The 72,089-nt window shown below is 38.8% G+C and overlaps 1 protein-coding gene across 3 annotated transcripts; it reads left to right on the top strand.

Moving 5' to 3' along the window:
• The first annotated feature begins 28,248 nt into the window (after positions 1–28,248).
• RAP1B (RAP1B, member of RAS oncogene family) lies at positions 28,249–70,960 on the top strand. 3 transcript variants are annotated; one of them, XM_054238302.2, is made up of 9 exons: positions 28,249–28,378; positions 45,872–45,972; positions 58,799–58,881; positions 60,659–60,727; positions 62,580–62,636; positions 64,444–64,584; positions 66,546–66,689; positions 67,357–67,473; positions 69,636–70,960. In XM_054238302.2, exons 3-8 carry the CDS (start codon positions 58,825–58,827, stop codon positions 67,441–67,443), a joined length of 555 nt encoding a protein of 184 aa, XP_054094277.1. In that variant the 5' UTR covers positions 28,249–28,378; positions 45,872–45,972; positions 58,799–58,824; the 3' UTR covers positions 67,444–67,473; positions 69,636–70,960. The 3 variants fall into 3 exon arrangements, with proteins under 3 accessions (XP_054094277.1, XP_078192234.1, XP_002752770.1); XM_078336108.1 differs by lacking the exon at positions 45,872–45,972 and adding an exon at positions 36,483–36,599; XM_002752724.7 differs by lacking the exon at positions 45,872–45,972.
• The last annotated feature ends 1,129 nt before the right edge of the window (positions 70,961–72,089 follow it).

The raw sequence follows: 72,089 nt of genomic DNA, 5'->3' as shown, positions 1-72,089 counted from the left end.
ATCAAGTGGGTTATGAGTGTGTGTGTGTGTGTGTGTGTGTGTGTATAAGACAGAGAGAGCATCTCACCCACTGATTTGTTCTTCTGACATTTGGTAAACTATTGCTATTGCCTTTGTCTTTTATGCCAGATAATTAAATAATTTAGTCTGAAATTGATTCTTGAGCTTGAAAGGCATCAGGGTTAGTCACATTTTTAGGGCAAAATATTTAGGCATCTGAGACTCTTATTAGATTTCTAATGTTTTTTTGTTTTTGTTTTTGTTTTTGTTTTTTTGAGACAGAGTCTCACTCTGTTGCCTAGGCTGGAGTGCAGTGATGACATCTAAGCTCACTGCAGACTCTGCTTCCCAATTTCAAGAGATTCTCCTGCCTCAGCCTCCCAAGTAGCTGGGATTATAGATGTGCACCACCACACCTGGCTAATTTTTTGTGTTTTTAGTAGAGACAAGGTTTCACCATGTTGGCCAGGTGGGTCTCAAACTCCTTACCTCCAGTGATCCACCTGCCTCAGTCTCCCAAAGTGCTGGTATTACAGGCATGAGCCATGCACCTGGCCAAGATTTCTAATTTTTTTGTTGTTATTTGATTATATAAAATGATATTAATCCCACAAAGGGAAAAAAAAGAAAGATAGAAAAGGGAAGGGAGGAAAAGAAAAGGAAGTAAGGAGGGAGGGAAGGAGGTAGAGAGGTAAGGAAGGGAAGGACTTGGAAAAGGAAAGGAAGAAGAAAAAAAGCTTCAAGCTCAGGCAAAAGGATTTAGCCACATATATCCAAGACAATAAGGAGAATATCTGTCTTAAAAATGTCTATCAAAAACTTTAAAGATAAAAAGAAATGAAACACCTTACTGATACAAGAACACAGTGTTCATCTATTTATCATATATATTAAAATTCATGTATATATTCTGTAGCTCTGAGGATGAAAGAACAAACCAATCTATTCCTGCAAATGAGAAGGGAAAGTGGTCTTATTGGAAATAAAACGCATTGCTTCCATAGGAATTGGGGAAGGAGTCCGCAGGCTTGTGGACGTGGAACACTGCACAAGCAATGTTATCAATACGTGATGGCACAAGTAGTAGGGCAAAGGAGTTCCCTTCTAGTCAGAAATCACCAGTTCTCAGCTTTGACTCAGTTACCATATGCTTTAGGGTAAACTATCCTTTTTACGCAACAGAAATGATGATACAACCACAATTAGGCTACACTGCTCATTTAAGATTCTTAATTAGGCCAGGCCCTAGGTGGGAGGATCCCCTGAGCTCAGGAGTTTGTGACCAGCCTGGGCAACATAGGGAGACCCCTATCTCTACAAAAAGAAAATTAAAATTTAGTTGGTAAAGTTTCTTCAAGTGTTATATCAAAAAATAAAAATTTAAAAATTGTTTTAATTAAAAAATTTAGCTGGATGTACTCACCTATACTCTCAGTGGTTGGCACGAGCCTATAGTCTCAGCTTCTCAGGAGGCTCAGGCAGGAAGATGGCTTGAGCCTAGGAACTTGAGACTGCTGTGAGCCATAATCCCACCACGGTACTCCAGCCTGGGTGACAGAGCAAGAACAAGACCTGCCTCAAAAATAAAACAATTTATTTGGAAAAACAATTTAAATAAAACATCAGCCACATCATTTCTTTCCACTTATACCTGACTTTGTCTTCAGTATATCCAAGATGAATTGAGGTTAAACATATATATTTCAAGTACGGTAATTACCTCTATGTTTGAGGCAAATAAAAAGAAATGCAGGTCAGGCGTGGTGGCTCACACCTGTAATCCCAACACTTTGGGAGGCCAAGGTAGGCGGATTACTTGAAGTCAAGAGTTTGAGACCAGCCTGGCCAAGATGGCAAAACCCCATCTGTACTAAAAGTACAAAAGTTAGCTGGGTATGGTGGCATATGCCTATAGTCCCAGGTACTCAGGAGGATGAGGCGAGAGAATCATTTGAACTGGGAGGTAGAGGTTGCAGTGAGCCAAGATGGTGCCACTGCACTCCAGCCTGGGCAACAGAGTGAGACTCCATCTCAAATAAAAAATTTTAAAATAATAATAACTTTGAAAAATAAGAGACATAGATAGTGAATTCCTTGCTAATTGGTCTCTTCTCTTGGAGTTATTCCTCATTTTCTAGAAAAAAAGCGTGTATAAAACTGTGGAAATATGAAGTTCATTGGATGGGGGAGTGTATTAGCAGACAACAAAATAAAAGTTCTGAAACATTACACAAGTTACATCCTCAGTTTCATTTTCTTTACTAAAGTTAGATATTAAAAAATTAAAATGCTAATTACAGTGGGATTCAACAGCAGGAAGGAGGAGAAAGTAACTAAAACTGATCACAATTTTATTTTCGTTTAAGTTGGGTTAGACTCTTACTGCTGAAAAGAGGAGGACTACAGAAGATTAGTTTATTTTTAGCTTGTTGCTGTAAAATTCTGTGCTTCTTCCAGCTCAGAGTCAAAAGAAGAGTAAATGTTTTCCAAAGTAACAAAATGTTAAGATTGCACATTGGCATCTTTGTTCTAATGAACACTTTGATTTAAAGATGGCAGACTTGCATTTTGTGCCTTAACTAGCTCCAAAGCTTCTGGTTTATATTGGAACAAGTTTTGCCTTTCCTGTTGGTAATATGTTGTGGTTGAACTATCTACAATATTAAAACATATATTGCATCCTTATATATATCAATTTCAAACTATTTACCAGCTCACTGTATTCTTCCACGAGTAATGCACAAGAGAGTAAAGTATATGAAATCCTTTTATTTTTCCATTAACACAAACAAAAACACCTGTACCAGCCTTTACTGACATCTTTCCAATCAGAATAAGTCAGATGACTGGTAAGTAGTCAGCAATCTGTCCACTAACACTTCAATTCTTGCATTTTTTTTTAAGACCCATCTCCTTGCGTGTGTGTGTGTGTGTGTGTGTGTGTGTGTAACAGTCTCACTCTTGTTGCCCAGGCTAGAGTGCAATGGCACAATCTCGGATCACTGCAACCTCCCCCTTCTGGGTTCAAGTGATTCTCCTGCCTCAGCCTTCCAAGTAGCTGGGATTACAGGCACGCATCACCATGCCCTGCTATTTTTTGTATTTTTAGTAGAGACAGGGTTTCACCATGTTGGCCAGGCCTGTCTCAAACGCCTGACCTCAGGTGTTTGCCCACCTCAGCCTCCCAAAGTGCTGGGATTACAGGCATGAGCCACCTCACCCGGGCCCCTTTGTGTTGTTCTTATTGTTCTTGTCTCTACTCTATGTGATAAGCTCCTCAAAGGTGCTGTCTATATTTATTCCATCCTTGATTACTCCCCAGGACCAATCTGCAATGTCTTCCACACAGTATACATTCAGCAAATTTTGCTATCATTTAAAAAAAAAATAAAATAATGACACTGCCTTACAGATAAGGAAATAGAAAAATAGCAAGACTTGCCCAAGGTCACATAGGTAGTAAAGCAGAAAGTGGCAATTTGCAAGGCTGCATTATGGTCTTTGTCATTTCATTAAATGGGCCCATAAAATTATCTCCATGATTAAGTGATTTTATCAGAGAACTTTAAGTGGAAGTTCCTAGATTTGGCTGGCTACACATATGACCTCAGACCATTCATTGTAAAGCCACAAATCTCATAGTCTCTGAGGTCACTAAAAGCTTTATATCCATTTTCACTAGAAATGATCAACACAGGGATTTACTATTTACTAATATTTGCTTCAAGCACAATGTTGTCAGTTGTCACAAGATGGTTGGAGCTGGGCTGCCCTAACCAGTATTTGGTGGAAGACTTCCAAGAAGTCCAGGTAATGCAGGAAGTGGCAGGTGAGTCACTGTTAGTGACCCGAACTAAGAAAGAGACCAAGCTGGAGTATCGTGATCCCAGGGAATGGCAAAACAAGCCAAATTTGATTTTTCTCTTACCTACTCTTCTCTGTGCTGCCTCCCCGGTCCTGGTCCTGGTCCTGGTCCTCAAATTGCAGACCTGGTTATTACTATTATTAGCTTTCTCATATTCAAACTCTCTCTCCTGATTCTTCAGGCCCAGATATTAAGCTGATTTTTAAAAAATTAAAACAAGAGCTCTTATTCTTGGCCAAGTCAATCTCTTCCTTGCTAGGTGACATATATTCATTTCACTTTATTTATTTATTCATTTGAGACAGGGTCTTTCTCTGCCACCCAGGCTGGAGTGCAGTGGCACAATCACAGCTCACTGCAGCCTCAATCTCTTGTGCTCAAGTGATTTTCTGGCCTCAGCCTTCCAACTGGCTGGGACTACAAGGACACATCACCATGCCTGGCTAAATTTTTATTTTTTCTAGAAACGAGTTCTCTCTCTGTTGTCCAGGCTGGTCTTGAACTCTCAAGCTCAAGCAATCCTCCCACTTTTGCCTCTGTAAATGCTGGGATTACAGGCCACCATGCCCAGCCTCATTTCACTGTAGGAAGCTAATGCTGCTGTTTTAGAGCTAATGCCGCTGTTTTAATTCCCTAATCAAAAGGTACCAAATAGGTTTCATCTCCTGTTAATTCCAACCAATTGGTAGTGGGCCCTGGAATGGTGAGCTGATAAGGATTCTGAGGCCATGCATGGCCTCAGTGGTAAAGAGAGCTGGGGCCAGGTGCAGGGGCTCAGGCCTGTAATCCCAGCACTTTAGGAGGCAGAGATGGTCAGATTGCTGAACTCGAGAGTTGGATGCCAGCCTGGCCAATGTGGTGAAACCCCATCCCTACTAAAAATACAAAAATTAGCCAGCATGGTGGCGGGTGCCTGTAGTCTCAGCTACTCTGGAAGCTGAGGCAGGAGAATCATTTGAACCCAGGAAGCAGAATTGCAATGAGATCACGCCACTACACTGCAGCATGAGTGACAAGAGTGAAACTCTGTCTCAGAAAACAACAACAACAAAAAAAACAGTGCTGGAATGGATTAATGGTGACCCCCTGGACATAGGCATGTCTGCTATACAGTTGTCATTTCTGACCTCATAGGAAGTGCTTGCAATGGTAGGAATCTCCCAGAGAGGCAGAAGGAAAGGAACTACCATAGCAGTCCCTGTGACTGATGCAGTAAAGAAATAACATGGGATTCTGCAAATTATATAACTCAAGAAGCTTTAAACTCTACCATGTGCAGAGATAATTTAGGCCAGAAAGGCTATACAGCAAATACAATGTTCTTACTGGGGTTTTTTTTTTTTTCCAAGATGGAATTTCACTCTTGTTGCCCAGGCTGGAGTGCAATGGCACAGTATTGGCTCACTGCGACCTCAGCCTTCCAGGTTCAAGCAATTCTCCTGCCTCAGGTTCCTGAGTAGCTAAGATTACAAGCATGCACCACCACGCCCAGCTAATTTTTTTGTATTTTAGTAGAAACAGGGTTTCACCATTTGGTCAGGCTGGTCTCAAACTCTTGACCTCAGTTGATCCTCCCACCTTAGCCTCGAAAACTGCTGGGAGTACAAGCGTGAGCCACTGCCCCTGGCCAACGTTTTAACTCACTTATATTACCTTAAGTACTATTCTATTTTTATATTATTTCATTGTTTTGTTCAAAAGTAAAGGTTAGAGCTGTATCTTTTGTTCCTAGTTATAAATTGGCTAATTACTTACTGTCTTCTTTTCTCTGTAGAGTCCCAACTAGACACATTATTTTTAATTTCCCTTTCTAAAAACAATGTTATCTAGTGTCATTGCCTAGTTACCACATACCACCAAGCTGAAAATACCACAAGAGTTGAAAAGCAATCATGATTTACCATGTAGTTACAGAAATATTAAATATTTGAGAAACAAATGACATCATTTCTTGGGAAAAATAGGGTACAAAAGTGCTCTATTTTACAGAACTGATGTGTTCCCAACCAAGTCCAGGAGCTACATTTTCATAAAAAGAAATAAAATTTGTATTTGACTTCTATTTAGTTTGCAGTGGTGCTGGAGACACCAGCAGAGCAGCAGTTACTACCGCCAATGTTCTTGTGGCCACTGCTTCTTTTGTCCTTGTTGTTAAAGAGGAAGCTCTCACTGGGTGCAGTGGCTCATGCCTATAAATAATCCCAGCATTTTGGGAGGCCAAGGTGGACAGATCACCAGAGGTCAGGAGTTCGAGACCAGCATGGCCAACATGGTGAAACCCCATCTCTACTAATAATACAAAAATTAACTTGGCTTGGTGGTAAGTACCTGTAATCCCAGCTACTCAGGAGGCTGAGGCAGGAGAATTGCTTGAACCTGGGAGGCAGAGGTTGCAGTGAGCCGAGATCATGCCACTGCACTCCAGCCTGGGCAACAGAGCGAGACTCCATCTCAAAAATAATAATAATAATAATAAGAGAAATCTGCTTCCAAGCCTGTCCCTCTAGAGTTTGACTAAGTAACCAATGTCAGTGCATTAAAATCATATTACCAGCACAGGGGAGCTCTCTGCCTCCACTATCAGAGCTACCACAGTTGCAATGTGTTATAGTTTGGATCTGCGTCCCTGCCCAAATCTCATGTCAAATTGTAATCCCCAGTGTCAGAGGTGGAGCCTGGTGGGATGTAATTGGATCAGGGGGGTGGTCCTTCATGAATGGTTTAGCACCATTCCTTTGGTGTTGTTTTCGTGATAGAGTTTTCATGAGACCTGGCTGTTTAAAAATGTGTGGCCCCTCCCCCTCACTCTTGGTCCTCCTCCTGCCATGTAAGATGCCTGCTCCCACTTTGCGCACTGCCACCATGATTGTAAATTTCCTGAGGCCTCCCCAGAAACAGATGCTGCCATGCTTCCTGTACAGCCTGTGGAACCAGGAGCCAATTAAACCTCTTTTCTTTATAAATTTCCCAGTCCCAGGTATTTCTTTATAGCAATGTGAGAATGGACTAATGTGGAAAAGTGGTACTGAGGAGTAGGGCATTGCTATAAAGATACCTGAAAATGTGAAAGTGGCTTTGGGACTCAGTAATGGGAAGAGGTTGGAAGAGTGTGGAGGGCTCGGAAGAAGATAGGAAGGTGAGGGAAAGTTTGGAACTTACTAGAGATTTGTTGAATGATTGTGACCAAAATGGTGATAGTGATATGAACAGAGATGGCCAGGCTGATGAGTTCTCAGATGGAGATGAAGAACTTTTTGGGAACTAAAGCAAAGGTCACTTTTGTTACATCTTAGCAAAGAGCTTGGTTGGATTGTGCCCTTGTCTAGGAATCTGAGGAATTTTGAACTTGAGAGTGATGATTTAGGGTATCTGGTGAAAGAAATGTATAAGCAGCAAAATGTTCAAGATATGGCCTGGCTGCTTCTAACAACATATGTTCATATGCATAAGCAAAGAAGTGACCTAAAACTCGAACTTATATTTAAAAGGGAGGCAGAGCATAAAAGTTTGAAAAATTTGCCTCCAAGCCATGTGGTGGAAAAGATATTTTCAGGGGAGATATTCAAGCCAGGTGCAGAAATTTATGTAAATAAAAATGAGCCAAATGCTAATATCCAAGACAATGGGGAAAAGATCTCAAAGGCATTTCAGAGACCTTCACCATAGTCCCTCCCATCACAGGCCAAGAGGCCTAGGAAGGAAGAATGGTTTCCATGGGCCAGGCTCAGTGCCCTGCTGCCCTAATCAGCCTCACAGCCTCAGGACACTGCTCCCTGCACCCTGGCCACTCTGGCTCCCACCGTGGTTAACAGGGGACAAGGTTAAGCTCACATTGCTACTTCAGAGGGTAGAGGCCATAAGTTTTGGTGGATTCCACGTGGTGTTAAGCCTGTGGGTGCACAGAATGCAAGAGATGAGGCTTGGGAGCCTCTACCTAGATTCCAGAGGATATATGGAAAAGCCTACAGGTCCAGGCAGAAGCTTGCTGCAGGGGTGGAGCCCTCATAGAGAACCTCTGGTAGGGCAGTGTGGAGGGGAAATGTGGTATTGGAGCCCCCACACAGAGTCCTCACTGGGGCACTGCCTCATGGAACTGTAAGAAATGGAATGCCAATCCCCAGACCCCAGAATGGTGGATCCACCAGCAGCTTGCACTGTGCACCTGGAAAAACAAGGCACCCAATGCCAACTCATGAGAGTGACCATGGAGGATGAACTCTGCAAAGCCTTGGGCACAGCTGTCAAGGCTTTGGCAGCCCATCCCTTGTACCATTGTGCTTTGCATGTGAGGGAAGGAGTCAAAAGAGATTATTTTGGAGCTTTAAGATTTAATGACTGCCCTGCTGGGTTTTGGGTTTGCATGGTGCCTGTAGCCCCTTTATTTTAGCAGATTTCTCCCTTTTGGAATGGGAGTATTTACCCAATACCTATATCTCTATTGTATCTTGAAGGTAACTAACTTGTTTATTTTATAGGCTAATAGGCAGAAGGGACTTGCCTTGTCTCAGTTGAAACTTTGGACTTTGAACTTTTGAGTTCATGCTGGAATGAGTGAAAACTGGGGGACTTTTGTGAAGGCATGATTGTATTTTGCAATGTGAGAAGGACATGAGATTTGGGAATGGCCAGGGTACAATAATATAGTTTGGCACCACGTCCATATCCATGGGCAAGTCTCAAGTCAAATTGTAATCCCCAGTGTTGGAGGTGGAACCTGGTGGGAGGTGATTGGATCATGGGGATGGTCCTTCCTGAATGGTCTAGTGCTTTTGTGTGCTTTTAATCGTTTAGTCCTTTTAATTCCTTTGGGGCTATTCTCATGATAGAGTTTTTATGAGATCTGGCTATATAAAAGTTTGTGGCACCTCTTCTCTCTCTTGTTCCAGCTCCTGCCGTGTAAGATGCCTGCTCCCTCTTTGCCTTCTGCCATGATTGTAAGTTTCTTGAGGCCTCCCCAGAAGCAGATGCTGCCATGCTTTCTCTACAGCCTGTGGAACTGTGAGCCAATTAGACCTCTTTTTTAAATTAATTATCCAGTCTCAGATGTTTTCTTTATAGCAATGTGAGAACAAACTAATATACCATGTCACCTGAGATGTCCCCAGTACAGCCACCAGAGGAGCCAAGACCAGCACAAGAAAACTTGGAAAGTAGAAAAACATGTCTCCACTACTGACCTTTATTATCCAAAAAATACAACTAGCTTCTCTGTAAGAGAGGAAACTATATCATTCTTACTCATTGTGGCATTCTTAATTTGGATACGTATAGTATATGCAAGAATGCAAGAGTTGGGATTTGACATGAGATTTGGGCATGTATATGTACTGCAAGAATGCAAGAGTTTAGGCTTAAAAGTCTCATAGTACATAGTTGGTATGTAAGAAACCATTGTTGAATGTGTAGATGATAGATGCATACCTGGGTAGCTGGATATGGAAACAAATGGACGGTGTTCCCTCCAGCTGCCTTATGTTAACATGTTGGCATGAAACAAACAACAAACCTCCACATGGCTGCAGTCGGGGGGAAAATCTGATAGTTTGACACAGGAAGTAAGTAACTATCAAATGAATGAATTTTTTTTTTTTTTTGTAACAGGAGAAGGCTTTTTGATGTGGTACTCAACCTGAAAGTTGTTTTCTTCCTGTCAGGGTTAAAGTAGTATGGCACTTTGAAGACAGAAAAAATAAATTCCTGAGTATTAGCTGGCAGCTCTAGAAATCAGCACTGGTGAATTTTCCCTGGAGAATGGTTTCTCACATTTCAGTAATACTTGGATCTGTCCAGTATCAAACAGAATAGGAATAGTTAGACCTATACAAATACAATTCATAAAGACGCTCAACCTAAAGTCTCAGGGTACAGACTAAGGGGTTGAACCACAGGTTTGGCCCCCGTGGCTGCTCTCATAGGTTGGCATTGGGTGCCTGTGGCTTTTCCAGATGCACTTTTTTTAAGTTTCAAGGAAGAAACACTGAAACCTAAAGTCTCATTATGAAATAATGTTAGATTCCATTGCCTATACACGATTTACCAACCCTGATAAAGTTACTACTCTAAGATGGATAAGTGAGATGGGAGATGGGTTGGAACCGGGTATAAAACATTTTGAAGCAAAAACAAAGTTTCAGAAAATACTGTTGAACTAAAAGAGTTCTTTTGCAAGTGTTTTTAGTGATAGTTTTTACTGGTAAGTCAGACTGAAGTATAGGACAGAAGCGGCTTTATTGAGGTATAATTCACATACCATAACATTCACCTATTAAGTGTACACCTCAATGATTTTAATAGATCACAATCCAATTCTCCAACATTTCTATCACCCCCAAAATTTCTCTTGCACCCACTTGCAGTCAATTCCCACTCTCATCCCGAGCTGCAGGCAATTACTGTTCTGCTTTTTGTCTCTGTGGATTTACATTTTCTAGAAATTTCACATAATACAATCATGCAAGACATAGTCTTTTGTGTCTGTCTCATTTTGTTTCTCATACTGTTTTTGAAATTCATCTGTTTTATATATATATGTGTGTGTGTGTGTATATACATGTGTATATATATATATATATATATATACATACACACACATGTGTAAATCAGTAGTTTGCTTCTTTTAATTGCCAAATAGTATTCCACTGTAGAAACCACAACACTTTGTTTAACCAGTCAATAGGCATTTGAATTGTGTTCCTTTTTTAGCTTTTTGTTGTTGTTATTGTTGTTGTTGAGACAGAGTTTTGCTCTCGTTGCCCAGGCTGGAATGCAATGGCACAATCTTGGCTCACTGCAACCTCCGCCTCCTGGGTTCAAGTGATTCTCCTGCCTCATCCTCCCAAGTAGCTGGGATTACAGGCATCCGCCACTACACCTGGCTAATTTTTGTATTTTTAGTAGAGATGGAGTTTCATCATGTTGGCCAGGTTGGTCTTGAACTCCTGACCTCAGGTGATCTGCCCACCTTGGCCTCTCAAAGTGCTGGGATTCTAGGATGAGCCACCATACCTGGCCTTTTAGCTATTTTAAATAATGTTTTTATGAACATTTCTATACAAGTCTTTGCAGAAGCATATATACATGTATATAAAATGTATATAAAAGCATTATATATGTGTATGTATATATTTATATATACATTATATATATATATACACATTATATTTATATATACACATTATATATATATAGTTTTTATTTTCTCAGGTAGACATGTAGGAAATAAATTGCTGGGTTATATACTAAATTTGGGTTTAACTTTTTAAGATATTGCCAAAGTGGCTGCACCTTTTCACATGTTTGCCAGTAATGTGCATTCCAGTTTCTCCAAACACATGCGTTCCAGTTTCTCCATATCTCCTATAGTCAGTCAAACAGTGGCATTTCATGATGACTTTTAATTTTCATTTCCCAAACCAAAGATGTTCAGCATCTTTCTTAGCCATTCATATAGCTTTTTTTGGTGAAATGTCTGTCAAATCTTCTGCCCATTTTTTAATAGGGTAGTTTGTCCTCTTATTATTGAGTTATAAGTTTTTTGTTTTTGTTTTTGTTTTTCACTCTGGATACAAGTGTTTCATCAGATACATAATTTGCAAATATTTTCTTTTAGTCTGTGGCTTGTTTTTTTTGTTTGTTTGTTGTTGTTGTTGTTTTGAGATGGATTTTCGCTCTTGTTACCCAGACTGGAGTGCAATGGCACAATCTCGGCTCACCGCAACCTCCGCCTTCTGGGTTCAAGCAATTCTCCTGCCTCCGCCTCCCGAGCAGCTGGGACTACAGGCGCACACCACCATGCCCAGCTAATTTTTGTATTTTTAGTAGACATGGGTTTCACCTTGTTGACCAGGATGGTCTCAATCTCTTGACCTCGTGATCCACCCGCCTTGGCCTCCCAAAGTGCTGGGATTATAGGCGTGAGCCACCGTGCCTGGCCATTATTTCATTCTGTTGTTGTTGTTGAGACAGAGTCTCATTCTGTTGCCCAGGCTGGAGTGCAGTGGCGCTATCTCAGCTCACTGCAAACTCTGCCTTCAGGGTTCAAGCGATTCTCCTGCCCTAGCCTCCTGAGTAGCTGGGATTACAGGTGCACGCTGCCATGTTTGGCTAATTTTTGTATTTTTTTTTTTTTTAGTAGAGATGGGGTTTCACCATAAGTGACCTGCCCGCTTCAGCCTCCCAAAGTGCTGGGACTACAGGCATGAGCCACCGATCTGGCCCTGTTTTTTATTCTCTTAATTGTAACTTTTAAGGAGCAAAGGTTTTTAATTTTGATGAATTCACATTTATCAGCTTTTCTTTCATAAATTTTGCTTTTGGTGTTATAACCCTTTTTGTTTTTTTTCTTTTTTTTGCTTTGTGTTTTTTCCTAGTAGTTTTATGTCCTCACATTTTTTCTTTGTTGCATCTATATTTATGCCTAAGTTAAACTAAATCTGTATTTCAAAACAAAAGGTTTATCTGATTGTTCCCTTCTTTCATAAAATTACTCGTAAAAAGAGCTTCACTGGGTATCTTTTTTCCCTCTTTCTTTCGTAAAATCACTTGTAAAAAGAGCTTCATTGGGGTATCTTTTAAGTGAGGTGGACCCATTTGATTATTTCAGTAAATATTACATTGCACCATAGGCCAAGATAATAATAGTTATTTATCAAGGGCATACTGTATATCAGGCACTATTTTAAACCCTTTGCTGGTATTAATTCATTCAGTTCTCTTTTTTTGTGATGGAGTTTGGCTCTATTGCCCAGGTTGGAGTGCAGTGACAGGATCTCGGCTCACTGCAACATCCGCCTCCTGGGTTCAAGTGATTCTCTTGCCTCAACTTCCCAAGTAGCTGGGATTACAGGTGCATGCCACCATGCCTGGCTAATTTTTGTGTTTTTAGTAAAAACAGAGTTTCATCATGTTGGCCAAGCTGGTCTTAAACTCCTGACCTTGTGATCTGCCCACCTCAGACTTCCAAAGTGCTGGGATTACAGGCATGGGCCACCACACCCAGCATAATTCATTTAGTTCTAATGCTCTCAGGTAGTAGGTACTGTTATTATCACTGCTCTGGAGGTATGCAAACAGACACACAGAATACTTCAGTAGATTGCCCAGGAAGTCGCAGAGCTGGTAATTGAACTCAGGCAATCTAGCTCTAAAGCACACACACTCTTAACCACTATGCTAGACTATGCCAAAGCAATTTCCCCTACAGAATAAGTCCCCAGAGAAGATCTGTTTCTGTGAGGGTATGTGGCGGGGGTCTCATAGTGTCACCCCAGCCCCTCTTCTCCGAAACTGCCTAGTTTGCCCACAAGGAAGTTTCCTGTTTCTATTGTGTGAACTTCCTATGACACCTCACCCTGCCCCCCTCCATAACGCAGCCATTGCTGAGTAAGCCAACGGTGAACAATAATCTAAGCTACACATATCATATTCTCATTCTTGCTTGAAGTTTGAGAAACACTGGGATTGGGAATCAAGTCAGATCATTGGATGTTATTGGCTGGGGCCTCCAACAACTGCCACCGCAGTCGCAGGATTTTCCTTGGTTCTGTCCTTCCTGAGGCCTGGCCATTTAATAACTCCATCGTTTCCTGAGATATCCCTGCATTTTTCTAATGCATTCCCATTCTGTTTAAGGTAGGTCAGGTTGGTTGCCTCTTGCAACCAACAAACAATCACTACTATAAGCAGCCATAGCTGAGGCTTTTCTCTATCAGTCCAGGGTCCACAGTCTGCCCCATCACTGCTCAGGATTCAGGACCTCTGGCCAGACCTGCTGAACTCTCTGAGCCCTAGAGCACTGAGCACTAGTGACACTCACCTGTCAAGTGTGTCTTCCCTGGGATAGTCTATCTAGGCCTTCCAGGAGACAACTGGTTTAACTGACAAACTAAACTGCTAATGAGAGTGCTAGAAGGAACTGTCAGTCTCTTCTTACTCTCAGGTAGCATATGTAAACTGACACAGGGAATTTCTGAAGACAGTGGTACTTTTGTATACCAAGAATGGCTTGAATTGTGGCGATTTCAGGTCAGATAAGAGAGAGGGAATACTTCTGGGCCTCATTGTGCCCCCTATGATTTATTTCCTCTAAGCAGCAGCTTCTTTCACTTAGCAGAGGGCAGACTGAGAGCCAAGAGCCACCACTACATTCAACAGTGACAGCAGTAGTTCCAAAGTGATGTCAGAACATGCAGCAGCTTCTTTCCCTTAGCAGAGGACAGGCTAGAGAGCAGAGAGCCACCATTACATTCCATCATTGATAGCACAGTAGTTCCAAAGTGATTTCAGAACGTGTAGCAGCTCCAAAAGTGAAGCTAGCTCCATTGATAGCAACAAGTGGCAAGGAGTTGTGGTCTGGAGCATGTAGTTTGAGGGATGGAGCGTGGGCTTTGAAGCCAAACAACCCATATTCAAATTCTGGCTCTCTGCACACACAGGCAAGTTCTGAGCCTCTTTCCTTGCCTTTAAAATAGTGTTGATAATAATGGCAACCTTCAAGGGTTGGAGGTTTCATTTGTAAAAAGCCTGACACACTGTCTCCCCTATATTACTTGAGTTTCCCCTTTACAAAGGCAGCAACTCCATAGTTCTTTTTGCTGTTTCTCAAACACACACCAAAATGACTCACAACAGGATAATACTTCTGAGTGTAAAATTGACACATTTAATGATTATTGCTTGGTAATTATTCAAGTCAGCGGATACCCAGTACCTACTTTCCAAAAAACATGATCTAGGCTAGAGGAAATTTTCTCATAGTTGCAACTTGGATAACATCTATTGGATTATGCAGCAAATACTACCAAATGGTTTTAAAACTATCTAAAGTTTCAGAATATTTTTAAAATCAATATTATTTTCTTTGCTATTTATTTTTCAATGGTTGAGAGGAAGTAGCCGAAAACATTCCTTCCCAAAAATAAAATAATACTTTATAATGATTCCAGTATCTTTGTTCTTTCCATCAAACCTCACAAATATTTCAGAACTTCAAGCCTACTCATCAGTGTCTCTGGATAAGCTACCTTTGGCAAATACTGAAATCACCACCGGGAACCATGGAATCAAGAATTCTAAGTATGGACTGAAATCCTAAAAATTCATGGGAAAATCTACCCATATAACCTTTAACAGTGAGTCTAGATATAAATAAATAATAATAAAATCATAATAACTAACATTCATTGAATGCTAACTATGGACAAGGCAGTGTGCAAAGGATTTTAAATGGATTCTTTTATTTAATCCTCACAAGCCTATAACTATAGACTAGTTTTAAACTAATTTTTTTCTGTGAAGAAACTCAATCTTAAGATATGGAAATAGTGTGAGTTCTCACAGCTAATACATTATGAAGTCAGAATTTGAACCCAGAATTTCTGATTGAAACCCCAAGTTCTTTCTTAATCAAGACATTCCTTAAAAATTGTGGTAAAATATACATAAAATGTATACCTATGGAACCAATTTTAAATGTACACTTCTCATTTGTGCATGGTGGCTCATGCCTGTAATCCCAGCACTTTGGGAAGCTGAGGCAGGCTGATCACTTGAGGTCAGGAGTTAGAGAACAGCCTGGCCAACATGGCAAAACCCTATCTCTACTAAAAACATAAAAGTTAGCTGGGTGTGGTGGTTCATACCTGTAATCTCAGCTACTCGGGAATCTGAGGCATGAGAATCGCTTGAACTCAGGAGGTGGAGGTTGCAGTCAGGCGAGATTGCACCATTGTACTCCAGCCTGGGTGACAGAGCAAGACTCAGTTTCAAACAAATAATATAAAGATACAGTTCTGCAGCATTAAGTGCATTCATGTCCTTTAACCACCACTGCTATCTATCTCCAGAACTTTTTAATCTTCCCAGACTTACCCTGCACTTGTTAAACACAAACTCTCCTCACCCCAGCCCCTGACCACCATTAACTTTCTGTCTCTATGAATTTTACTACCCTAGGTACCTCATATAAGTGAAAGCATGCAGTATTTGTCTGTTTGTGGCTGGTTTATTTCACTTAGCATAATGTCCTCAAGGTTCATCCATGTTGTAGCATGGGTCAGAATTTGCTTCATTTTTCAGGCTAATACAGTTGGCCCTCCATATTCACCAGTGCCACATCCTTAGATTCAACCAACCTCAGATTGAAAGTGTTCTAAAAAAAATTATAAAAAACAATACACTATAACAACTATTTGCATAGCATTTACATGGTATTATTAGATGAGATGATTTATGAATACAAGAGGATGTGCATAGGTTATATGCAAATACTATGCCATTTTAATATAAGGGACTTGAGCATCCATAGAGTTTGGCATCTGCAGTATTCCACTGTATCCATACACATTTTGTTTATCCATTCATTTCTTTATCAGCACTTGGGTTGTTTCCATCTTTTGACTATGGTGAATAGTACTGCTATAAGCATGGGAGGGCAAATATCTGTTCCAGTTCGATTCAGTTATTTGGGGCATTAAGAAATTTTAAATACCTTCTTCTCTTTGTTGTTGGCCAATTATTCTTTGCCTTTTTTTTGTGGACATTTCCATTTATGAAGCAATTATAAATTTGTGAACATCTAGGGAGATTCTCGTGTGTCATCTTAAAATTAAGCCAGTATCATGAAGAACAGTCAGAAAAGGCTGGGGTAGTTCACGGCTTGGGTAAACGTAGGTACATGCAGATAGACTGGAGAACCAGATAGAATTTTCAGACCAAATATATTTTAAACATAATTTCCCTCTCATGGCTAACAAGTTTTTGATGTGCTTTTTCAAGCATTAAGGACATGACAAGCTCTGAAGAATTTAGATAAGAGACAGAAGGGGAAAGGGATCCTAGAGAAAAAAAGTTGTGGTTCTGAGGTCTACTGTGAAGCAGGAAGGAAATGTGCAAACACTTTAGTGATGTTAAAGTCAGTCTTAAGGCAAAACTATGTAATTCTTTCTTTGTAATTTTTCTTTTCTAAAGACAGAATCTTGCTCTGTTGCCCAGGCTAGAGTCCAGAAGCATACTCATGGCTCACTGCAGCCTTGACCTCCCCAGCAATCCTTCCATGTCAGTCTCCTAGGTAGCTAGGACTATAGGTGTGTGCCACTGCACGCTGCTAATTTTTTTAATTTAATTTTTTATAGAAAGTGGGTCTTACTATGTTACCATCAAACTCCTGGGCTCGAGCATTCCTCCCACCTCAACCTCCCAAAGTGTCATGCCCAGCCAGGATGTAATTTTAAAAAGAAAAAAGAAATGGACAGAATCAGCTAGCACAGGGCACTGAAAACGATATGCCCTTAGGATGCTGCTCTGCCACTATTAAACTTTGTTATACTTTTATTGGAATCCCATTGAGTAACTCAGAACAAGTTGAATATTGTTTTCTCAAATATATTCACCGTAATACAAAATATCTGCCCACAACACACATCCGGGTGCGACTCTTTTTTTCTTCTTTTTTATCTGGTATAAAAAGCATCTACCGGAACTATCCTTTGGTAGCTTTTTCCCTATTTAAACCACCCTTCATTACTCCATTACATTCTTCATTACTACAGGACTGTAACCAGACAGAAAGGAATGACCATGACATCCCTAGAAATGGGCACCTAGGCTTCTGCCTCAGGCTGACATTGTAGCCCCATATTTCTTTTTTTTAATTTTCTTTTTCCTTCTTTTTTTTTTTTTTTTTAGGCAGAGTCTCTCTCTCGCCAGGCTGGTATGCAGTGACATGATCTCAGCTCACTGCAACCTCTGCCTCCTGGGTTCAAGCGATACTCGTGCCTCAGCCTCCCTAGTAGCTGGGATTACAGGCACGCACCACCACACCCATCTAATTTCTAAAAATTATATTTAGTAGAGATGGGCTTTCACCATGTTTCCCAGGATGACCTTGATCTCCTGACCTCGTGATCCACCCGCCTTGGCCTCCCAAAGTGCTGGGATTATAGGCATGAGCCACCACGCCCGGTTTAGCCCCATATTTCTAAATTAGCCTCCATCAACCTGTTTTCTAATCTGAAAATGGTAATAAAAATATTCAACTCAAAAGATTTTTGAAATGATAAAATGAGACAAGTTCCTAGTATGTAACAGTGGCTTAATTACTAACTGCACTTCCTGTCTGGATTTTCAACCCACCTTTCATGTTTTCTTCGCATAATAAAAATGTGTGTGTATAGAAGAAGGGGCCTACTTTCTCAGTCTTATATTTATCTGTGTAATGTAAAAGCCATGGAATTTTTGCTACGAAGTGTTTATGAACGTATTGACCTGAAGTGATGCCATTTATACAAAAGCTGAAAATAGGAAAGACATCACAAAAGAAAAAATACAAATGGCCATTCACTCAACAAAAGAAGGAGAGACTGTTAGAGATTAAAAGAGATTTAAAGGCCGAGCTCAGTGGCTCATGCCTGTAATCACAAACTTTGGGAGGTTGAGGCAGGAGAATTGCTTAAAACTAGGAGTTTGAGGCTCCAGTGAGCTATGATTGTGTCACTGCACTCCAGCCTTGGGCTACAAGGCAAGACCTCAACTCTAAAAAAAACAAAGTAAGGCCAGGCTTGGTGGCTCACACCTATAATCCCAGCACTTTGGGAGGCCGAGGTGGGCGGATCACCTGAGGTTGGGAGTTCGACACTAGCCTGACCAACATGGAGAATCCCCATCTCTACTAAAAATACAAAAAAACTAGCTGGGTGTAGTGGCGCATGCCTGTAATCCCAGCTACTCGGGAGGCTGAGGCTGGAGAATCACTTGAACCGGGAAGACAGAGGTTGCAGTGAGCCAAGATCGCGCCATTGCACTCCAGCCTGGGCAACAAGAGCAAAACTCCGTCTCTAAATAAATAAATAAATAAAATGAGATATTTAAGAGGCACAACAATTAAATATAATATTTGGATTTGTTTGCATTCTGAATCAAACAAACCAACATTAAAAGCCACCTTTGGTGCAATCAGGAAATTTTAAATATGACCTGGATATTATATTGTATTAAGGAATCATTTTCTTTTCTTTTCTTTTCTTCCTTTTTTTTTTTTTTTTTGAGACGGAGTTTCGCTCATGTTATCCAGGCTGGAGTACAATGGCGCGATCTCGGCTCACCAGCAACCTCCACCTTCTGGGTTCAGGCAATTCTCCCGCCTCAGCCTCCTGAGTAGCTGGGATTAGTGCCACCATGCCCAGCTAATTTTTTGTATTTTTAGTAGAGACGGGGTTTCACCATGTTGACCAGGATGGTCTCGATCTCTTGACCTCGTGATCCACCCGCTTCAGCCTCACAGGAATCATTTTCAATTTTGTTACCTGTGATAATGACATTGTGGTTATATTTTTTTAAATGTTCTTATTTGTGGGAAATGCATACTGAATTATTTATAAGTAAAACGAAATGATGTCTTGGATTTTCTTTAAACTAACTTCAACGAGAAAAACAAAGGAGAGAACAGATGAAACAAGATTAGCAAACTGAGGTTAAATGTCGAAATGGAGTGATGAGGACATGGTGGTGATTCATTAAACTCTTCTATTTATGTATGTTCAAAATTTGCCATAAGGAAAAGGTTTTTTTGTTGTTGTTTGTTTTTTGTTTATTGAGACGGAGTTTCACTCTTTTTACCCAGTCTGGAGTGCAATGGCACGATCTCGGCTCACCGCAACCTCCACCTCCTGGGTTCAGGCAATTCTCCTGCCTCAGCCTCCTGAGTAGCTGCATCCAGCTAATTTTTTGTATTTTTAGTAGAGACAGGGTTTCACCATGTTGACCAGGATGGTCTCGATCTCTTGACCTCGTGATCCACCCACCTTGGCCTCCCAAAGTGCTGGGATTACAGGCTTGAGCCACCGCACCTGGCCTTTTGTTTGTTTTTTTTAAATTAACACTGCTATTTAGGACTAGATGAGAGGAAGGACAAAGTGAAAGAACATACATAAACCAACCAAACAATAAAAATAAAAAATAGTGGTCAGATTTTACTGACTTTGGAGACAGAATCAATAGAATTTAGTGAAGAATTTGCTATGTGGAACAAGGTACAGAGAAGTGGCAGATTTCTGTTTCTGAGAGCTGGTGCCATTTATTGATAGGAGGATTCCTGGAGAAAGAGCACTCTTGAAGGAGGTCATCAAGGAAAGCTTTCCAGGAGGCAACTGGCTCTATGCATCTGGAGCTCAGCAGAGAAGTCTGAACTGCAGATAAGGATCTATGAATTATTGCATGTAATTCAATTAGATAGCATGTAAAGTCAAGGGAAAGACTATAAAATTGCCCAGCAAAAATATATAAGAAAAAAGTTCAGGATCAAGCTCTGAGGACTGTAACCCTTAAAGGACAGGAGGAGGAAGGGATAGGCCAAAGATATATTGAGAAGGATCATCCAGCAAAAGGAGAAAACCATGAGAATGAAGCGCTGTAAAAACTAAGGGAACAGTGCCATTCTTTTTTTTTCTTTTCTTTTTTTTTTAAGATGGAATTTCACTGTTGTCGCCCAGGCTGGAGTGCAGTGGCATGATCTTGGCTCACTGAAACCTCCACCTCCTGGGTTCAAGCAATTCTCCTGCCTCAGCCTCCCAAGTAGCTGGGATTACAGGTGCCTGCCATCACGCCTGGCTATTTTTTTGTATTTTTAGTAGAGACAGGATTTCACCATGTTGGTCAGGCTGGTCTCAAACTCCCGATCTTAGGTGATCCATCCACCTCAGCCTTTCAAAGTGCTGGGATTACAGGCATGAGCCACTGCACCCAGCCGGAACAGTGTCATAAATGTCAATTAGTGGTAATTGAAATAGTACTTTTAGAACTATGTTTTTAGTACCTATGAATTAAAATATACTTTTTTTTTTAGATGGAGTCTCGTTCTGTCGCCCAAGCTTGCATGCAATGGTGTGATCACCGCTCACTGCAACCTCTGCCTCTTGGGTTCAAGTGATTCTCCTGCCTCTGCCTACCGAGTAGCTGGAATTACAGCTGCCTGCCACCATGCCTCGCTATTTTTTGTATTTTTAGTAGAGATGGGTTTTACCATGTCGGCCAGGCTATTCTCTAACTCCCGACCTCAGGTGATCTGCCTGCCTTGGCCTCCCAAGTACTGGGATTACAGGCATGAGCTACCACTCCCTGCCTAAAACAGACTTTTTCTGAGCTTCTCAAATAATCAAGTAGCATGTTAATGTACTCATGGTATAAACTTTATAGCATCATTTTCATTGCAGATATATTTTCAAGTTGCAAACTACTGACATAAAAAACAATTTCTGAGGACTCTCATAAGCAAAGCGATGTCAAAGTTTAATAAATGTTTGTCAAATTCTTACTATGTTTATGCAAAGTATAATTGTGCCAGAGGATGTAACAGGAAGCACCATATATTGATAATCCATTAGATGATGATAGCCAGTAGTTAATGGAGTGCTTTCTCTGTGGTAAGCACTATTCTATTTGCATTGTAAACTCATTTAATCCTCACAATACCCCATGACATAGGTTCTATTATTATACTCATTTTACAAATGAGAAAACTGAAGTACCGGAAGTAAATTCCTCAGGATGAGTAGAGCCTGTATTTCAACATGTACAGTATGACATCAGAGCTGGTCTGCTTAACCACTACTCTGCATTACTTCCATTTTGACACATGACCTATTTTAAATCCTTTTAAAAGCCCTATGTTATAAACATTGTTATGTGCATTTCAAAGACTAATAAAAAGGCCAGGCATAGTGGCTGACGCCTGGAATCCCAACATATTGGGAGGCCAAGGCAGAAGGATCACTTGAGCCCAGAGTTTGAAACCAGCCTGGGCAGTATAGTGAGACCCCTGTCTCCACAAAAATTTTGTTTTAATTCAATTGGGTATGGTAGTGTATGCCTATAGTGTAGCTACTCAGAAGGCTAAGGTGGGAGGGTTTCTTGAGCCAGGTAGATTGAGGCTGCAGTTAGCTGTGATAATGCTACTGTACTCCAGCCTGGCCGACAGAGCAAGACCCTAACTTGAAATTTTAAAAAGAGTAAAGATGAGTAAAAAGAAACTTGCAAAGGCTAAATAACTGCCAGAGGTCACAGATCCACTGTGATTAATCTGGAGACTCTAACCAAGATTAGAAAGACCCCCCCAAAAACTATATTTGATTCCAACTTGTAATGCCTGGCAGTATAGAAAGTACAAACAAGTTTAAAATAAAGTTTTGGTTTTTGAGGATCTCGGAATAGAAAGAAGACAAAAGCAATTTAAGTAAGGCAGTGTCTGATAAGTACCAAATGAGTGGTACAAACAACAATTATTAGGGAAATTCAGAGAAGGGAGAGACCACGGAGTGTTGAAGAATGACTAAGATTTAGATAAATACAAAATAGAAGAAAATTTCTCATATTTATAATGGGTCATTAAAACCTACCTCTTGGAATTTAATAATTATTATGGAGATATGTGACTCATACACAGGACTTGGATATAACTAGAACCAGAAGCTAAATACTATACTAATAATGAAGTCCCAAGAAATGCCTGGCTCAAGCACATTGGGCATATTAACTGTTTGATTTCAGGACAGCGCAGATTCTGAAAGTATATGTGGTTTTTGAAGATTTTCCTTAATTTAAAATTTTTTTTGAAAATTTCATAATAGGGGATATTTTATGAAGTTGGTTTTTCCAATAGTCTTCTGCCTTTAACACTCATTTACATGATTGCTCTGGGAATGCCATTTTCATTTTTATAATTTTTCTCAGTTAAGGCTATTTTAAGTATAATCTGTTCCTTACATCACAGACCTTAGCAATGACAGTTAGATTTATTTAATGTGGTATAGGCAGGTTTGGTGGTCAAGCCCACAACTGCTAAAACTGAGAACAGACAGAATTTGAAGTATACCTTGAGACAAATAAGCAGTTACTACAGTTATCACACAGAGTAGAAACATGCCAAGCTGCTTCATTTTTCTTACATTATAAGTACATGGTTTCCCCAAACAAAAATCTTAGAGGAACACAAACTATGCCAGTTGTTTGAGAGTATGAGTTCTAAGTTGTTTTCTCATAATAGCAATGAAATAATATACTCTTACCTGGTCTCCTCTGTGATTAAGTGGTAAAATAACTGCATTGAATTTGGAAAGCAATCTTTGACTAAGAAAATATCTTTTTTTCTTTTTCTTTCTTTCTTCTTCTTCTTTTTTTTTCTTTTTTGAGACAGACTCATTCTGTTGCCCAGGCAGAGTGCAATGGCATGATCTTGGCTCACTGCAACCTCCACCTCCTGCTTCAGCCTCCCAAGTAGCTGGGACTACAGGCACCTGTCACAACACCCGCTAGCTTTTGTATTTTTAGTAGAGACGGGGTTTCATCATATTGACTGGGCTGGTCTTTTTCTCTTTCTTTCTCTCTTTCTTTTCTTTCTCTTTCTTTCCTTCCTTCTTTCATTCCTTCCTCCCTTCTTTCTCTTTCTTTCCAGCTGTCTACAAACTAATACCTGGAGATTTAAGCCATGTTTTTCTTCTTTTGCATCTAATAAGCAGTCTTCTTATTCTCCTCAACTTCTCAACCCAGCCATGCAGGGTGTTACAAAGGTACAGAACTGTATTTATATACCATACACTATGTACACATACATAGACTTATATAATACATGCATACAAACACACAACAGAGGGAAAAGCCAGTAAGGAAGTGCCTTGAAAGGATAAAGTTCAATATTGTTCATTTGTGAATGAATATACTAACATTTAATGTTAAGGGACATTAATATTACTGATAACCATGATAAATTAGAAGTCAAATAGTATGAATCTTGTGTATGTTGATAATCATTAACTGTCAATTAGGAAAATTAATTTGGGTCTTTTTTTTTTTTTTTTTTTTTGAGATGGAGTCTCACCCTGTCACCCTGTCACCCAGGCTGGAGTGCAATGGCACAATCTCGGTTCGCTGCAACCTCTGCCTCCTGGGTTCAAGTGATTCTCCTGCCTCAGCCGCCCTAGTAGCTGGGATTACAGGTGCATGCCACCACACCCAGCTAATTTTTTGTCTCTTTATAATAGAGGCGGGATTTCACCATGTTGGCCAGAGTGGTCTCAAACTTGGCCTCCCAAAGTACTGTGAGCCACTGCGCCTGGCCAAATTGGGTCTTTTAAAGATCAAAATTTGAATTTGCAATAAGACCTCTACTCATATGGACTTTTAAAAATAAAACTAATGAAGCATAGATGTTATTCCTTAAAAGTAAAACTTTTGGATGGGCACGGTGGCTTACGCCTGTAATGCCAGCATTTTGGGAGGCAGAGGTGGGCAGATTACCTAAGGTCAGGAGTTCCAAACCAGCCTGGCCAACGTGGTGAAACCTCGTCTCTACTAAAAATACAAAAAATTAGCTGAGCTTGGTGGCACGTGCCTGTAATCCCAGCTATTCAGGAGGCAGAGGCAGGATAATCACTTGAACCTGAGAGGCAGAGGTTTAAGTGAGCCAAGATCACACCATTGCACTCTAGCCAGGGCAATAGAGCAAGACAACAACTACAGCAAAAAAATCAAAATATTTTTGTGACATTAGAGCTCATTAGAATTATAAATTTATTTGTAATTCACTAATTCATTGAGAAGTTTCAATAATTCCAATGAACTGCTCTGAAATTTGCCTTTGAAATTTTCATTTAAAAAGGTTTTCTGAAATAATGGATTTTAAGTGTTCTCACACAAAATGGTAACTCGGCAGGGCACAGTGAGTCATGCCTGTAATCCCAGCATTTTGGGAGGCTGAGCAGGTGGATCACCTGAGGTCAGGAGTGACATTAGAGCCCAATAATGGAACCCTTCTAAGTACAGGGCTCTGTATGACTGCATGCATGAGTCACATGCCTGTGAAGCTGCCCCTGAGTACAGGGCTCACCAAACTATGGCCCACTGGCCATATACAGGCTGCCCCCCGTTTTTGTGCAGCCATAAGCTAAGAACAGTTTTCACATTTCTTTCCTTTTCTTTTTGAGACAGGGTCTTGCTCTGTCATCAGGGCTGAAGGCTGATCATAGCTCACTGTAACTTTGAACTCGACTTCGGCTTAAGCCATCCACCCACCTTAGCCTCCCAAGTAGTTGGGACCACAGGCATTTGCCACCATGCCTGACTAATTTTACAGTTTTTTGTAGAAACAAGGTCTACTATGTTTCCCAGGCTGGCCTCCAGCTCTTGAGGTTCAAGTGATCCTCCTGCCTCAGCCTCTCAAAGCACTGCCTTAGCCTCTCAAAGCATGAGCCACCACACCTAGCCGATTTTCACATTTGTAAATGGTTTTAAAAAAAAGAATATTTTGTGACATATTAAAATTCCTTGAAATTCAACTTTTAGTGTCCATAAATAAAGTTTTATTAGAATACAGCCAGGTCTATTCTTTATGTATTATCTATGGCTGCTTTTTTCCCACAATTGCAGAGTTCAGTGGCTACAACAGCGACCATCTGTCTGGCCAACAAAGCCTAAAATAATTACTATCTGGCCCTTTAGAGAAAAAGTTTGCAAATCCCTATTCACAGGAAGGTAGAACACAAGTGACAAAGGAAAGAAGCAATAAAATGTTTCAGGGATTCAAAAGAGGAGAGACCACATAAGGTTAGAAGTATCAGAAAAGAAGCTAATTCTTAAGAGAACATAGATAAACCTTGAATAATGGGCAAGGTATTTGCAGAATGAGATGGAGTGGGAAGGGGCATTCCAGGCAGAGGAAATCATTCACCTATGCACAACAGAGAGATGGGGAAGCAAATTATTTGGGCAAGATGAAAACTCCACCATCCATTCTGACTGTAAAACAGTTTTAAGTGAAAGGGAAAAGTGAGACAAAAGGATTAACTTTATTTTGGTAGAGTAGGGGAGTAATTGAAGGTTTTTTGGGGGAGGGAGTGACTTGCTTGGTATGCTTTAAGATAATCATCTGGCAACAATGTGTGGAATCAGGAACAGACTGGAGGCCACCAGACTGCAAAAGTCCCGGAGATGAGTGTACCAACCTAAAGCTGGCAACTGAAAACCCACTAAGTATGGTCTTAGTTGAAATGGAAAGGCGGAAACACAATGAAACCCCTTGCCGAATTACTTTCTAACAGACGTGCCAATTGATGGATTATTCAAGAGCCGAGAACTAAGTGTCAGGCATAAAGATTGAGTAATTTAAATTATAGTGATACAATTAACAAAGAAAAAGGAAAAGAAACTGGTTTGGTTACAAAGACCATGAGTTCAGTTTGCACATATGACCAGTGCAAGTTGCCAGAGGAATATCCTGGAGAAGAAGTCAAGGAGATAAATAGGAACAAGAGGCTCAAAGTGAAAAGTGAATTCAGTGCTAAGAGATGCAGATTATGGTATTCTCTGCATAGTGATAACAGTTTAATACAAATACAACGTCTGATAAGAGAAAATGTGTTTTTAATTAAATAAACTATTTTACACATTCTCTCAAACTCTAAAAATCAATCTTCTAAAACTAATTTCTTTCTGGAAAAAAAAATCAATTGCCCAAAGGACAAAGAGGTTTTTTTTAAAGAAAGAAAGAAAAGAATGAGTGAGCACAGTGTTCCCATGTAACACTTCTGTGAATTCAAAGTTTCAGACTTCTCAAATGTTTACACAATAATTGAAAAGTTAGTAAAGTCAAATTTATTTGCAATTCACTCATTCAGAAGTTACAATAATTCCAATGGACTGCTCTGAAATTTGCCTTTGAAACTTTCAATTAAAAAGGGTTTTCTGAAATAATGGATGTTAAGTGTTCTCATCAAAAAATGGTGACTTGGCTGGGAGCAATGAGTCACGCCTGTAATCCCAGCATTTTGGGAGGCTGAGGCGGGTGGATCACCTGAGGTCAGGAGTTACAAACCAGCCTGGCCAACATGGCGAAACCCCGTCTACACTAAAAATACAAAAATTAGCCAGGCGTGGTGGCGCACGCCTGTCATCCCAGCTACTCGAGAGGCTGAGAGAGAATTGCTGGAACCCAGGAGGCGGAGGTTGCAGTAAGCCAAGATCGTGCCACTGCACTCCACCCCAGGCTACAGAGCGAGACTCTCAAAAAAAAAAAAAAAAATCTATATGTATATAAAACTCTGTAAGGTAATATGTTAATTAGCTAGAGTTAACCGTTCCACAATGTGTACGTTACTTAAACGATCATGTTGTACACAATATATGCAGACAGTAGATAATTTAAAAAACAATTTTTTTCTAAGGAAATAGACATTATCGAAATAGGTAATATATTCAATTAACTTAAATAGTAAAATATAAAACACGGAGAACTGTTATAATTCATTCTCATCTACTCGTTTTACTTAGGTTAGCTTAGTTTTCAATCACTACATATTCTTAAAAGGAGTGAAATTAGTCACATTCCATTTATCAAGGTTTATTAATATTTATTTCAATAATAATTTGTACAGGGCCTGATTAAATTATGAACCAATAAAAGTTAGTCTTAAATGACCCTCAATCCCCACTTTTCCCTCCTCTTTGCTTTCTTAATCTCTTCGACCATCAAAACCGTTTCAACAAAAACTTTGGTAAGTTTCTTGTACTAAGGGTAAAAATGGTAAATTCCCGTGTTAAGTTCCCAGCCATTTTGGAACTTCTGTTTTCTGGTGCCCTTAAGTCACACGATAAACCTACCTGCCTATGGGTAATCCTATGAAGTCACTAAAGCGTCCAGGCCATGCATTTAAATACGCAATTTATTTTAGTCATATAGATAGCGTTGACTTAGGTGCACGGTACAAACTTATTTGGAAATTCAATTTGGTAACTGCGTTTGGCAGGGTAATTCGGAAAGATTTCGACCGGGTTAAGACACCATGGATAAAATATTTGTGAATCCAGGAGAAACGCCATCTCAAGAATGCAAAGACTTGCGGGCCCAGGCTCTCTCCGGGAGCTCTAGGTGTAGAAACTGCGCGTTCTCCGTTACTTCTCGGTTACTTTGCCCAGCACAAAGGACGACGTGAACACACAGACTGGACCAGTTGGTGACTTAACTACGGTTTGCATTAAGCGGCGGCGCCTTTGGGGTTTCGGAGGGTTCCGCTGGAACCTGCTGGGGTCGGGAACACCGACGCGCGGATTCCGCCCACCCGAGCGCCTGCGGGAGCGAGCCTGAAAGTGAGGGACAACGAGAGCAGAATCTCAGCAGACAGGCCACCGAAAGGCAGCTAAGAGACCGCGTGGGCAGGGCCTGCGCTCCGGCTGCGCTGGAGGCCGGCGTTAGGCCGACGCCGAAGACCAGGCGCGTGGCGGCCCCGCCCCCTCGGTTCCCCTCGCCCCGCCCCCTAGGACCCGCCCGCGGGCGGAAGCTGGAGCGAGGCTGAACGCCTGACGTCAAGGCGACACCGCCAAACCTCGCCCAGAGTCAGGCGTGTAAACCAGCCGGAGCGGCGACGGCGGCGGCGGCGGCAGCGGCAGCGGCAGGACCGCCGTGGCGCCGATAGTAGCTACCCGGAGGGAGCGCGGGGCGACGCTGGCTGCAGGGACCCGGTGACAGCGTGAGAGGTTCGCAGAGTGCTTGCGTGGCCGATGAGGGAAGCGGCGGCGGCGACCGCGCGGGGCGGGGGCCGAGCGCCGGCTAAGGGGAGCGGGTGGGGTGCGGTGAGGCGCGGGCCGGGCGCGGCGGTCAGGGGCCCCGGCGGCGGCCGCCCCTCGGCGCGCGGCAGGTGGCGCAAGGGCCAGGCGCCGGGCAGGCGAGCACGCTGACTTGCGGGCCAGCGAGGAGGAGCCGTCGCCGCCGCGGGGGAACAGCGCGCTTTGCGGAAGGGGTCAAATGTCTGAAATATGGCGGAGGAAGTAAGAGCCCGAGGACCCCCCCCCCACCCGCCCGCTCCCTTCAGCCTGCGGCCGCCGAAGCCTCTCCGGCCGCCCTCCTTTCCCCGCTGACGCCCCCGAACACTCGCTCCCCGCCCCGAGCCCCCTCGCCTGTCGCCTGGGTTCCCTCCGTGGTGTGGGTGGAAGTTAGAACGGAAACCAGAAAGTTGTCCTTTGCAAAGACTCAGCTTCCCCCGGCCCTGAGCTATGGCGAGGAGCCTTCGGGGCAAACCACTCCCCGGCGCCCCGCGGGCTTGAGACTGACGGGGAAAAAGTTTGCCTGAAACGGGCTGGCTTGCTCCATTTGTTGCGGGAAGTGGCAGGAGGAAGGCAGCGAAGGGAGCCCCACCTAGTCTGGCAGCAGCCACCGTGTAGAGAAAAACTGTTAAAGGGGCCTTTCCCTTCGTCAGCAAGAGGAAATCTCTCTCTTTTACAGAGGGAGAGAAAATCCAGGAAGTTTGTCCTCTTCTCTTTTTCGCCATCTCGAGGTGTCTAATCCTAAAACTATCAGCGCCATGAATTTAATTTAAAACTATGCCCAATGAACCGGAGTCCTCCGGATTTTTCTTCTAAAAAACCCTTAAGTCTTTTGGAGAAAAGATCATCCTTGCAAGTTAAAACAGATGGTTTCCTTCCCCTTCGCGTTTCTTCCTCCCACTGTCTTTAATAGTTTAGGAAAACGTTTTGGCCCTGTAACTTCTGATTGGTATGAATAGAAGCAGTTCTGTGTGGCAGTAACGGGAAATCACATTTTTACGGGGTAGAAAGTTGACACTACATGAAGATTGTGATTTTAGTATTTTAAACTTAATTCCGTCTAATTGGATTTTGGTTTTGCTGGCAGCATCTAATATATGGGGAGTACTTACAATTTAAAGCTGTGGTAAATTTATTTTTCAGCTCCTTTTGTAATTAGAATACTGTTTGGACTTACTCAACAAGATGTTATCTTAACAAGAAGTAACTTACATAAATTGAAAAGGGAGACATTCATTTAACTTCAAGCCCATATTACCCTTAAAAGCTGACTCTTGAAATAGTATTTATTGAGTCATAGTGGAGTCATGGGACTTTTTAAGGGCCGGAAGGGACTATTTAGATCATCCAGTCCCACCCTGTCATTTTCTGGAGGAGGAAACTGAGGCATAGATAAGATAACCAGTTAGTGGATCTACTGAGCTTTAGGACAGTAGTCTATGCATAAGAGACAACCTGGAAGAAGAAATACATTTTATAGTGAATTACCATTTTCCTAAGAAGAATCGTCCAATATCGCACTTTTAAAAAGTGGGTACCTTAGTCAAATAATGTGGAAAAACCACTTGGGTAGTTTCATCCTCAGGTTTTAGGTAAGGAAACTGATAGTCAGATTAAATAACTTTAAGCACACACAGCCTGAATGATAGTCTTATTTGAGCCCATCTGTGCCTTTAATCTATACTACATTAGTTGTTTTCACTTCATTTCCTTGTTTGACAAGGAAATGACAGTAAATTGTGAAGCTGCTTTATCTGAGGAAGCCATAAAGTAAATCATTTTACTTTATGTATCCAGTTTGTTGTTTTTAATATGCCGGTTATCAGAATACAACTGAAGAACCAATACTAAAAAGACTTAATTTTAAAATGTGGTATGGGGTATGAAAATGATTGCTCTTGCTGAGCATGGTGGCTCACGCCTGTAATCCCAGTACTTTGGGAGGCCTAGTCGAGGCGGGTGGATCACTTGAGGTCAGAAATTTGAGACCAGCCTGGGCAACATGGGGAAACCCTGTCTCTACTAAAAATATAAAACTTAGCAGGACGTGGTGGCACACGCCTGTAATCCCAGCTACTCGGGAGGCTGAGGCATAAGAATTGCTTGAACCCGGGAGGCGGCGGGCACAGTGATCCGAGATTGTGCCACTGTACCCCAGCCTGGGTGACAGAGCTACACCCTGTCTCAAAAAAAAAAAAAAAAAAAGGAAGAAAATGATTGTCTGCTCTTTTACCTTCTTCCACTCCCAACCCCTTAAAAGTCGTCTCTCTTATTTTCTATGACACACACTACTTCCTGCCTCCTGTTGCCATTACATGTTATCTAGTCCATTGAATTGTAAATTCCAACCACAAGATACATGTTCTTTTGTATGCCTTAAAACACTGGCATGGTGCCTTGCAGTAGACACTCAACACCAGTTAAATGTAAGTACCATGAGGGTAGGGACTTGATCCATTTAATTCTTAACAGTATTCTTCCTTCCTAGCACTTTGTCTGGGTCCAGTGTAATGGTTAGCATTTGAATTTAGGGATTAATGGTATTGAACATTGAAAGAGGATATTTGAAGAGAACAGTGTAGTCCTTCAAAAAAAAAAAAGAATTCTGTATTGGCTTTGGAACCTCTTTTACTTGACAAATTAATTTTTGTTTTATCCTCAAAACAATTCTTTTCAGTGAATTCCACTATTTTCTCTTAGCTGTATAAAGGTAAAGTGACACCCCTCCCATAGTAAAGAGCCACCATGTAAGGAGGTTCTAGCAAAGAATCATTAAAATAACTAGATCCATTTTTGTAAGGATCCTTTCAAGTGTTTCTTCCTAATTCAAGATTGGTGGAAGGTCTATGCAGAGATTAATAACATGGTAACTAATTAGACATGTTATTTTAAATGCAGTCTAAGATTTGGATGAAAAGTTCACATTCAGGTTTTTTTGCCTTTCGTCGTAGGTACTCGATAAATATTTATTGAGGTAGTAAAATTAATGTGAAATTGGATCTGATAGAGAATTTGACTGATTTTACAAAGATGTCCATTTACTTTTTCCCCAAAAGTATTGTTTAAATAGGCTGTTTTATTATCGACTATCAGGCAGCTCTTATTGATTTGCATCATTTCCTTAAAGATATAAAATACTGTGTTTCTCTGTATGTGTTGCTAAAGAGGAGGTTGGGTATTGATCTGCAGTGTCTAGATTTGACTGGTACTAGTAGTAATTTAGCATTTATGAATTAGCTATTCACTGCTATTTTATAGCAGTGATGTCACATGTTCACTCTATAGAAAAATTAAAGACTGGTCTTTCTAAAACTTTCTAAGACATAGGTTGTGACTAAAAATATGCCCCGGGTTTTTTTCCCTCTCCTGTCATTATTGAGAACTCCATGATATTACACTGAAGTTTTTATTGTTATCCTTTCAAACTGAATTTATTTTAGAACAAGTTAAGACAGTTTGGCTGATGCAGTGATTCATTGTAACATTGAACGAAATTTTTAGTTCAGCCCTCTATAAACAGGAGTACTGTACCATGGCTTACTCTTGTGCTGGAGGCTAATGTTTTTCTATGTTCATAGATATTTTGCAATGGTATTGAAAGGTACTAATTACCATGTGAAGTCTTAAGTCTTTTATTGGTTCTTTGTAAATCTCGTGAGCACAGTGGAAGCAGTAGCTACAAAGAATACAGTGAATTTATCCATTTGCACTAAAAACGGACTTGTATATAATCTGTTGTACTTTGAACCCAGTTGAGCACTGGATTCTAAAGCAAGTCTCTTTGGTTGTAGAGAGTCTATTTTAAACCAGAAAAATTATCAGGAACTTCTGTGCTGCCTTGAAAACATCACTTTAAAATTCACCAGCAACAAAAAAATCATATTACTTATTTTCCGTATTTCCTTTTTTTTTTTTTTTTTTTTTAAAGACAGGGTTTCACCATGTTGGCCAGGCTGGTCTTGAACTCCGGACCTCAGGTGATCTGCCTGTCTTGGCCTCCAAAGTGCTTGGATTACAAGTGTGAACCACCACGCTCGGCCTTTTTTTTTCTTTTTAAATTTTCTGTATTTCCTAACACTGAATTATTTATTCCTAATGTTGGTCAAATCAAGAGTATGTAGCGGCTGATTAAGTAGCAATTTCTAAACTTTTTTTCTTCCTTTGCATCAGTAGAGGGTCAAAATTTTTAAAACTCTGTTTCCAAAGGACCTTAAAACTTAGGAAAAAAATATGAAAATGTAGGGAAAAAATATGAAAATATAAAATTGTAGTTTTAAAAAAATTTTAATTCCCTAAAGTAAAAAATATTTGCAAAACAAATTGCAGAATTTTCATCTGGTTTTTATTATACAGAAGGACCATATTCTGTAATATCGGTATATGACTTAAAATTATTTGATGGTATATGCGGTACTTGCATACTAGAAATACATTCTTTTAAGTTAAAAATCTGTCTCTCTGACCATAGAGAGTAATTAAATGTTGTGAGTTTGAGTTTTATATCAAACCATATCCTAAAGCTTACTTGTAATTACTTTTACTTTTGTAGTTATACTACTTTATATATATAAAGTAGTGAGACCATTTAAATTTAAACTGGATTCTGATCTCATAACTTGTGAGGTGATTTTTTCCAGTACTAGGGGTTTGAATGTTTCTGTTGTACAAACAGACTGAATGAAAGAAGAGAGCATCCATTAAAAACTCTTAAAAATAATTTGGATTTTTTTTTTTTCTTCTGAGACAGAGTCTTGCTCTGTCACCCAGTCTGGAGTGCAGTGGCGTTATCTCTGCTTACTGCAACCTTTGCCTCCTGGGTTCCAGCAATTCTCCTGCCTCAGTCTCTCAAGTAGCTGGGACTTCAGGCACGTGCCACCATACCTGGCTAATTTTTGTATTTTTTAATAGAGAGGAGGTTTTATTATATTAGCCAGGCTGGTCTCGAACTGGTGATCCACTCGCCTCAGCCTCCCAAACTGCAGGGTGTGGCCACCCTGCCTGACTTTTTTTTTTTTCTTTTTGGAAAGACAGAGTCAGTGGCAGGATCTTAGTTCACCACAGCCTTTGCCTCCAGGGGTCAAGCAGTCCTCTGACCTAAACCTCCCAAATATCTGGGACTGCTGTGCCTGGCTAATTTTTGTATTTTTTGTAGAGACAGGGTTTTGCCATGTTGCCCCAAGCTCACCTCGAACTCCTGGGCTCAGGGGATCCACCCATCTTGGCCTCCCAAAGTGCTGGAATTACAGGCGTGAGCCACTGTGCTTGGCCCAGCATTTCACTAAGTAACTTTATTTTGAAATATGCAGTGAACTGATTGCCAAAGTAGTGGATTGCCTCTACCTGTTTTCCTCTTCTTTGCATTGTAGGAAGGGCAAAAAGATGAAAGAAAACATGTTTTGTCTGTTTAGTTGCAATTTTTGGTGAAAGCTTCTGGAGAGGAAATGGAAAACACTGGGTGAAATAAAATTATGATTATCTGTGTATTAAAAATGTATCCTTCTAACATTAGAATATATTTTTCAGAGTTACTTTATACTAAATTCGGGGACTTTCTTAAGTTCTCAGTTAGTAGAACTCAAAAGGTATCAATAAAATAAAGACTAGAATCTATTGTTACTTAGATTTTACGTGTCAAAAGGTATGTATGTGGCTTCCAACTGTTACCTTGTGTTTTAAAGTTGCAGTTAGACTGTGGAATCCTATTACTACATTGTACTAACATATCTTTGGCTGATGCTTCTAAGATATAATTTAAGTTATCCATACGTTTCTCACTACAATAGCAAAATGCAGAAATTCCTTGAATTCTGTATTGTACAGATAATAAAGAGGGATAGGGATGAGGTATATAACACATGTTATCTGTTATTTTCTCCTGATATTGAAATTAATGAACTTGAGATAGTGTACTGAATTTGTATTTATAAGATTGGCTGATTTCAAATATGTCTTTTATTTTCTTACTAATGTTCAGAATATAGAAAAATAAGGCCAGGAGTGGTGGCTCCTCCTGTAATCCCAGCACTTTGGGAAGCCGAGGCAGGCAGATTACCAGGTCAGTTCAAGACCATCCTGACCAACATGGTAAAACCTGGTCTCTACTAAAAATACAAAAATTAGCCAGGCGCACGCCTATAATCCCAGCTACTCAGGAAGCTAAACTGAGGCAGGAGAATCACTTGAACTCTGGAGTAAGAGGTTGCAGCGAGGTGAGATCGCGCCACTGCACTCCAGCCAGGGTGACACATCGAAGCTCCATCTCAAAAAAAAAAAGTATAAAGAAGAAAATTAATATCATCTGTAATCTCATCACTACAATGAATTTTTTAAAGCAAAATGCGTACTTCCCTTCTGAAGCTTGCCAGCCTCCTTGCCTCCTCAGTGAGAATGATGACATACTGTTGTTGGAGTTGTTGAGGATCAAATGCAGTATTACTTACAAATATTTTATAAATGATAATATAGTAATGTAGTTTTGTTGTTGTTGTTTTGACAGCCTCAGTGACACAAACTTGGCTCAGTGAGCCTCAACCTCCCAGGTTCAAGCCATCCTCCAGCCTCAGCTCCCCAAATAGATGGGATTATAAGCATGTGCCACCATGCCCAACTAATTTTTGTATTTTTTTGTAGAGAGTTTTGAAGTTTCTAAACTTCTAGCACTTTAGAATAAATTAGGTTAGAGTACCTCACTGTGCTTATAATCATTGTATTATTCACTGGATTCAGGATTGTTTTTTTTTTTAAGTTTCACCTAAATGCTCTTGATGAAGAAATTTAAAAAATTTTAAACTAAATATCTTTTATTGTACACATCTTTCTAATATACTGTAACGAAATGGGAAGTATGCTTAAAACACTGGTGAAGCCACGGACGGCAAGCCTCCCAGCACTTTGGGAGGCTGAGTCCAGCCTGGGCATGTTTCCCACGCTGGTCTGAACTCCTGAGCTCGTAATCCACCTGCCTCCACCTCCCAAAATGCTAGGATTACAGGCATAAGCCATCATACCCAGCCATATTAGTTCTTGTTCTATAAAGCTTGTATTCTATGGCATTGCTTAAGATTCCTATTAAAGTATGAATAGGGACTAATAATAATTGCGATTTTTGATTAGCCTAACAAATGAGTTGTCTAGATCAGTGATTTTCAAAGTGTAGTCTAAGGAATCCTGTAAATCCCATCAACATTTTGGGGAGTCTACAAGTACAAAACTTTTTATAATGATACTGAGACATTCTTTGCTATTTTCACTGTAGTGACATTTGTACCTGTAGTCGTGTAAAAGTGGTGGGTAAAACTTCTGGCACTTTAGAATAAACCAGATTAGAGTACCTCACTGTGCTTATAATCATTTTATTACTCACTGCCATGGACTCAGGTTTTTTTCCTAAGTTTTACCTAAATACCCTTGATGAGGAAGTAAAAAAATTTTACACTAAATCTCTACTGTTGTACACATCTTTCTAATACACTGTAATGAAATGAGAAGTATGCTTAAAACACTGGTGAGGCAATGGATGGCAAGCCTCCCAGCACTTTGGGAGGCTGAGTCAGGCCTGGGCAATGTAGTGAGAGCCTGTCTGTCCTATTTTAAATAAAAAGCCGGTGTGGTCATGCACACGTACAGCTACCCTGGAGGCTGAGGTGGGAGAATCTCTTGACCCCAGGAGTTGGAGGCTACAGTTAGCTGTGATTGTGACAGTGCATTTCAGCTTGGGTGACAGAGCAAGACCCTGTCTCAAAAACACAAAAAAACACTTGGCTGCATACTGAAATACAATAGTTGTTTCTAGGGAAATCATTTGTGTGATTGAGTCGAATGCTGAATCAGTAATTTTTTTGTGTGTCATGCCTTTTTTGCTTAAAAGAATGCCTGATGAACTGGTTATTCAGACTTGGGTACTAGGCTGACATTTTCTTGAAAACAGTGAGCCTTTGCATTAGAGAAAATAGTGATAGTATTTATGGTCAATGATGAAGTTCCTAGGGCTTTTTGTTTGTTTGTTTGTTTCTGGTTTTTTTTGTTTGTTTTGAAATAGAGTCTTGCTCAGTGGCCAGGCTGGAGTGCACTGGCACCATCTCAGCTCACTGCAACCTTCGCCTCCCGGGTTCAAGAAATTCTTCTGCCTCAGCCTCCTGAGTAGCTAGGACTTCAGGCAAGTGCCACCACGCCCAGCTAATTTTTTATATTTTAGTAGAAACAGGTTTCTTCCTGTTGGTCAGGATGGTCTTGATCTCTTGATCTCCTGACCTTGTGATCTGCCTGCCTCGGCTTCCCAAAGAAGTTCTTAGATTTGTAAGCAAAAATTTTAGAAAGCTTGTATCAGTTGCTGTAAGTATATAATGATATCCGTCATTACGTGGTTATCTGCATAACTGAATCAGTATTTCCAAATGTTCAATGCATAGTATTATAAAAATCATACATGGGTAAGCAATCTTTCCAAAATGTCAGCTAGACCAATCGATTTTAATGTTACAGAGAACAAAAAGTTTTATCAATAAGGTATCCTGCTCCATACGGCAACCAATTGCTGAATTTTAATATAGTGTCAAAGACCAATATCCATATTTATCTGAAAATGCTGTTAAAATATTCCCAACTGTCTGATGTATTCTTTTTGTATCACTCATTTTTTCATGCTTTGCTCTCAGTGTTTAATGTCTTCTTTGATTTATATTATTTATATTTTTGTTGGAAACAGGAATGGGAACCACAGATAAATGTGAAGCAGTGTTTTCATGTGCTTTATCTTAAAATCTCTTATTAATATATAGTCAATTTATGTTTAACTTCTTTGTAGTCTTCTCTGAGCAATCCGTTCAACTTTTGGTCATGGTCATAGATTAGGTAATTGTTATTTTTAAGCATATTTTTAGTTTTAATGTTTGTTTTTATATACCTGACTGTTCATCTGTAGACAGAATACCCTTGTGTCCAAATTCTAACATAATCCTTAAGTAGATTTTTAGTAGTTGACTTTCTCAATTTTAAAATATTTGGTAACTCCCATAGTAAAGCTGGAAGTTTCTTTCAAGTTTATTAATGTCTTTTTGACCTGAGAATTTGGTGTGTTGTCTTACATTAAGTAGACACTTTTAAAAACCACCTGTAGAATGATCTTTTTTTTTTAACCTTTCAGGAAAATGTTCTTTTTCTTTTATTTTCTCTTCTTCTTCTTTTTCTTTCTTTTTTTTTTTTTCTGAGACCCTGTCTTGCTCTTGTTGCCCAGGCTGTAATGCGATGGTGGGATCTCAGCTCACTGCAACCTCCACCTCCCAGGTTCAGGTGATTCTCTTGCCTCAGCCTCCCAAGTAGCTGGGATTACAGGAACCTGCCACCATGCCTGGCTAATTTTTGTAGTTTTAATGGAGACAGGGTTTCACCATGGTGGCCAGGCTGGTCTCAAACTCCTGACTTCAGGTGATCTACTCACCTCAGCCTCCCAAAGTGCTGGGTAAAGCCACTGTGTGGCCTTCTTTTTTATGTTAATTTAGAAACATTTGTAGCAATCCTTGTTAAACTGTTTTTATAAACTTACGAGATAGGTCCTTATTTTATTTTATTTTATTTATTTATTTTTTTTTTTTTTTGAGACAAGGTCTCACTCTGTCACCTAGGCTGGAGTGCAGTGTCACAGCCATGACTCACTGCAGCCTTGACCTCCCAGGCTCAATGGATCCTTCCACCTCAGCCTCACAAGTAGCTGGGACTACAGGCATGTGCCACCACACCTGGCTAACTTTTGTATTTTTTGTAGAGAAAGGGTTTTGCCATGTTGCACAGGCTGGTGTAGAACTCCTTGGCTCAATGAGTTCTCCCACCTCAGCCCCACAAAGTTCTAGGATTACAGGAGTGAGCGACCACACCAGCCTGGTTCCAAATTTTAAAGGATTTTTAGACTAACCTGTGTTTGGGTCTAGTAATCAGTTTCAGATTAGGAAAGTGGTAAGAAAGAAGGTTAAGTTACAGCTTAGATTTGTACTCAGTTTCTTGGAGATTTAGTGCCAGTTACTTCCCTAGAGATATTAAAATGGAGAGAAAAGAAAGAATTCGATCTGAACACCGGTGTTGCAAAGAACAAAGTTGACACCAGAGGAGGAAAAAGGTTTGGGGAAGGAGTACGTGTGAAAATGCTAACTTCAGGGTGGCTTCAGGGATTAAGCATTATGGAACTCCTGCCTACCTGAGCTAATCCCATGGAGAGCAAGGGAATTTAACAGGAAGCTTTAGTGCTCCCTATATTAAATAATTAATTGGTCAGCTGTACTTGCAGTTCAGAATTAGGCAACATACTGAGATCATATTTTATGTCCAGGACATCCAAATTAGTCACAAGGTGGTCACGGACTATTGTTTATAGAGTTTTAGTTGCTAGTTGGAAATAATGCATTAAATCCTTCTATTTGAGCTTTTTTTTTTTTTTTTTTTTGATATGGAGTCTCGCTCTGTTGCCCAGGCTGCAGTGCAGTGCAGTAGTGTGATCTCAGCTCACTGCCACCTCCACCTCCCAGGTTCAAGTGATTCTTTTGCCTCAGCCTTCCACGTAGCTGGGACTACAGAAGCGTACCAGCACCCTCCACTAATTTTTGCATTATTAGTAGAAATGGGGTTTTACCATATTTGCCAGGCTGGTATCGAACTCCTGACCTTGTGATCTGTCAGCCTCCTAAAGTGCTGTGATTACAGGCATGAGCCACTGTGCCCGGTATAATTTAGTTTTTTTTATACTTGTACTTTTTTTCTTCCAGAAGCTCTCAACTTAATCATCCTTCAACAGAAAAGAAGTAAGACTAGGTTTGCAAGCTTTTAAGGACAGAAAAAACATTTATAACATTTCTCTGTTTAGATGAAAGTGATGATGGGTTAATGATGGTGATAGTAGGCAATGAAGAGGTGAAAGGGCAGGAAGTAGAGCAGAAAAGAGAGTGAGGATGGTGATTAAGAGGTTCTTGTTATGTGTAGGACTACTGTTAAAAGCTATTCACTTCACAGTTTTGGTCAACAGGAATGATAAACTCAACATTCATAAACACTTGTGGTTCTTTAGTGGTAGATACATCTTATCCATCAGCACGTCTTTTGTAGAGGATAAACTGGCATTATCTTTGAGTTAGAGGTTATGGTCTTAAAATCTCATCCCTAAGCAGTTTGACTGGAGAGCACTTTCACTAGGTCTGCTCCCCAGCAGACCCTTGACCTTCAGATACTCAAATTAGACCTGTATTTCGTTGTTCTCATATGTTTTAGCTCATTCCTTTGGGTGTGAAATTAAATCTGAGAAATCAGGTACTTAAGTAGTTAAACCTTTTATTGTACTCTGTAGTCTTAAGTAGCATGGTTTAGTGGTGATAACATTGAGTTTAGTCTCTGGCACTGTTCATGAAACCTTGAAAAGTTAACTCCTCTCTTAAGACTTTATGTAGAGAAAGTTTGACTAAATGGCTGTTAAGATCTTTTCCAGCTTTCAAATTCTGTGTTTCTGGATTTAAGCCCTTGTTTAAGCCATAGTCAGAGATCTCTTGTCTGGACCCTTACAAGAGCTTTCTAACTTGTTTTCATTCCTGTTCTTCCCAACATTATTTTCTACCTAGAATACAAAGTGACCTTTTAAAAAATGTAAAAATGTAAATCAGATCATGTAGTAATACCCTCTGGTCCCAATTTACCCTTAAGAACCAGTTTCTTTTCAGGACCCACAAGGTCCTGCATAATCCAGTTCTTGCTTACTTGGCAACTTTATCTCCTAACCTGCTGTACTTCTTTTGTGACAATCTTTTACAAGCTCTTGGCAATTCTGCCTCAGTCTCAACAGTGGATCTCAGCTCAGATGTCACATTTGCAGAGTTTTTCCTGCACCTTATATAAGGGAACATTCCTCTTCATTACCTCTATAGTTCTTATCATAATAATTACATTTATCCATTTGTTTACCTCTCATCCCCTGCAAACTGTTTCAGGAGGACAGGAACATCATGTTACTTTTCCACCACTATCTCAAATGGTTAGCTCAATAATTGGCGAGTGCTCAAGAGAATTATTTTAATTGAAAAAATATGTAAAGTGTATAACAGTTTGTCCATATCAATTCCCATAAGCTACTCCTTAAACTAGATTTTTCTTTACTGTTTTGGTAGAGGCATGGTCTCATCATCTTGCGCAGGCTAGTCTGGACCTACTGGGCTCAAGTGATCCTCCTGCTTCAGTCTCCCAAAGTGCTGGGGATTTACAGGCGTGAGCCACCACACCTAGCCTTAAACTAATTTTTTAAGTATTTTACCTATGTCCAACTATAATTCCTCATTATTAATATAGGTCATCTGTCTCTTGAGCACTAATTGATCTGATTGCATGTTATTGAGAGCTAATTGTTCTTAGTTACTATATGTTAGGATTAAATGGAAGTAATTTCGCACAAAGGTTTTTAGCAGAGACATGAAAAGTTAACCAATATGAAACTGTTAACAGTTCAAAATATCCAAATGAGTGATATAGATAACTGCTTATTAGAGTCAAAGGAAGAAGTGAAACCCTTAGGATCTAGTAGTTAGAAAAGACAGGAAATACAAGATTGAATCTGTGCATATTAAAGGAGTTTAAGGTTTAGATTAACAGTGAATTACATTCAGCTACACTACAGAAACTGAAGTAAATTAAAGAGTGTTTTGCTCTAGTAGATGTTTGTGAAATTGATTATAGGGCCGTAATCCTTTATCTGTAACCTTTGGTGCCAAGTATTTTTGGATTTCAGAATTTTGAGGAAAGATTTATTTTAGATTTTAGTAAGGGTAATCAAATACAATATTAATGTGAAACACGGATAGTCACACTAAGTGAGATAAATAAAAGGTAAAAATAGTCTCCCATCAGTGCTCAGATTAAGTTTTACCTTTTTTATATTAGGTCAGACTTTGCTACCAACATGGTTATAGAACTGTGGAGTTTTCAGAGATTTTAGGATTTCAGAATTTCTATAAGAAATTGGTTTCAAATGAGTTAAAAAGGCTTTATTCATTACTGTCTGGAGAATATATCAGGTCTGAAAATGTTACTTTGAAGCAACTGGCTTTAGAAACCCTCTCTGCCAAAGAATTCTGTTTGACCCTAACTCAGGATGGAATGCACTGCTGAGGGTGATGAGTTTTTAGGGTATTGGAGAATCACATCATTCCATAATTGTAGAGTCCAGTTAAATCTTTGGAAATAGTTAAAGTTGGTGCCTGTAAAATGCAGTTTTTTTAAATGTTAAAATATTGAGAACTCATATCTTAACCACAGTTTCATCTTGATGATTTTTTTAGTCTTATAAGATATTAGACATTTTGTCTCCTAATAGGTAAGATTTCTAAGAAATATATAATACATTTAATTGTAAAGAATACAAGAGAAAAATAGAATATGAATATTATAAACAGGACTAATATAATCCTTATTTAAAAATCCTCAGTTCAGGCTCACTCAGTAGCTCACGCCTATAATCCCAGCACTTTGGGAGGCCAAGGTGGGCGGATCATGAAGTCAGGGGTTCAAGACTAGTCTGAACAACACAGTGAAACCCCATCTTCACAGAAAATACAAAAATTAGCCAGGCATGGTGGCATGTACCTATGGTCCCAGCTACCCCGGAAGCTGAAGCAGGAGAATCTCTGGAACCTGGGAGGCAGAAGCTGCAGTAAGCCAGGATCACGCCACTGCACTCCAGCCTGGGTGACAGAGCAAGACTCCATCTCAAAAAAAAAAAAAAAAAAAAACTCCTCAGTGGAACCATTTAGCAGTGACAAGGATTGAAGTAAGTATCTGAAGAGGCTACTTAGAAACTCAGAATTGAGTACAGGAAGTGATTCCCCACTTTCTGTGCTTTCTTCAGATGCTCTGCTTATTCTAATAGCCTAATTAACATCCAGACTTTGGTTCTCATTGCCTTCATCCATTTGTTTGGTGTATATACTAATATTCAAGAATGTACACATTAATGCATGTGATGATTTTTGGATACAGTCTTATCATTTGTAGAATTGCCAAGACAGGCATATTTTTGGAGCTGCTTTTTTTTAAGTGCTTACTGGCCTAGTAATTATGCAAGTAAGTAAGTATTTATTCATATGTGAAAGCCAAATGCAAGCATTATTTATGTCTTCCATTGAAGTGTGGCATGCCTTTCTCTTTTTTTCATGGACTACTAAATGGATCTTTGAATAAACTGAAGCAGGTAGATTATAAAAGGAAGAACTGTTAAATTAGTCAAAAACAACTTTATAACACAATTAGCTGCATAAGCCAGTGCGTGCATAAACAGGTAGCATAAATGCTTAGGTTGCAATACTAAAATTATTATTAGAGAAAATTATAGGAAGTACCTGTGCTTCCACTATGTTTTGTTACTTGGTTAATTTTTCCCCTCTGAACTTCTGGCAGGTGTTTACTGGGGAATTTTCCATTAGGAATATCCTGATCCTTAAGTTTCATTTTGAATATGTAATATGGTCATGCAGATTATGAACCCACCATCTAAAATCAAGGCATTCTTTTTTAAAGTTTCAGATGTATTTGAGAGTGGTCATATTAAGCTTGTCATCTGATTCTGAGTATGAGGTTAACAGTAAAATGAAATAAAATATTTTTCTGAGCCATTTGTTTCTCTTCTCATGGAAGACACTAATTCTGTTTATTTCTGAATTAGGCCTTGTGTCAAAACAGACTGTAAAATCATGTTTTAAAAAAGATTCACCCATCCTTTTGGAGGGTGGTAGTTTGCAAAAGAACCACCCCACTTATGCATTTATACTGAGGAAATATTTGTGGCATTCTTCCATTCATGAAAATGGGTGTGCTTTGTTCTGGAGTTCTTTTTTTTTTTTTTTTTTTTTGGACGGAGTTTCACTGTTGTTACCCAGGTTGGAGTGCAATGGCGCAATCTCGGCTCACCGCAACCTCCGCCTCCTGGGTTCAGGCAATTCTCCTGCCTCAGCCTCCTGAGTAGCTGGGATTACAAGCATGCGCCACCATGCCCAGCTAATTTTTTGTATTTTTAGTAGAGACGGGGTTTCACCATGTTGACCAGGATGGTCTCTTATCTCTTGACCTTGTGATCCACCCGCCTCGGCCTCCCAAAGTGCTGGGTTTATAGGCGTGAACCACCGCACCCGACGGTTGCTTGATATTTTTTAATGACTTCTTTTCATATATGAATGTGATTTGTATAACTTCCAACAGAAAACTTTGTCCAATACATGACTTTAGAAAATTTAGCAAAAACTTTTCAAAGGAGTATTTACTTGAAGAAAAAGCGTGGTATCTTTGTGAGAGAAAAGTGCAAGAATGAGACGAGAGCAAACTGCTTTTCCCGAAATAAAGAGGCCCTGATGACAGTTTTGGTAGATCCAAGCTTTTCTTGACTATTGAGGCTCTAGGTGCCTTGTTCAGTAGTTTCATAAGCAAAAATTCAGAAGTGTAGAAAGAGCTTTAATTGAAATTAAATAAAATTAAAATTTTAATTTTATAGTTATGCTAATCACATTTCAAATGCTTGATAGTCATCTATGGCTAGTGGCTACTATACTGGACAGTCCAGATACAGTATAGAACATTATCATCATCATCACAGGAAGCTCTATTGGACAGCACTAGTCTGGATTCTAGTCCTTAATCTATAATCTTGTGGTTCTGCAACCTCAGGTAAGTAATCTGAACCTCAAATCCTTTATCTTTTTATTTATTTGTTTGTTTGCTTATTTATTTAGAGACAAGTCTCACTCTGTTGCCCAGGCTGGAGTGCAGTGGTGCAATCATGGCTCACTGCAGCCTCAACCTCCCTGAGCTCAGGTAATCCTCTCTTCTCAGCCTCCTGAGCAGCTGGGACCACACATGTGCACCACCGTGCCCAGCTAATTTTTTTGTATTTTTTGTAGAGATGAGGTTTCACAATGTTTCCCAGTCTGGTCTGGAACTCCTGAGCTCAAGCAGTCTACCCACCCCAGCCTCCTAAAGTGCTAGGATTACAGGTGTGAGCCACTGTGCCCAGCCAAATCCTTTATCTAAAGACAATACCTTATCTTCATTGTTGCTCTGAAGAGTGAATGAAATTTAATATATGAAAGGACGTGGGAGGTTTAAAAGCACCATACAGACATGTTAGTGTTCCAGATCAGAAATATATTTATTAGTTAACCAAGGATTTTTCAAAAATAATCTGAAGAGAAACTTCAGATCCCCAGTGGCACGAATACTTTGATGTTAGACCATGTGTATATTAAACACTTAGAATCTAAATGCACAAAATTGATAGATTAGATTTTCATTTTAAATGTAAAATATATTTTACTCAAGCTGTCCTTTACAATTTTATCTATAAATCTTAAAATTTTTATATATACTGGGGGCTTACCTTCTTGCTGTAGGTCCTCCTTGTATATACTATTACCCTCATGAATGATCTTAAACAACTGAATCTGTTAACTGGGTGATTAATGTGACTGGCACATAGAGATGTTAAATAAATGTTATAAAAATGAGTGCTATGCCAGAAATCATTGGTTTTGGTAGACAGACTTCAGCATTCAGCAGGACTATTCTCAGTAATTCTTTATAGGTGTTTTGATTTGTTTGGAGGGTTGTTTTGGCATATATTTTGCAGCTAATTAATTCATCTTTGTAAAACTGTCAGACAACAGTGCTAGATATTTTAAATATTCTACAGCAGAAATTTTCAGATGTTTTTGGAATTAATACATCCGTGTCTCTCCTTCACTTAAACCACAGTATCCAATGGTAATTGAGAACTGGACACTTTCCCTTGGCGTCTAGTTGGTCTCAAAAATCATTCTCAACACTGCAGTTAGCTATAGGTAGCTATTAATATTTTGAGTTGATGACTAAGCTAAACCCATTTGCTACCTCTGAGTTAATGGGCAAGGTCTATCCTTTAATCTTCCACGCTCTACCCTATAGTGCAAGTATTGGTAAACTTTTTCTGTAAAGGGCCAGATAACTATTTTAAGCCTTACTAGCCATACAATCTCTTATCACAACTATTCACCTCTGCTATTGTAGCCTGAAGTCAACCATGGACAATACATAGCGAATGAACATTGTTCCATTAAAACTTTATGAGTGTGACTGTGTTCCAACAAAATTTTATTTACAAAAATAAAAAAACAGGGAACAAATGGGATTTGGCCTGGGAGCTCTAGTTTGCCAACCTCCCCTCTAGGGCAAGAAACTGGTTTTGATTCATTTAATAAATAATTAGGTGTCTTCCACATTCCAGGCACTGTGTTAAGTTTTGATTATATAGCAATAATCATCACATGTAGGCCCCAGGTCATGAGGTATTTAACCCTTAACTGAGTATGGTTTGGGGGCTTTTAGCATTTTGGATTTTGGGTTTGGGTTTTGTTTTCTGAGACAGAGTCTCCCTCTGTTGCCCAGGCTGGAGTGAAGTGGCACAATCACAGCTCACTGCAGCCTCAACCTCCCAGGGCTCAGATGATCCTCTCACCTCCCATCCTCCCCGGTAGCTGGAACTACAGGTACATGCCACCACGCCTAGCTAATTTTGTGTATTTTTTGTAGAGGTGGGGTTTCAACATGTTCCCCAGGGATTGCAGGTGTCAACCACTGCATCAGGCCTGAGTTTTTTTTTTCCATGCAGTTTGGCAGATTCAACGTACTTTTTTGAGGGAAAAATGTGGCTTGCCCCATGCATCCGCTTTGTCAATACATGTAAGATCTTAGGCAAATACCCTATGGAGTCATGTTCTGTGATAGTGGTATAACTAAATGTAACTTCACTGTGCCTTAGATATTAGATGCCATGGTATCAAAATTAATAACTTATAAAAAAATAGGGAACCAAATATGTTTGCATCTGATATTTATACTGGCTGCACATACCATATATTTAATATCCATATAATATTAAATAAAGCTGAAATGACCAGTTGTCTTAACTAGTCTTATGTCAGTTTCTTCCATTTGGTGTGCTATATCTGACCTCATTTTTTGTTTTTCACCATTTTAATTCAAGTTTTTGTTGCAAATCAATACAATGCATTTTTAAAATAGACCACATATTACTCATATTTTAATGAAATGTTTACCATGCCTAGATGTATTGTCCAGCCATCTACTGTTATAACTTCTTTTGTTAATTTAAAGTATCTTTTTTTTTTTTTTTTTTTTTTTTTTTGCGACAGAGTCTTGCTCTGTTGCCCAGGATGGAGCACAGTGGCATAATCTCGGCTCACTGCAGCCTCCATCTCCTCGGTTCAAGCAAGCCCCCTGCCTCAGCCTTCTGAGTAGCTGGGACTACAGGCACACACCACCACACCTAGCTAATTTTTTTGTATTTTTTAGTAGAGATGGAGTTTCACTAGGGCCAGGATGGTCTCGATCTTCTGACCTCATTGTCCGCCCACCTCGGCCTCCCAAAGTGCTGGGATTACAGATGTAAGCCACTGTGCCCAGCCTAATTTAAAATATCTTTAGTTTTCTCAATATTCATGTTTATCTTCAAAATATCTACTGTTGTTGCTTATTAAATGAGTCAAAGCTCTTGACTGATACTCAGAGATCTCCTTTATCTTAACTGAAAACTCCTGCAATTTTTTTTTCCTTCCTTTGTGCCCTGTGAGCCAGACTGCTTTTTCTGCCATAAGTATTAATGTTCCCACATTATGCTGCCTTTTGTGACTTCGCTTTCTCTTTTCTTATCCCTAGTATGTTCTTTCCTATTGAAATGTTGTAACTTTTTTTTTGCCACCTTATTCATAAATCTGCTCCTGATCTCTCCTTCTGAACTCCCATAGTATTTTGTACATCTGATGATACTTTCCATATTTTTATGTCTCCATCTTTTCCTACAAAATTGTAAGGTTTTTGAGAGCAGGTATATTTTGTTCATCTTCGAGAATATGAAATAGGAAGCAAATTCCTGTCAGAATGTGTTCCACCTAAAATGGCCAACCATTCTGGTTTGCCCAGGAATAGAGAGTTTCCTCAGCCATGAGACTTCCAGTGCTTAAAACTAGATCGTTGGCTACCCTGATTCCACTTTTTGATGTAGCTGTCTTTTTTACATAGCAGTGCTTTGCTGCAGGGTGTTTTTCTTTGTAAAATATAAATATACAAAATGAACTGGAAGGAAACTTCTGTGGGGTTTTTTTTTGAGGGGGAATGGATTTTGTTTTGCTTTTTGAGACAGTCTGGCTGTCACCCAGGCTGGAGTGCCGTGGCACAATCTCAGCTCACTGCAACCTCCACCTCCCAGGTTCAGTCGATTCTCGGGCACCAGTCTTCTTAGTAGCTGGGACTGCAGGTGTGTGTGACCATGGTCTGCTACTTTTTATATTTTCAGTAGAGATAGGGTTTTGCCGTGTTGGCCAGGCTGGTCTCGAACTCTTGGCCTTGAGTAATCCTCCTGCCTCAGCTCCCCAAAGTGTTAGGATTACAAGCATGAGCCACTGTACCCAGCCAAACAAAATTTTTTTAGTTGACAAAAATTATTTGTGCTTTTAAACAAATGTATGGAGTACTGTTTAATATGTAGACATGTAAAGATCAGATTCAGATGATAAAAAAGACTTGAAGACCAAAATGTAGGAAAATTTTGACTAAAGTTGAAAAAGAATGATGTCCTTTTCACAGGCAGAGGGATTCTTCAGTAGTTTTGGTTTATTTTTAGTAGAGACAGTTTTTTTTTTAAGAGTAGACCCTAAAAGAATGTGCAGTAAATGGTGACAGTGGTTTGACCACAACAGTCATATCTATTGCTAGAGAAATTAAAAATAGGATGTAAGATACTTACTTTCCTTTTTACAAAAGGCTTCAGATAAAGAGGAAATGGGAGCAAGTTCAAGATTATGGGCACTGTGTGGGCTAATTATTTTTTTAGAGATGACATCTCACTATGTTGTCTAGGCTGGTTTGGAACTCCTGGCCCCAAGCAATCCTCCCACTCAAGCAAGCCTCAAGTAGCTGGGACTATAGGTGGGAGCTATCATGCCCAGCTGGCAAGTGATTTTTATATGTTATGGTTTATTGTACAGTACAAGCTAGTCGCTGTTTTATTGTGAGACACTCACTAAGAAAGGTTTTCAGTTTTGTGCAGTATTTTTTCTGTTCATATTTCTATTTCTCATAAGCTGGGAAAAACATCATCAAAGTTCATTGAGTATCTTACATCTAAAACCTTAAAACAAAGTTGAGATTTATTGTCACAAAATAAATTCCCACCTACCTCCACCAAACACCCTGCCACCCATGACTTGATGACTTTAATCATACTCATCGTGTTCCCCAGAGTGCCCTCACCTTCAAGTAAACTCCCCTATTCCCTAATGATTTATAGATCCACTGGTCTAGTTTGAATATCCACTTAGGACGCCTTCCCTGATTTTAAAGGTAGACAATTGTTCTCTTCTATAGCAAGTACTTTGTTTTATAGACCCTGCTTGATTGTAAGTTAACACAGTGCAAACACTGTAAACATTTTAATTTATAAAACTAACAAAGTGTCTTATGAGCTTTAATATATAGTTGTCATGTTTGTTTTTCCTCAGATTTCTGGACCACATCACCTCTTTGTCACAGTTAAAACTAACATTTCTAATCTGGTCATTTGAAATTGAGGTGTATAGCAAAGTGATGATTTCTCTTTATATTTGGCTTTTGTATCCTTCTTTTCCTGTGTGAGAAATAATAAGGCCCTGTATAAGGTAGTGGAGTAGAGAGAATGGAATTGATTCCAGAGTTACCAAGGTAGAATGAATGAGATGTGGTAATGGGGTGAAGAGAGAGGAATCCATGACAACTCCCAAGCATACAGTTACCTATTAAAGTAGTATGCCATTGAAGTCCTTTAGGTGTCTTAAGCACTATAAACACCTAGATAGATGTAATTTTTAAAAATAGCAAATTAACATTTACTGGCTACTTCCATATGTTACTTGTTGTGCTAAGTATTTTGTATAGGGCAAGTTATTTCTTTTGAATCTTTAAGAACCTAAGAAGTAGATACTTTTATTTCCATTTTCAAATGAGGAAATGAGACACAAAGTTTAAAATAACATGACCAAAGCCACTCAGCTAATACTTAGTAACAGTGATTTCAACCCAGACAATGGGATCTAAAGCCTATACTGAGTCAGTATACATCTCTTTAGGTTTTATAGCTAGTTCAGATGACAAAAAAAAAAAAAAAATGACATTTTTTAAGTCACATCTAGAGAATTCTTGGGAGCAGGGAGGAGTTCTACACCAATACAACCTATTGGGAAGAATCTGATAGAAACTAATAAGGTGATCTTGAACCTACATTATTTTTTTTAACCTGCTTTTGAAATATTGTTGGTCTCTGCTTTATTTTAAAATCACTTAACTATTTTGCTTATCTGTTGACTCAGCTGAGAAATCTATTGAACTGGTTCTTCTGCATTTGTCAGATTATTGATAAATTGTTATACTCTAGTTAATATAGTCTACCATACATGATCAAATACTGAACTGAAAGTTAACTACAGAAATAAAACTGGAAAAGCTAACCTTACATTACATGTCAAATTATATATTGTTGAATATTTCAGTGAGAAAATTGGTGTGATAAATTGAAAAAAAAAAAACTTGATTTACTAGCAATATTAATCCATGAAAAAGGCAAGGGAATTCTTTCCTCCTTGAGGTATAAATAGATGGTTAGAATAGAGAAAATGCTACACACAGTTTGATAGTAAACAAATTTAATACTTTCTAGATGTAGAAATCTTGTTGTTCACAGGAGACCTTTCTTGGCAGAATACATTAGTAAGATTAGGAACGTTTTCCATGTGTCCTCATGATGACAAAGACAACTCAGAAAGTAAATGCAATCTTCATTTTAGCAGCTTTCTATTAATTTTATAGTTCCTTATTAGAAGTTTTATTTTTAAAAGAGGATAGGAGATGTAGTGTTTGGGCCCATTATTTTTTCCTTCAAAAAGAATTTTTAAAGACTTATTGTGTTCAGCAGATTCGTACCAGATCCTTCTGACCAATTAGTTGAATTAGTTCATTTTATTTGGGAATGAGAAAAGGGCACAGTAATCCTCTTTAGCTATTAAAATACTACTTTCGGAGTTGGAGGCAGAAAGGAGAAATCAAGTATCTTCCCTTCTAGAAAGTGCAGTGGGAGAAGTAATATCACTTGACTTCAGGAACCAGTATTTAAATGTTTTTACTTAGGCCTCTTTTTTGTTTCCTGGTTTTTTTGTTTTTTTTGAGATGGAGTCTCTGTAGCAGAGCGCAGTGGTGCCATCTCAACTCACTGCAGCTTCTTCCCAGATTCAAGCAATTCTCCTGCCTCAGCCTCTTGAGTAACTAGGACTGACTTCAAGTGCCTGCTACCACACCTGGCTAATTTTTTATTTTTTTATTTTTAGTAGAGATGGGTTTTACCATGTTGTCCAGGCTGGTCTGGAACTCCTGACCTCAGATCATGTGCCTGCCTCAGCTTCCCAAAGTGCTGGGATTACAGGCATGAACCATGGCACCCAGCTGTTTTTTGACATATTTTAATGAAAAGAAATCATGCTTTTTGAATGTTGCTTATTGCTTTTCAAGGATTTCTTTCTTTCTTTTTTTTTTTCTTTTTTCTTTTTTGAGATGGAGTCTGACTCTGTTGCCCAGGCTGGATTGCAGTGGCACGATCTTGGCTCACTGCAACCTCCGCCTCCCAGGTTCAAGCCATTCTCATGCTCAGCCTCCTGAGTAGCTGGGACTACAGGCGCACGCCACCATGCCCAGCTAATTTTTGGACTTTTAGTAGAGACAGGGTTTCACCATGCTGGCCAGGCTGGTCTCTGCCTCAGCCTCCCAAATTTGCTGGGATTACAGGCATGAGCCACCGTACCTGGCCTGGATTTGATTCTTACAAGCATTATCATTTATTAATGAGATTTAAGAAATAAATACCCAGCAGGACAAAGCTTAATGGTAGTCTTTTGTTAAAAACAGAATTTAATATCAATCCATTGACAGGACTGTGTCCTGAGCTGTAGAGTAATTTCACCTTAATAGACTTTTTAACATAAATTTATCATTTTGTTATGCTTTTTAGTTTCCTCAGTGATTTTTAAAATCACTCTTGTAGTTCATAATTTGGATCAGTAATATATCTGCAGTTGAGTCTTATGAAGAATGTTATAGGCAATCCGGAATGTTGGATAATTAAATCAGTTATTTGCATTTTGACATGTACTTTAATATGGTGAACATATTTACATAAAGAAAACTACCCCACAAGTCCAGTTCTTATTTTCTTTGATTCATAAGTCAAACTAGTTAATAATTATTAAACTAGTTAATAATTTCTGATTAATGAAATATAATCTTAGATAAATTTACTGAATATAGAGTATGAATGGGTCTGTTTTTCTCCACTTTCTTTTTCTTTTTTTGAGACACTTTGTCACCGAGGCCAGAATGCAGTGGTGCAAACAGGGCTCACTGCAGCCTTGACCTCCTGGCCTCAAGTGATCCTCCCACCTCAGCCTCCCAAGTAGGACTACAGGTATGGGCCACCACAGTTGGGGTTTCGCCATGTTGCCCAGGTTGGTGTCAGAATCCTCATGAGTTAAAGCAATCTGCTTGTCTCTGTCTCCCAGAGTGCTAGCATTAAAGGCATGAGCCACAGCCCACTTCTTCCACCTTCATTTCAAACAGTTATGAAGCAGCCACTAAAACCTGACTCCGGAAGATGCCAAAGGAGGTTTTGTTTTCTAGTCTTTCTATGTCTTTGCTGTGGTTTGCTCTGAAACTAGAATTAAACAGCTTTTTAAACTGATAAAAAAGAACCAATGTAAGTAAAACTCCAGTCTGTAGTGTAAATGAAAAAAATTGTAGAAGTAATAATAAGTAAACAGCTTTTGAACAAATGAGTAAGGGAGTAGGTATTTTGCAAGAAATAATCAGGTGTAAAAGCTGTCAGTTACTTTCAACAATAAGGTTAGTTGTAGTCACACAAATTTTAGGTGATTATGTAAGTACTTAATTTAGGAATCTTTAAATGACCTATTACAAAAACTACCCAAAAATGTATTTAAAGATAAACAGCAGAAACATTTATGCATTTGAAAAATCAACGTATTACACAGTTCCTCTGAAGCAAAGGTAAAAAAAAAAAATTAAAAACAAGTGTAGAGGCTGGGTGCAGTGGCTCACGTTGTAATCCCGGCACTTTCGGAGGCCAATGCTGGTGGATCACACGAGGTCAGGAGTTCGAGACTAGCCTTGCTAACATGGTGAAACCCCATCTCTACTAAAAATTTTAAAAATTAGCCAGGCGTGATGGCAGGCATCTGTAATCCCAACTACTCAGGAGGCTGAGGCAGGAGAATTGCTTGAACCCAGGAGGTGGAGGTTGCAGTGAGCTGAAATTGTGCCATTGCACTCCAGCCTGGGTGACAAGAGCAAGACTCCATCTTAAAAAAAACGAATAGCGGAGAAAATGCTTTAAGTTTGAACAGTAGTGGAATTTTTAATGTTTTGGTAGCTTTCTTTAGAAATTTAATTGACGGCCAGGCACGGTGACTCACACCTATAATTGCAGCACTTCGGGAGGCCAAGGCAGGTGAATCACGAGGCCAGAAGATCGAGACCATCCTGACTAACATGGTAAAACCCTGTCTCTACTAAATTACAAAAAATTAGCCGGGTGTGGTGGCGCCCCCCTCTAGTCCCAGCTATTTGGGAGACTGAGGCAAGGAAATCGCTTGAACCCAGGAGACAGAGGTTGCAGTGAGCCGAGATTGCACCACTGCACTCCATCCTGGTGACAGCAAGACTCCATCTCAAACATAAAAAAGATATTTAATTGATTTTCTTCATCTGTAATGTTAGATTGTGTTAGAGAGGCAACGTGAATCATGTATCATGTTTATATGTGCCTACTTGATGTGAAAGTTGCACCTTCTTGCTGATGAAGTATGTATAGCTGCACTATTGATAACACCCCTAAGTTCATTTTGTATATATGCTACAGTCTTTTCTGTTTAATGGGTTGAGTAAAATGAAGAACCAGGAGTCCCTCAATAGTTGGTCTTGGTTAATTCATAGACTAAAGAGTAATAAAAAGATACAGCATTTACAGATTAATTCATACATAGGCATATTATCGTTAACTAGCAATTCTTAACTCTACAGATAGTTTGAAACTGCATCTAGTTTTTACAAATAAATGCTATTGTTTACAAGGAATACCATAAAGAGAGCTCATGTAAATGAAAAAATCCTATCACTTACATTGGAAATTCAAACTAGAATGTTATACAGAAGACCAATAGCACCTTAATTTTAGGCACAGTATTTAGCTAGTATCTGTCATTGATAACAGCTTCATTTAACTTGTGTTGCCTCTAACTTCTTGAAGGTTGTTCATTCTAAAATTTCTTACAGAGTTTATGTTTCTGTGGATTATAGTTTTTATTTTTCTTCCAAAATCTCTTCACTTTAAATGGTAGTACATGGCAGTAATACCTTCTAATAGTCAGAACTCTTAACCTTGTTTTCTACTGATGTACAAATAGTTAAAAATGAGCACTCAGAATATACTCATTTACTGTGGCACACCAGTTAAAGTACTAACAAGTCCTTTGTTCCATATTTATCTTTTGATTCTAAATAAACTTTTTGGTTTGCTAATTATTAATATAATGGTAAATATTGTATTGATGTAAGATAGGCATTTAAAATGTCAGTATTTACATTGTTTATAGTATTTTTCTTTAAAGCACTTTAAATATGCTTAATGTAATTTTCAGTAGTTAAGCATCTCTTAGCCCTTTTTGAGAAGTGTTTCCTGAGAACTAATTAAGGTTTAAAGGATAGAATTACACTTTCTTTTATGTTTACCTGGTTTTTTTTAAATAGGTACCATCACCGTCAGTTTATTAATCTAAAAAACATTTTTCTCTTCCAACATCAATATTTTATACTCTATGAATTGAGTAGACAAACTCAGTATTTTTGAGTTTTCTAAAAGTCTTATTTCTTAAAAATGGCAGTAATTATCAACATTCTTGTAATAATGTTGGAGTAAGTATAGAACAGCTTCACAATTCCTGTTAACCTTCAGTTTTTGTTTTATTTCATTTGTTTTACAGTTTTTCCTGTTTACTAACAGGAAAATTATCAGAAATAAAAACATAAGGAAAAAAAAACAATTACCTATCCCACCACCTTATTATGTGTGTGTGTTTTTTTTCTTTCCTTTTTTTTTTTTTTGAGATGGAGTCTCACTCTGTTGCTTGGGCTGGAGTGTAGTGCAGTGGCGCGACCTTGGCTCACAGCAACCTCTGCCACCCGGGTTCAAGCGATTCTTCTGCCTCAGCGTCCTGAGTAGCTGGGATTACAGGCACACACCACCGTTCCTGGCTAATTTTTGTAATTTTTAGTAGAGACGGGATTTCACCGTGTTAGCCAGTATTGTCTCGTTTTTTTCTTTTTTTTATTTCAGGGAATTGAAGTTCATTTTCTATTTTCTATCATAATCTCAAGATTTTCTCAGTACTCTTGAAGTACTGTAATAATGAGATTCTTCCTAGGCTGTCAAAATTACAGTCTGTATAATTTGAGGTACAATAGATTTCATTAAGACTTATGTGGTTAATATTAAGGGTCAGAGATAATGCCAATATTATAGGATTTTTGTTTAGTAATGTGTTTTTTTGAGTACTTAAAAGAGGGTTATTTCCCAGTCATTATCTCTCAACATTTTCAAATGATTCAAAATACTTATGTATGCTTATCTTTTTTGCCTTTTAATATTGACATGGAGGGTTCTTATATGTTTTATTGAGCTAGTAGATTAAAAGGTAGAGCAGTGATTCTCAACTAAAGGAATAGCCGTTCTCTGTTGAGTGGCAGCTCAATCATTGCCATTACTCTTATTTTAAAAGTTACCTTTTATTGACTGATAGTATGTGTAAGGTTTTGTGTCAGTGACTTTGAAAAATTATTACATTTCTTTTCTTATTCTTTCTTTAATTTATTGAACACATATTGTATTTCAGGTACTGTTTCAGGGAATATAGCAGTGAGTAAAATAGACAAAAATCCCTATCCTCATGGAGTTTACATTATTTGTAATCCATCTCACAACATTATCATGTAGCTGTTACTATCTTCATTTTACCTTTGGAAGGAAGGTGAGGCTCTGAAAGGTTTCATGATTTGCCCAAGGTTATAGAAAATCAGGATTTGAAACTTAGGTACCACTAGCCACTACGCTATGCTGTCAAAATTGTCCCCCTATGGGGTTCTGTGAAAAAGAACAATTAGTCTCAGTGTCTTAAATAGTACTTGTCACAAATCTCTTTGAAAATCACTATCTGCATTTTAAACTGTGCATGAAATTTTAGGGAATTGACATATTTCGAAGTGCTCATTCTTAACCTAAACTAAGGACTTCAGAAAAAGAACACTTGAACCAGAAAGGTTATGCCTGGAGGTCACAAATACACTACACAAATACAAGTGCTGCTACTCTTTCCTTGTCCACAAGTCAGTGACGTTGCTTACTGAGCAGAGTTGTCTTTTCTGCAAAATGAAATGCAACCACACCATCCTAAAAGCAGAACTAATAATGACCATTGCCAGTCATTCGGAGTTGGCATTCACAATAAAATCTGTTATTCCAGTCTTAAAAGTCTTTAAACAGTGTTTTCAATAGTGATAAAAGGAACAAAATATAGATAGATACAATAACTAACCTGACTCATTCTAGCAACAAATGATAATACTCATTCATGGATAAATGAAGCAAGTGAAAAGAGTCCCAGTCTTCTCACTAAGAAGTGTAAATCCCATAGCCAACTTAGCCACCTTTGTGAAATAAGAAAATAAAGGCATACATCTCTTAAAAAAGAAAAGCACCTCTAGTAAATGTATAGTTTGTTTGTTTTTTTTTTGAGACGGAGTTTCGCTCTTGTTACCCAGGCTGGAGTGCAATGGCGTGATCTCGGCTCACTGCAACCTTCGGCTCACCGCAACCTCCGCCTCCTGGGTTCAGGCAATTCTCCTGCCTCAGCCTCCTGAGTAGCTGGGATTACAGGCATGCGCCACCGTGCCCAGCTAATTTTTTGTATTTTTAGTAGAGACGGGGTTTCACCATGTTGACCAGGATGGTCTCGATCTCTTGACCTCGTGATCCACCCACCTCGGCCTCCCAAAGTGCTAGGATTACAGGCTTGAGCCACCGCGCCCGGTCCAATGTATAGTGTTTTTATATTCAGTTGTGGTTTTTTTTCCCCCCCCGAAACACGGTTTTGCACTGTCACCCAGGCTGGAGTGCAATGACGTGATCTTGGCTCACTGCAACCTCCACCTCCCGAGTTCAAGCAATTCTCGTGCCTCAGCCTCCCGAGTAGCTGGGATTACAGCCATGTGTCACCACGCTCAGCTAGTTTTTTTTGTATTTTTAGTAGAGATGGTGTTTCACTATGTTGGCCAGGCTGGTCTTGAACTCCTGACCTCAGGTGATCCACCTGCCTCAGCTTCCCAAAGTGCTGGGATCACAGGCGTGAGACACCATGCTCGGCCTATATTCAGTATTTTAAAATTGTGGTTTTTATGTTGTTTTAGTCAGTTGTGTTATGTTTGGAGGTTTTAGTGAATATAAATAGTTATGCAACCATCACTACAACCAGTTTTTAGAATACTTCTGTCATCCCCAAAAGGTTTCCTGTGACTGTATGTAGTCAGTCCCATTCCCCCAGTGGAGGAAGGGTGGAGAATTGGATGCTCATATTTCCCTTGGAACAGCAATATTGAACAGATTTGGGATTACTGTACTTCCATTTCTTAATGAACATGCAACATCAGTTCCTCCTATGGCTTTGTTTGTACAGGTAGCCGCATCTGTAGGCTTTCATTTCTTCAGAAACAAAGACCTTTTTATTTAGTTTTTTCTAGCTTGTTTGCAAGACTTTGAAAATCTCAACCATTGTAGATTTTTTTTAATTACCAGTTTTCCATTTTAAGTTTCCTATTTCAGACCTGAACCCATTTACAAAAAGAAAGGCCACATCTTTACCTTAGCTATTGAGTCTGTTCCGGAATACTTTTGAAAGAAATAGTTAAATCAACTTTTATTTTGTATCCTATTGAATCATTTTTGTTTACTTTTTTTTCTCTCGTTTTTTTAAGACAGAATCTGTGTTGCCCAGGCTAAAGCCCAGTCATGTGATCTTGGCTCACTGCAGCCTGCACCTCCCAGATTCGATTCTCATGCTTTTTCTTTTATTTCCCCAGCCTTGCTAGGAGGAATTGAGGAATTAGGAAGTTCAATGGTTGGCAAACTTTCAAAGACAAGAGCAGCAGGTTAATGTTAGCTATAGGAGCACTGTCACTCAAGTGAGACAGTTGTTGATTGGCTGGCTTTGGGATGTGTGTGTTTGTTAACAAGCCATTCTTGATTGTCTGACTTTCAGAAGTAAGGAGCCCTCATTAATTGGTTAGTTTGTAGGAGCATATTCTCTGAGGCAAATTGTTATTGGCTGATTAAAATCATTTAGACCAGTTATTGTAGCTTTGTTAACCATGACCGAAAAATGTCATTTCTTGATTAAGAAGGTTTAAAACCTGTTCTGGTGGCTACTTTTGTAACCACTTTAATTACTGACCCTTTATTTTTTTCTAGGAATGTTGGAGCCTTTTGTTCTCATGTAATACTCCCACTCTGGAATCTTTTAAGATCTTCTATTGTTAATATACTGAAATTTTAAAATGATAAGCCTTGGTATAGATTGTTTTCTTTCTGGATTTATTTTGTTTTGATTTCTATTTCATCATACTAAACACTCGTAAGTAGATGTTTTCAGTCTGAGAACTCATATTCTTCAGTTCTGCCTCTAATTCTAGACCATTTTCAGGTTCTTTCTATGTCCCAAAAACTTCAGGAATACATACTGGTCTTCTGCTTCCTCTACCAACTTATTTCTGTTTACCATTTATCTATGCCAGGGGTTGGCCAGATACATAAATATTTAGGCTCTATTGTAACTACTTTGCTGTTACAGCACAGAAGAAACCACAGACAATACAAAATGAGTGGGTATGGCTGTGTTTCAGTAAAACTTCATGTAACAAAACAGGTGATAGATTGGATTTGTTTTCAGACCTGTGCTCTATCCTGGATCAGGCTGAAAGTCATGTCTGTAATTCTGTAGTTTTCTTTTACCTCTGAGCGTCTTTTAGTAAGTCTGCTTATAGAGTGCTTTATATTAGTGTTGTAATCATTTTAAACGAATGTTTTTCTGAATGCTTTATTTCTGTGAAAAGCACAGGAATACAAAACTTAGAATTCTTTTTTTTTTCTTTAATAAGGTACTAGGTTTTGACAAGTTTGCATCATGCGTGAGTATAAGCTAGTCGTTCTTGGCTCAGGAGGTGTTGGAAAGTCTGCTTTGGTAAGTAATTTTTACTTTACCTAAGCTTTCACTCCGAAATGTTCTTTTTCTGTTGAGTTTTAGGTTTTGATGATTTGTCTTTGTTAAGATAAAATCCCTTAATGACTTTGGAAGCAATATGATATTTTTCTTGTAATTTTATTCAAATTTTAATTGTATCTGGGTGGATCATATTCTCTCTGGAACATTGACTCAAGAATGACATGAGGTATGCTGGAATACAATTAAAGCTAAGCACAAGCATATAAATATGTGTCTGTGTGTATTCACATTTCAGAGCCAGATAGGAATAAATTTTGGTCCAGTTTTTTGTTTTTTTTTTTTTGAGACAGGGTCTCACTCTGTTGTCCAGGCTAGGACTCAAGTGATCTCTCACCTCAGCCCCCTGAGTAGTTGTGACTACAGGCACGTGCCAACATGCCAGGCTAATTTTTTATAGAGATAGTGTCTTGCTTGTTCAGGCTGGTCTTTAACTTTTGGCCTCAAGTAATCCTCCCATCTTTGCCTCACAAAGTGCTGGAATTACAGGCATGAAATGCCATGCCTGGCCTTCTCTTCTTTCGAACAGTCTTATCTTATTATGTTAGAAAATATGAAAACTTGGCCAGGTGTGCTGACTCATGCCTGTAAAACCCAGCACTTTGGGAGGAGGCAGGTGGATCACAGGGGTCAGGAGATCAAGACCATCCTGGTTAACATGGTAAAACCCCATCTCTACTAAAAATACAAAAAATTAGCCAGGAGTGGTGGCCATGTGCCTAGTCCCAGCTACTCAGGAGGCTGAGGTAGGAGAATGGCTTGAACCCAGGAGGCAGAGGTTGCAGTGAGCCGAGATGGTGCCACTGCACTCCAGTCTGGGCAACAAAGCAAGACTCCATCTCAAGAAATGAAAATATTGAAGTTTATAAAGCCATCTTTAAATATTACCTTTGACGATCCAGTTTTACGTTATTTTAACGGCCATGTTTTCTGCAAGGAGTGGTTATAGCAAAAATGAAGACACAACTTTCCCAACAAAGTTGGGAAAGGGGAGAAACTTAGGGAAAATAATTTGATGAATAGTTCAGAGTTTACCAGTGCTTCACAGGCAAATATAGACTGACCTTCTGCCTCCCTCATAAGATAAACCATCTTACTTGCCCACTTAGAAGGGCCACTTAGCTCAGAATTGACATGCTTAAAACAAACTGAGAAATCTATACAATGTGAAATGAACTGCTTTTTCATTTTAACCTCTTAAGACTGAAACAAGGCCATGCACAGTGGCTCTCACCTGTAATCCCAACACTGGGAGGCCAAGGCGTGCAGATCACCTGAGGTCAGGAGTTCGAGACCAGCCTGGCCGACATGGTGAAACCCATTTCTACTAAAAATATAAAAATTAGCCAGGTGTGGTGGTGCACGCCTGTAATCCTTGCTACTCAGGAGGCCGAGGCAGCGGTTGGAGTGAGCCAAGATTGCACCAATGCACTCCAGCCTTGGTGACAGAGTGAGACTTCGTCTAAAAAAAAAAAAGAAAAAAAGACTGAAACGAGACACTTTTATTATATGATCTAAACTTAGAATTACCCAATAAGGAGCATAGTGGTCATAAATTCAAAAAAGAAAACAGCTTTCAGAGGTAATTTTCTTACCAAACATATACATTCAAATGTAGTATTGGCTGTGGATTTTTTTCATCCATGGTATAACTACCTATGTGAAGTCAGTTCACAATTTAAAGATTGATTGTACTCTTTTCTTTAGAAGTATAATGGTTTCTTAATTTTTTTTTCAGACTGTACAATTTGTTCAAGGAATTTTTGTTGAAAAATACGATCCTACGATAGAAGATTCTTATAGAAAGGTATATATTACTTTGGAAGGCTTTTTACTTTTGATTTTAATATAAACACTATTGTTGCTTCATAATTATTGAATGTTTTATACAAAGTAGGATGGAAGCAGAGTTAATTTATAAAATTAGTGGGGGTCAGGCACAGTGACTAACATCTGTAATCCCAGCACTTTGGGAGGCCAGGGCAGGCGGATCAGCTTATGTTGGGTGTTCAAGACCAGCCTGACCAACATGGCGAAACCCTGTCTCTACTAAAAATAGAAAATTAGCTGGGCATGGTGGTACATGCTTATAATCCCAGCTACTCAGGAGGCTAAGGCAGGAGAATCACTTGAACCCAGGAGGCAGAAGTTGCAGTGAGCTGAGATTGCACCATTGCACTCCAACCTGGGCAACAAGAGCGAAACTCTCTCAAAAAAAAAAAATTAGTGGGAAAAGTTTACACTTATTTTCTGGCATTGCATATTTACCAGTTTAGGAGGATCATGAACACTGATATTCTCACACATTCCCAGAATTTTAAATTTATCCTGACCCTAAAATTGTAATTTGACACACAAGCTTTAAAGCACACCATCCATTTCAAGTAGTAGTTACTTCCAATCCCCTACCTAGCAAAACTGATTACTCCTTATTTTTAACCTAGAGATAGACAGACAGAAGTCTCCCTAAGCTTTCTACTTATTAACCTATATGTGCTTGTGAAGCTTTGGTAGTAAGGAAGCAGTGCCACAGCTCACAATATAGGTCGAATAGCCCTTATCCAAAATACTTGGGACCAGAAGTGTTTGAGATTTCAAATTTTTTTTCTGATTTTAGGATACTTGTATATAGACAATGAAATAGAATGGCACCCACATCTAAACAATTCATGGTTTCATATACACCTTATACACATAATCTTATATAGTATTTTCAGTAGTCTTGTTCATGAAACAAAGTGTTGGCTGCGTTTTGACTGACCTGTCACATGAGCTCATGTGTGGAATGTTCCACTTGTAGCGTGATGTTCCACACATGGCTCAAAAAGTTTTGGATTTGGAACATTACAGTTTTTGAATTTTTAGATTAGGGATGCTCAGCCTATAGAAAGGTGAATTCCTGTGTCCACTAACAGCATGTGACAATAAAACACTGTAGACATTTTTTAAATAGTAGGGAAAGAGTTACCTCCCCACCTTTATGTAGCAGCCAGCCTGGCTCTGCTATGGTACAAACACTGTGTTCCTCCCTCCATGTCCACAGTCTACTAAAAAAACTGGAAACTTTGTTGCAGCCCAGCTGTGAGACAGTATTACTCTTTTCTTTCTACATCTAATTCTAATACCTATTTTTTTTACCTAGGAAATAGTAGGTGGAAAGGGGTAACAGGGATATATGTATGCTTTATTTAATAGCTGTGGCACTGCTTCCTTACTACCAGAAATCTTGTTCCAGTATTGTGAGGCAATATAGTTATCTAGAGAAATAAGGTGTATCTAAAGTATTATGGGAGAATTGAGATAAACAAAATTACTTATGATATTGTTGGAACTATTGCTGGTTTTGTTTGTTTACTTGAGCTATTTTGAAACTTTTCTCTAGAATTAAGAGCTGAGAGATCCATATTGAGACTAGATCTCATAGGTTTCCCCATGTTGACTTGAAAACACATGGCTTTTGAACCTGATTACAATTTGGGGGTCTTTGAACCTTAATTACTTAGCTATTTTTCTTCCTGCTTTGTTGAAGTATTGCTTGATAGTGGTTGGTACAGTTGTTATAATCTGTGTGTCTATTTTTGATACATGAGCTTTTGTGTATATTAAGGTAGTCTTATGTACATTTTAAAAATGAACGTGTATTTTAATTTTTCTACCAGCAAGTTGAAGTAGATGCACAACAGTGTATGCTTGAAATCTTGGATACTGCAGGAACGGTAAGTACAACTAAGTACCAAAGTATATGCACAATTTATATAGTATTGACTTAATAAATGCTAGTACTCTTTTTAATACTAGTCAAGCTTATTTAAAAGTACTACTTGTAGCTGGTCTTGGTGGTACACACCTTGGATCCCAGCACTTTGGGAGGCCAAGGTGGCTGGAATACTTGAGGGTCAGGAGAGACCAGCCTAGCCAACATGGCTAAATCCCATCTCTACTAGAAATACAGAAATTAGCCTGGCATGCTGGAACATGCCTGTAATCCCAGCTACTCAGGAGGCTGAGGCAGGACAATCTCTTGAACCTAGGAGGCAGAAGTTACAGTGAGCAAAGATTGTGGAAGACTGCCACTGTACTCCAGCCTGGGTGACAGAGCAAGTAAAAACATACTAGTTGCTCAACTTTACATCTTAAAGTTCTTTTTATTTTGTTGAATTTTTAATTATATATTGACTGGGCACAGTGGCTCATGCCTATAATCCCAGCACTTTGGAAGGCTGAGGTGGGTGGATCACTTGAGGTCAGGAGTTTGAGACCAGCCTGGTCAACAGAATGAAACCCCATCTCTACTAAAAATACAAAAATTAGCCTGGTGTGGTGGTGCACACCTATTATAATCCCAGTTACTTGGGAGGCTGAGGCAGGAAAATAGATTGAACCCAGAAGGTGGAGGTTGCAGTAAGCCAAGATCACGCCACTGCACTCCAGCCTGGGCAACAGAGCAAGACTCTGTCTCGAAAAAAAAAAAAAAAAAGTATATTGCACTTTTTGTAATTGCAGTGGGTCACTTATTGAAAAGTTTAGAAAATGTGTTAGAAGGAAGATTTTCAGTCTCACTAGTACTTTTAAAACAGTATGTTACCATATGTCAAATAATACGGGCAAATATTCATTCCTCAGAAGTTGTATGAAATATTTTGATTGAGGCCGGGCACGGTGGCTCATGCCTTGTAAACTCAGCACTCTGGGAAGCTGAGGTGGGTGGATCACGTGAGGTCAGGAGTTTAAGACCAGCATGGCCAACATGGTGAAACTCCGTCTCTACTAAAATAGAAAAATTAGCCAGGGGCAGTGGCAGGCACCTGTAGTCCCAGCTACTCAGGAGGTTGAGGCAGGAGAATCACTTGAACCTTGGAGGCAGAGGTTGCAGTAAGCTAAGATTGTGCCACTGCACTCCAGCCTGGACAACAGAGCGAGACTCGATCTCAAAAAAAAAAGAAATATTTTGATTGGTATCTCTCCTCCTTCAATGTATTTATAGACCAACTAGATTTGTAGGTATCTGAAGATGAAGGGAAGATTTGTTCTTGGTATATGGTATTCATTCAGCTAATGTTTGAGTACCTGATAGGTGCCAGGCACTGTGTTCTTGTCCTCACATGCTCACAGTTTAGTGAAGGAAAAGTAGTGTGGGAAAATGAGATGGTCTAGATATGTATCCTGATGGAGCCCCTACAGAACTAGAGCATTTGAGCTATAGCTGTATAGATTAACTTGGCTGATACAGGTCTACACATTATGATATATTTTTAAAGCTGCCTTTAGTAACTTTTGGGGACAGGGTATTTCTCTTCCACTTGAGTATATTTTTTGTATATAAATTTACTTGGGTGTATTATTTTTAAATAAACCTATTTCCTAAAATGCCAATTTTTCAAATAGTATCTGGTCATAGATTATAATTTTAACAAATGCTACATAATACTGCAATCAATATTCTTTATAATTACAGACTTTGAAAACTGCCAAGGTAACTGTCAAAACAGTCTTGTTTTTTAAGTTCCTTTCTTTCTATTGTAGGAACAATTTACAGCAATGAGGGATTTGTACATGAAAAATGGGCAAGGCTTTGCATTAGTTTATTCCATCACAGCACAGTCCACATTTAACGATTTACAAGACCTGAGAGAACAGATTCTTCGAGTTAAAGACACTGATGATGTAAGCTGACTTCCTAATAATTTTATTTCAAAACCTGATTATAATAGTAGTACAAGTCTAAATTTAAACTCATTTTAAAGCTCATGTATTTTGGTGGGGAGAGGAATGTTGGTTTTTTTAAAAAATTTTCCTTGAAACCAAAAATGTATCTTTAATACTCATGTATGTTTTCAAATATATATCGTGGAAAGTGAGAAATTTTCTTCTTTGCCATTATCCTGTGAAAATTAAATGTTATACCCTTCCTATTTTAAAGTCATGCCTTTGATTGGGAGGAGGGAGGGAAATGGGAGGCAACATTATTAATAGAGTAAATTACATTCTGGCCACTTTTCTGATAGATCAGAATCCTTTTTTTGTCTCACTACGTTGTCCCTGCTGATCTCAAACTGGTGGCCTCAAGCAATCCTCCCACCTTAGTCAAAGTATTGGGATTATAGGCGTGATCCACTGCACCTGGCTCTAAGAGCCTAACAAAAACCAACTATGACAGAAAAGGAATAAAGTAATAATAATTTTTAAAGAAAGGCAACAAATACATTAGATTCTAACATTAATTTAGGTGTCTGTCTCTTAGAGTCTGCCATAATGGAGTTTAATTCCTTATCACACTATATATAGCAGTGGTTCTCAAAATTGATTTTGCATCAGAATCACCTGTAGGACTAGTTAAGACAGATTTCTGGGCTGAAATCTCAAAGCAGCTGATTCAGTAGGTCTGCATTAGGGCCCAAGAATTTGCATTTCTAACGAGTTTCCAGGTGGTGTTGGTGATGCTGATCTGAGTACTGTAAGAACCAGGCTGGGCATAGTGGCTCACACCTCTAATCCCAGCACTTTGAGGCCAAGGTGGTGGATCCCCTGAGCTTAAGAGTTCAAGATGTCCCTGGGCAACACAGCAAAACCCCACCTCTACCAGAAATTTTAAAAAAATTAGCTGGCATAGTGGTGCGCACCTGTGGTCCCAGCTTCTTTGGAGGCTGAGGTGGGAGGTTTGCTTAAGCCTGGGAGGTGTGGAGTTTGGTAGTTAGCTGAGATGGCACCACTGCACTCCAACCAGGGTGACAAAGTGACACCTTGTCTCAAAAATAAATAAATAAATGTTAAAAAGACTCACTGTACTATAGTTTAATTACAGCAAATACTGTGAGAGCTGGGAAACACCCATGGTAAATGCTGTTATTTTTTGGACTTCTGAAACAAGGGAATTTGGGAGGACCCTACATAAGTACAGCAACCTCAGGAAACATTTTTAAATTTGTAAATCCATTTAATAAGTGGTCTTGAATTTTAGTAAATTAAGTTTGATTGGCTTTTTAAATACAAGACTATAAGAAACTAAAAATTCTACTTTGGGAGCCTTCCAAATTTCCCCCTTTTGTATTGTGCAGTTGGGAATGCCTCGTTTAATAAATGCAGGTCAGGAAAACAGAAAACTTGACGTTGATTCACATCCTTTAGAGAAACATTTTAAAATGCTAAAATATATTGAATTTTTACATAACACCCTTTGTATTTTCTTTTAAAACGTTTATATGTTTTGCTTACTATAATTAGTTATAAGTCCATTATGATAAAATTCTAAGGTTTTCCCCCCATCTCTCATAACGGGATCATAGCTTATTTTCTCAAATTCTTATGTAAAAGTGTCTTATTTATGTCTACATTGACTAGGTTGTGTTCATTTTACTTAATACATATATGAGAGTTTTCTTTTGGAGTTATCGTTTGACATTTCCCTGAAAAGAGAAGGTAGTGGAGATAATTGACATCAAAGTTAATATGTTTGTGTTACAAATTGTTAAGGCTTTTATGTTTTACCTGTAAATTTTATTATGCATTATTAATTTAATATTTTTCTGTGGCATTATATGAAAAGTAATTCTTAGATTTGACTCAATTCTTTTGATTTGATTCATATAGCATATTATTTATTTTTACTCTCACAAATGTATTTTTAGGTTCCAATGATTCTTGTTGGTAATAAGTGTGACTTGGAAGATGAAAGAGTTGTAGGGAAGGAACAAGGTCAAAACCTAGCAAGACAGTGGAACAACTGTGCATTCTTAGAATCTTCTGCAAAATCAAAAATAAATGTTAATGAGGTATGGTCAAATATACTTACAATGGCTCTTCATTTGAAGTACAACCCTGAAAATTAATGGAAAATGTGTGTGTGTCTTAACCCCAAGTTAGCATGTACTCAGGGTGATGTGTTTATGTTATAGGCAAAAAGAAAAAAACCTCTTATGTTCTGTATATGCATGTAGTAAATAATACTATTTCAGTCTTTTTATTAAATACTAGTACATTGATATTTACCATAAAAAAGGAAGATTGGACAGTAAAGACAGATTAAGACTTCAGGCATATGAAGGATGTTATGTAAAAGATATTTAAAATTCCAAAAGGTATGCATGGTTCCTGAAAGTCTCCAAGTCATGTTGTAGAACAAAAACTTACAGTTTTAAAGAGGAGCAAAGGATTTTTTCTTTGTGTGATGGTAAATGTTCTAATTGAACTAAGATCTCTGTAGCTCCTTCAACTAAGTCCTTACTTTAAGGAGCACAGTATTAACACTCACCCCAAAAAAAGAGCTAGGCAGTTATAACACCTGATTTTATTCTCATTTCTTAACTGAACAGAATAATTGCTTTCTGGGCATTAATTTATATCCATGGAAATTTATAGTTTTTTTTTTCAGTTCACTTTTTTCGTTTGCGGGGGATGGGTGTTTCTCCTATAAATTAAAACAAATTAATGTATTTGCAGATCTTTTATGACCTAGTGCGGCAAATTAACAGAAAAACTCCAGTGCCTGGGAAGGCTCGCAAAAAGTCGTCATGTCAGCTGCTTTAATATACTAAATGCATTGTAGCTCTGAGCCAGGTATGTTCATTTATCTTTGCTCAACTTTTAATCACTCAACCTTATTAAGGGCACTCTCAGGAAAGCAAGTATGGAATTCATTTTATTGGTACTAAAAAATAAATGGCTTACTTTAGTTTTATAAGATATTCATTAATTTACCTATCATCATCGGTAAGGTATTCCACATGGTTTTGTTTTGTTTTTTTTTTTTTGAGTCTTGCTGTGTCACCTAGGCTGGCGTGCAGTGGCACAATCTTGGCTCACTGAAACTTCCACCTTCCAGGTTCAAGTGATTCTCCTGCCTCAGCCTCCCAACTAGCTAGGATTACAGGCATGCACCACCATTCCCAGCTAATTTTTATATTTTTAGTAGAGACAGGGTTTCACTATGTTGGCCAAACTGGTCTAGAACTCCTGACCTCAAGTGATCTGCCTGCCTTGGCCTTCGAGAGTGCTGGGATTACAGGTGTGAGTCACCATGCCCGACCAAGTGAATATTCTAAATAAGTTCATTCAGTATACTGGTTGGTGCTGGCAATATAATGGTGAATAAGATAAGACCAACCTTCTCTCCTTGACTCTTAATTACTTTAAGCTGATTAAGATATCCTGAAAGAGAAGGATAATCGCAAAACATGATAAATGATGTAATAGGATAAATTCAGGGTAGTATTGCTAATGAAAACCCCTGACATGGCCAGGTGCAGTTGTTCCTACCTATAATCCTAGAATTTTGGGAGGCTGAGGCAGGATTGCTTGAGGCAAGGAGTTCAAGACCAGTTTTGGCAACATAGCTAGACCCTGCCCCTAATTTAAAATACACGTTCATCATGTGCCAGTCACTTTTTTTTCCCTTCAGTTTAAGTTCCAGGGTACACGTGCAGATGTGCTAGTCTGTCACATAGGTAAATGTGTACCATGGTGGTTTGCTGCACAGATCTCCATCAGTGCTTGGCACATAATTAACACTCAACTCTTAGCTGCTGATAATGGTTTCCTCTTCAGCTGTCATTAAACTGTTAATTTATTGTACCCTTATTCTTGAGAACTTTTGACATTTCTGACTCTTGTTTCTTCCTATGTTAATGGACCCAGTACTGCCATAGCACTTTAATTCTGTATCTTTTTAGAGTTTTTGTTCCTACCTTCCCTCTAGGGCTTTCTGTTTAGTGATATATCCTCTCATTCTGATATCCTATAATTCCTGACCACATGCCCATTCTTAGCAGACACTCTTCCATCTGTCCTTCCTAATTTGCAACAGTCTGCTAAGATTTAGAAAACTTGATTGCAAACCTCAATGAGGACTAAAAGTTCTAGGCATTTGTAAAAAATTATTTCAGCAGCCACACCTATATTAACAATTCTTCTGACTTGTAAGAAATCTGATCACCAAAAAAATAAATAGGAAACATTTTTTTAGCCCAGGCATGAATGCAGAAAATTATTCAAAGTAAGTACATATTTAACTGAGTTCTAAGTTTACTTTTACATCACTCAGAAATTTTTTTAAAAAGCTTTAATTACATGTGATTTTAGTATAGTATTAGCTTTTTCTGACATCATTCTTAATAGAATGTTTAAACGTGGAATTAGAAAATATATAATGTAATTGTAAACCTGCAAAACACTATCATGAAATCAATTCTATTTGCTTCTCTGAATGTGCTTTTTAGCCACTCTTATTGGAAGAATGTGGAAGAAAGTTCTTGATTATCTGATGTTAGAAACCTGGGTTAGATGTGCATTCTATATTTATGATGTAATTCTAGGATTGTGAAAATATAGGATTACCCATTTTGTTATATTGCTGACTTTTTAATCCTAATTCTAATACGGTTGACTTGACTTAAAATTTTAATGTGATTTTTTTTTTTTTCTTTTTAATCTTTGGAAAGTAATGCACAAAAATTTGTGCAAAGTTACTTTCTCTTGCTGTTTCTAAGATTTTCCATTTAACTGACTTTCAGAAGAGCAACAGAATAGACTTCATCTTTTTGGAATGAAAAGATGAAAAGTTCTGCGATGAATTGTGGTAAATTGCCACTAATGTGTTGACTAGAACAAGAGCCTAGATTGTATTGATTGCTAACACTTTTAAGACTTTTTTCTTAACTGTTTCCTTTTGGGTCTTTATTTTTTCTAGCCCGTTTTTAATTAATTTTTTTTCCTTTTGACAGGTCTGAAGAACTGTTGCCCAATTCAACAGTGCCAGCATTCCAACTTTCTTAAACCTACCAACATCTTAAATGGACTTTCCTGTGGTGGTACCCTTTAAGAGGCGGATGAAAGCTACTATATCAGTTTGCACATTCTAATAACTTTCCAGTATCACAAGAGAGATTTTTACTTATATAATAGTCCTAGAGTATGCAGCTGGTAAAACCAGAGGCTACATCCAGTATTACTGCTAAGAGACGTTCTTCATCCACCAATGTTGTACATGTATGAAAATGGTGTACTGTATACTTTAACATGCCCCATACTTTGTATTGGAGAGTACAATAATGTAAATCCTAAAAGCACCACTATTTTAGCATAATAAAAGAAAGTCCAAAGAGCTCCTATATAGACTACTCCAGATAACTTCGCTTCTTTGATACTTGTAGCTTATTGTAATTTTTTTTAAGAAATTCAAGGTCATTATTATTGTACAAAATAAGCGCTTTGATTAACACAGCTATATAGTTTTTTTAATTTTTAAAAAACCTGTGGAGACAGTGATCTTGTCTTTAAAATATGATAGTCCTTTCAGTATAATGTCTTAGATTAAAGACGTTGCCTTTAATATCTGTTGGGAAGGAAATGTCCAGACTTTTCAAATCTCTTATTATATGTTTCCTTTTTTGTTTACATAGGGAACAATGTTTATAGTCGTGTGTACAGTGGGGGTCTACAACAAGAAGTGTATATTTTCAAACAATTTTTTAATGATTTAACAATTTTTGTAAATCATTTTCAGGCTTCTGCAGCTGTAGATTCTCACTGTGAATCCCTTGCTTGCTCATGCATAAGTGTATTTGCAATACCAAATATACAGGTTTAGTATTTTTGCCTGTTAGTGATTGTTTCACATGTGTAACGTTTTGGTTGAGATGTTAAATGGTGGACAAGTACTGTGGATGTGAATGTGGGAAGTAATTTTAATCATATGTAATTGGTCACAAGGCCTAATTTGCAGTAACTATTGCTGTTTTATTTAACAATGCCTTGTTGCTTTGTATGCATTAACGTTTGGATGTAAAGATTGTGTGTCTATCCAACAGGGAGCCACAGTATTTAAATTGACCAACCTAATGTTACAACTACTTTGAGGTGGCCAAATGTAAACTAAAAGCCTTAATTAAAGTGGTGCAATTTTGTATAACTTAGCATCAGTAGTTCAATAAATTTGGATTGCCATGCAAGGGCTTGCATTATAATTACTTGCCACTTGAATGTGTTTTGTGTAATGTTTTAACAGTGCTAGTAAATAAATATGGGTTTACCCTGGTTTTAATTGTAATAGGTGCGTTTTACACAGCGTGGTTTCATAATTTAACATTTGGGCAAGCCAGACTCATTAATGACAGGAATGATAAGTAGGCAGGGGGTTTTCTGGTATTGTTTGAATATACACATAGCCATCTTTTGAACTTTTCCTTGAAATAATTTTGTAAATCAAGCAGTATTGTGAACAAATGCTTTTGGGTAATGTTTAGTAGCTCTTTGAGGAGGTAAAAGAGCAGTGATGTGAAATACTTTGATGGATGTTACACTATGGACTTTTTAAAATATAGGATGAAGTTAGAATATTAAATAGATTAACCAGATTAATCTGGTTTTAAAAATCTTTGAGTGATGTAAACTCAAGCATTACTTTTTAGGGAATAGATATTTTTCTTACGTGTGCTATCATTAAATTATTGTGTAAGAATTGAATTCTTATAGAATTGTAAAAAAAAATTTGTAAAAAAATTGTAAAGAAGCTCTTAACAGAAACTTTTTCAAAGTATTTGCCAGCCACTGGAGTAATTAATTAGTGATACTATCTAATAAAGGGGTATCTGCTAATCCCCTGAATACATGCTGTTTGATACATTTTTAAAGGGTTTCATGTTAAGAAGAAAAAAGTCATTATTTCCACAAAGAGACTTGTTTGGGCAGAACTGGTTTTATTTATACTTACTTGGGGAAAAAAATAAGCCCAAAAATCTGGGACAGTGAAACACTAAAATTACTTCAATATACTATGTTCTGTTACATCCATTGAGAATACTGCCATTAATTCAATAATTACTTTTAATAAATGTTTGCTTCCTACTAGCTATGTACCAGGCACAATTCTAGACTCTTTTTTTTTTTTTGAGACGGAGTTTCGCTCTTGTTACCCAGGCGGGAGTGCAATGGCGCGATCTCGGCTCAGGGCAACCTCCACCTCCTGGGTTCAGGCAATTCTCCTGCCTCAGCCTCCTGAGTAGCTGGGATTACAGGCACGCACCACCATGCCCAGCTAATTTTTTGTATTTTTAGTAGAGACGGGGTTTCACTATGTTGACCAGGATGGTCTCGATCTCTTGACCTCGTGATCCACCTGCCTCGGCCTCCCAAAGTGCTGGAATTACAGGCTTGAGCCACCGCGCCCGGCCCAATTC

The sequence above is a fragment of the Callithrix jacchus genome, chromosome 9 (assembly GCF_049354715.1).
Source record: "Callithrix jacchus isolate 240 chromosome 9, calJac240_pri, whole genome shotgun sequence".
Taxonomy (NCBI): Eukaryota; Metazoa; Chordata; class Mammalia; order Primates; family Cebidae; genus Callithrix; species Callithrix jacchus.
Note: the sequence above shows the minus strand (reverse complement) of the source record. Positions and strands in the feature narration are given on the sequence as shown.

Excerpts from the sequence above, each read along its gene's own strand:
- RAP1B (XM_002752724.7), top strand. The coding sequence starts at position 58,825 with ATGCGTGAGTATAAGCTAGTCGTTCTTGGCTCAGGAGGTGTTGGAAAG. Across the intron at positions 58,882-60,658 it reads GTGTTGGAAAGTCTGCTTTG|ACTGTACAATTTGTTCAAGG; the intron begins GTAAGTAATTTT and ends TTTTTTTTTCAG. Across the intron at positions 60,728-62,579 it reads TAGAAGATTCTTATAGAAAG|CAAGTTGAAGTAGATGCACA; the intron begins GTATATATTACT and ends TTTTTCTACCAG.